Source organism: Lutra lutra, chromosome 2, assembly GCF_902655055.1.
Source record: "Lutra lutra chromosome 2, mLutLut1.2, whole genome shotgun sequence".
NCBI classification, from domain to species: Eukaryota; Metazoa; Chordata; class Mammalia; order Carnivora; family Mustelidae; genus Lutra; species Lutra lutra.
The window spans coordinates 74,348,528-74,420,616 of record NC_062279.1 but is presented as its reverse complement, the minus strand read 5'-3'; the positions used below and the strand labels follow the sequence as shown (position 1 = coordinate 74,420,616).

Here is a 72,089-nt window from a genome sequence, read left to right as displayed (position 1 = left end):
AATGACCCTGGAATCATGACCTAAGCTGAAGGCAGATGCTTAACCAACTGGGCCCCCCAGGTGCCCGGTTATAGATAGTTTCAAAACCTGAGAGCAACTCCTGTTCTTACTATACACCTATCTGCTATTATTTCAAACAGGGACCTTTTAGAATGCTCACATGCTGTGAGAATTTTACTTTGTTCTCATACAGTTTCTCTTGAATGGCTTTCTCTTCAATCTGTAATTTTAATTCTTCTCTTTAAGAAAACTCTTTTTTTTTTTAAGATTTTATTTATTTGACAGAGATCACAAGTAGAGAGGCAGAGACAGAGAGAGGGGGAAGCAGGCTCCCCACTGTGCAGAGAGCCCCATGCGGGGATCGATCCCAAGACCCTGAGATCATGACCTGAGCCGAAGGCAGAGGCTTAACCCACTGAGCCACCCAGGAGCCCCTCTTTAAGAAAACTCTTAAATTTGACTGCCTTCGGCTCAGGTCATGATCCCGGAATCCCGGGATCAGTTTCCCAGTTCAGCAGCGAGTCTGCTTCTCCCTCTGACCGTCTTCCCTCTCGTGCTCGCTCTCTCTCTCTGCCAAATAAATAAATAAATAGGGGCGCCTGGGTGGCTCAGTGGTTTGGGGCCTCTGCCTTCGGCTCGGGTCATGATCTCGGGGTCCTGGGATCGAGTCCTTCGTCAGGCTCTCTGCTCAGCGGGGAGCCTGCTTCCTCCTCTCTCCCTCTCTGCCTACCTCTCTGCCTGCTTGTGATCTCTGTCAAATAAATAAATAAAATCTTTAAAAATAAATAAATAGAATCTAAAAAAAACTCTTAAATTGTTTAAAATCAGAATGTAATTTCTCCTTTGATTTCTTATCCTCATTCGAAATTCAAATGATTCTGAGACTTGCATTTCTAACCCCTTTTCAGTGTCTTCAACCTGCTTCTTCAAGGGCTGGTTGTAACTTTTGAGCTTCTTCCTGTGGCCAGCCGCAGCTCGCTCAATGGGTGTCAGAGGGTGGCCCCGGTGGCCGGAGGAGACCTTGCACCGGGGACACAGCAGCTCCAGGTCCTTCTCACAGAACAGGGCCAGAGGCTGACCGTGCTGCTCACACAGGTCTTTCCCTTCCTGCAGTCTCCTCTTGCTCCTCCTGGCGGGAAGCTGCTGGACCAAATCGGTCACATGACCTAACTGCACGTTCCTCTTGAAGTTCCTGTCAGGACAGCGGTGGAAGCAGACGGGACAGGGGAGGATGTCCTGTAGGTCTTCCCAGCGCTGGTGGATGCAGGAGCCACTGAAGTTGTCCCCGCAGTCAGTGGTCACTGGGTCTCTCAGGTAATCCAGGCAGATGGGGCAGCTGGCCTCGGCTTGGAGCTCAGCCAGGGAGGCTGCAAAGGGCATTTTATAGTCAGGGTTTCTGTGTGAGGAAACTCCCTTAGCAATGTTTGGTTGTCCTGGAAGTAGGAAAAGTGAGAGGCTGAGAGGGCTCCTCAGCCTTCACCCTCCTTCCTGGCAGGTAGAATCTAGGGAGCCACAGCCCCTGCGTTTAACTACTGCTTCATCCCCTTAAGTTCCAGGGGGAGCTTCGCTAAGAAGTCACAGTACATACCAAGTAGTGATGACCCTGGCACTCCCTCCTCTTGCCTCTGGTGCCCAGCCCAACTGAAGTAGAGCAATGGAATTCTGCTGGCCAGGAAAGAACCATAATCCACATCACCGATTCATTCCTATGGACAAGACACTCATCTGAAACTGAAGGTCACTGAGCATTAATGCCATCCTTCCAGTACAATCCCTCCTTAGCTGAAATCAAAAAGTTGATGAGGTGGAATTTTCCCCATAGATACATTCTAGTTAAGAATGCAGTAGTGGGGGCGCCTGGGTGGCTCAGTGGGTTAAGCCGCTGCCTTCGGCTTGACCTAGGAGACCCAACATGTATCCGCCCCCCCCCCCCATTTTTGTCTTCACTTCCAAATTCTCTATCACTGGTCCTCTCTGCTCCAGCATTCTGGCCTCCTTGCCATTCCCTGAACACTTTCCATGGATTCTTCTCAAATACTTATTTAATTCACTGAATACTTAATTCACTGATTAAGTATTTGATTAATTCACTACTACATGCTGGCTACTTAGGAAATAAAATGACTCAGGAAGTAGTACTATTAACGCCTCTGTTGTATGGAAGAGAAAAGATTCTAGGAGGTTATATAATCTGTCCAGCGTCTCACAACAGGATTGAAGTCCTGTAAAATAGTAAAAAGGATGTTTACATAATACTATATTTGTACCTATAGCTATCTCCAGATACAATGTTTAGCAACAAGAGTCCAAAGTGGGGGAGTCACCAATCAGGAGCAGCTCACACTACCCCACCTTCCTCCCATCCCCTCCTTACTTCTTGTCTAGTCTAGTAGGAGACACAGAGATGTGGGGTCCTGGCGACAGCCACAGATGGAACAACCCTCCCGGCTATTCCAGAATTGCATCCCCTCTGGATCAGACTGAGTATCCACCCTGTAAGCCAAGTTTTTTAAAGGTCTTTTAAAGGTCAGTCTCATCTTTCTCTCCCCAAACCTTCAATGTGCACATAAAGCCTCCCAGGTCCCCCTGATTAGGTTGGTTCAATCATCAGAACCTGTCAGAGCCCGGAGTTCCTTCCTTCCTAGAAGGAATGCAGGGGAATGAGGTGCTTCAGAGTCTTCCAATAAAGTCTGGATCCCTGTCCATGACCCCAACTCTCACCCAGGGTGAGTCCGAGTCCCGTCTGGCCTACAGGATCCCAGCACAGCGTTTCTGGCCCATGGAGGAGAATTCCAGAACCCGTGGAGGCTGGGGGCCCCCGGGACCTGCACTCCCTGTTACTCAGATGACTGAGGAACCCTTCCGTGAACCCTGAGACTGTGGCCAAGTGCCCTTGCCAGGACACCCCATTCCCAGCCCTGGCTCTAGACTGGCGCAGTCGTCCCCACTGGCATCCGTGCAGGCCCGGAAACCTTCCCGAGGCCCCGCTTACCTGCAGCGGCCTGCTCACCTGCTCGGTTCTGCTCGGGTTTCCAGCTCTGCTTGTGAAGAGCGGCTCTCACACCTTCGTGACTCGCCCAGGATTGAGGAACCCCTCCCTTCCCTGCAGCGCTGACGTGCTTCCTCTTCCTCGTGGGAAGAACCAACCTCCCCATCACTGTAAAGGTTGGAGTAGTCCAATTCCCCTTCAAAACCCTGCAGGGAGCGTCCTTTCCTGGGGTCCTGGTAGAGGGTCACGGGGAGGGGAGACGCTCTGGCCGGTACTGGAAAGGAGGGGTAGAATCCTATTTGGTGGATTATGGCAGTTTTGTACTAGCGGAAACTGGGTGTGTGGTTTTTAAAAAACGTTCGGATGTGTTGAGATGGGGTAATCTCAAGCAAAAACTGCTCTTTTTAGTTGACACACGACTAGTAACCTCTGAGGAGTTGATCTTCAGCCGTGCGCTTTGCCTCCATCTTCTTCATAGACCCAGTCATCTCATCAGCCCACCCGTTCGTCCCTCCACTCAGCAGACTGTAAATGCTCGCTTTGCTTGATCCTTAGAATCCTAGAACACAGAGACAACAGCCAGCGTGGAAACCAGACATCCGACCATTCCGGGAGAAGAAAAGCAACGCAGATTTTTTGCCCTGTTTCTGTGCGGATGACCATCCACTCGGGAGACAGGGTAAGGCTTTGTTCTTCCAGAAGCCAAATCTCGGGCCTTCAGAACTGTGCGCTGAATGGCGTCTAGCGCCATCTGCTGGAAATCTTGAACAGTCACACTGGCATATGGTTCTAAAACTTCACATTATCTCAAAAAGAATGTGGGGATATCGAGTCCTCTAGTGGACCATGCAGCAGATGCCCAAGACCTAGAGCTGTAAAGTTTCCAGCCCTTGGTTTTTCTTGAAGTGGTCTGTGCACATTTAGGTATATGTGCATTCCTTCTTTTAACTACTTCTTTTAACTACTGAGAGCAAAAGTAACTTCTCCATTGCCTCTTTTGTTCACTTCACATATGGTCTTAGAAATGCTCCCTCTGGGGCGCCTGGGTGGCTCAGTGGGTTAAGCCTCTGCATTTGGCTCAGGCCGTGATCTCGAGGTCCTGGTATCCAGCCCCGCGTAGGGCTCTCTGTTCAGCGCGGAGCCTGCTTCCCCCTCTCTCATTCTGCCTGCCTCTCTCTGCCTACTTGTAATCTCTGTCAAATAAATAAAATCTTTTAAAAGGAAGGAAGGAAGGAAGGAAGGAAGGAAGGAAGGAAGGAAGGAAGGAAGGAAGGAAGGAAAGAGAAGAGGAAAGAAAAGAAAAAGAAAAGAAAAATGCTCCCCCCTGACGCCTGGGTAGCTTGGGTGGTGATCCCAGAGTCCTGGGATGGAGCCCAGCATCTGGCTCTCTGCTTAGCAGGAAGCCTGCTTCTCCCTCTCCCTGCTTGTATTCCCTCTCTCGCTGTCTCTGAAAGATAGATAGAGAAATATAAATATAATATTTTATATATATATACATATATATATATATAATGTTCCCATATTGGGGTGCCTGAGTGGCTTACTTGGTTAAACCTCCAACGACACTTGATTTCACCACAGATCATGATGCCAGGGTCCTGGGAGAGAGCCCCAAGTCTGGTTCCCTGCTCAGCGGGGAGTCTCCTAGTTCCCCCTTCCTCTGCCCCTCCCTGCTTCCCCACATATGCAATTGCACTCTCTAGTTTGCTCGCTCTCTCTCTCAAGTAAATGGATAAATCTGAAAACAAAAAAAATTTTTTTCCCATATCGGCACTGATATTTCACTCTTTAGAGTCAACTTTGAGCAAAAGCCTAAGTGGGAAATGTTTTCATGGTAGAAAAGAGAGTTTCTGGAGAAAGGATACCCTTCCTGCTAGATCAGTGTTTCCTCCAGTATTTTTCTACCTTTTCATTTTCAATAAAATGGGTACATTACTAGGTTAGGGACCCTGTGCTCTATGCTTTATTCAGACATACCATGGATGCTTCACAAGAATTCTGTATTATAGAAAGAACTGTCTCCCATAAACAAAAGGGGAAAGGGAGACACAGGACGCCGACTTGGGGCCACAGGGATGCAACTCACTTCTCTTCATTGCCACCACAGTCTGTCTCTTTCAAAAATACTTGTAGGTCTGTAACTTTTTTTTAACCCCTTGACCTGGCAATTCCTGATTTGAGAATACTCTCCCCAAAGAAAGTCAAAGAAGAGGAAAATCGTGTATAATATTTCCGTGCAAGCAGTATTTATCAAATGGAAAAATTAGAAACACGCCACATACAGGAGAAACAGAAGGAGCTTGAACCTTGGTGTTGAGACAAGGAAACTACAGGGACCCCATGAAAAATTGCTTTTTTTGCTCCTTTTCTGGATTCTATTTTTGCTCGGACCCACACCCCAGGCCTTACACACGTCTTAGAGAACCAATCATGTATGTTCTTTTTTTGTAAAGGTGAAGGAGTTAACGATTTCTTCTGCGTCTTCTAGCACACTAGATAACATCTAAGGGGCGGTGGGGCAGGGTCATCAGGAATGTTTTCCCAGACCACTGACTCATCAGGACCCCAGGCTTCAGGGCATAAGTAATTTATGGAGGGCACCGAAACAGTCGTTTTTTGTTCCTGGATTACCGAAAAGGCAGGTACACCAGACCACTGCCCTCAATAAAAACCCCCAGGCCCTAAGCAGAAAAAATGAGACTCTTTCTTTAACATTCTGTCGGTATCTATACTGTCTTTTTCTTTTTTTTTTTAAAGATTTTATTTATTTATTTATTTGTTTGATGTGAAACCGTTGAGAGTTTACATTTTAAGATCTATGAAGATTAAAAACAGAACAAAACAGAATTATGAAGGATCTGAGATTTCACCTTATTTTTGAGCTATCAAGTTAGCCTGCCCCTCTTTCACGGATGCCCACAGAAGACACCACCCTCATACACAAAGTACACTCTTACTCATGATAAGTTTACGTTACCATTGGTGTCCCTTAGCCCCTTACTCCCCCATCTCATGGAGTAGACCTAGACGAATGATGTGCACACAGTGAATTTGCATGTCAGTCAAGGAACCTCAAGTTCAACTTCAAGGAACCTCCCAGTCTTCTCTAACAGGCTGCAAGCAAACCTGCCCAAACTTCACCCCAAAGGAAAGCATCATCTTTTATTATATTATACAGCAATCATACCTCACTCTTTGGAGGGCAATTCTATTTCTGTCTTCCTAAGCACTTCCTCCTGCATACACCCTTGAAACGATAGTCCAGAACCAAAAGGCAGTCAATGGTCAATGCCTCTGCTCACGAGATGTGCAGAAACCCAAGAGACCTACAGAGAATTTTCTCCTAACATTACACAGAGCAAGAAGAAGCAGTAAACCTGAATGGGCTTGGAAACCTGGATCTTCAATGAAAGTATTAACAACAATCCTGTGCGCACCTGGGTGGCTCCATCAGTTAAGCATCTAACTCTTGATTTTAGTTCAGGTCATGATCTCAGGGTCATGAGATGGAGCCTGGAGTAGGGCTCACACTGGGTGTGGCATCTGCTTAAGATTCTCTCTCTCCCTAAGGGCACCTGGATGGCTCAGTAGGTTGAGTGTCCAACCCTCGATTTCATATCAGGTAGTGATCTCGGGATTGTGGGATAAGGCACTGTGTGCCCCGCACTCAGCAGGGAGTCTGCTTGGGATTCTCTTTCTCCCTCTCCTCCTTGTACCTCCCCCTCTAAAAAATTCCTAGTAGAGTAGGGGATGAAGCTGTAAAGAAGACACACTGTGGATCTTCAAGCAGTGGTCTGCAGCCATGATTCACAAAGTGTGCTCTCTGGAAAAACAGCATCAGGACCACAAAGGAATTTATTTAAAAAATACAAATTCTTGGGCACCTGGGTGGCTCAGTGGGTTAAGCCTCTGCCTTCCGCTCAGGTCACGGTCTCAGGGTCCTGGGAGCGAGCCCCACATCGGGTTCCCTGCTCAGCAGGGAGCCTGCTTTCCCCTCTCTCTCTGCCTGCCTCTCTGCCTGCTTGTGATCTTTCTCTGTCAAATAAATTAAAAAAATAAATAAATAAAAATAAAAATAAAAATTCTTGAGCCCCGCCTCAAACTGAATGAATCAGAAAATCAGGGGTTATGGGTGGTGGAGCAGAGGAATTGTGATGTCTAAATGGGATGTCTCTCCCAGTCAGATGGGGGCCCCCAAATGTCAGGAGATGATTGGGTGGAAGCAGTGGCAGGAGGGGAAGAATTCACCTGAGGCGGAACAAAGAAATGTACTGAATACACCCTAAGGGAGCTGTGGGCAGGACAGCAGAGGAGAGGCTGTTTTTAAAGGGGGGAGGTGCAGAGGTAGGGGGACAGTGGTTTTGGTTACTGCCTAGTTGTAAGTAGCCCATGGGTCACTTAGAGCCTGTGGCGATTTTGAGGTGGGTTGCCTGGTGGACCTGTCTGTATTCAGCCCTGGGCTCGCTGTGGACCCTTTCTGCATTCCATCGCCCAAGTCTGTCTGCCTAAAAGGGACCTCTATAGAAGTCAGTCCATGTTATTAAAAGCCTATCAAGTGATTCTGGTGTATCCTAAAGTTTGAGAACCTTTCATCTGGAAATTCATCTGAAGGAAGCTAGAATGTGTCATCCCAAAATATGCCTCTTTGACATTAAAGTGATTTTGAGCTGAAGGCAATTAAGCAGCTGCAAACCCAGATAGGCGCCTTCTCTTCTGCCTCAAGATGGTGTATAAATGCTCATACTGCAGACAGTTGCTAATCAGCTCAAAGAGGACACTAGAGGAATCTGCAAACAAACTCTAGTCTGTTAATTCCGGGCCATATATTTAACTTCTCACATTTTGCAACCCTAGGAAACCTCAAACTACTCTTTTGTCCTCCCATTTCTCTACGAATATATTGTTCTTTGTTGAAGATACTCCATCAGCTGGAATATAAACCACCATGTTTACTTTTCCTTTAGGTTTTTCCAGCTAGCAGGACGTAGCATGCCTTAATAAACTGTTTTTTCTCTTACTAATCTTTTTGTTTATTTTTTAAAAACATTTTATTTATTGAGGCACCTGGATGGCTCAGGCAGGTTAGCATCTGCCTTTAGCTTGGGTTCTGATCTCCAGGTCCTGGGATCTTCAGACCCAGGTCATCGGGCTCCCTGCTCAGTGGGGAGTCTCCTTCTCCCTCTGTCTCCCCTAACTGTAGCCCAGTTCGTGCTCTCGCTCTCTCTCAAATGAGAGATATTTTAAAGATTTTATTTATTTATTTGAGAGAGAGCATGAGCAGGGTGGGGGTGGGAGGAGACAGAGGGATAAGCAAGCAGATTCCCTTCTGACTGAACAGGGAGCCTGACTCTGGGCCCAATCCTAGGACCCGGAGATCAGGACCTGAGCAGAAGTCAGATGCTTAACCCATGGAGCCACCAAGGCCCCCCTCTCTTTTTGTTTAAAACTCCCAGCTGAGGGGCGCCTGGGTGGCTCAGTGGGTTAAGCCGCTGCCTTCAGCTCAGGTCATGATCCCAGGTCCTGGGTTCGAGCCCCGCATCGGGCTTTCTGCTCAGCAGGGAGCCTGCTTCCTCCTCTCTCTCTGCCTGCCTCTCTGCTTACTTGTGATTTCTCTCTGTCAAATAAATAAATAAAATCTTTAAAAAAAAAAAAAACTCCCAGCTGAGTGTTATACATAAACAATGGATCTTGGAACACTGCATCAAAAACTAATACTACTCCCAGGTATTTTGTGGTGACTAACATAACACAATAAAAAATAAAAATAAATAACTCCGAGAGGAAAATGGTGTTGGGTCCAGGGTAAGTCTTGCCTCCCCCTACACATTCAAAGTAAACAATCCTTCCCACCTTATTGAGTGATTCCATCTGAATGAAGCCCCACACAATGATAAAGCAAATGATTACATCACAAAAGAGAGAGGAGAATCCTGTGCTAAAAGAGAATTAAGTCCCTCAAGATTGTGGGATAAGGCACTGTAATAGCGCCCCCCCCATAAGCCCCGTAGCTGCCTGCGGTCCCATCATTTCCCCATCTCTGCCCCACCTCGTCTGAACTCATCCCACCACCCTGCTTCAGGATAATGACGATTTCTAGCAGGAGCCTCCTAACCATCCAATCTGACAGCTGTGTTTTACCCCCACTTCATCCACCCAACTCCATAATCTGATCTCTAAAATGCAGAGACACCTTTTCAAAATCATGTGTCCCTAGGCTTAAAATCTGCTAGTTCCAATTGCTCTCAGATCCATACCCCCAAATTCTTTTTTTTTCTTTTTAAGATTTATTTATTTCTTAGAGAGAGAGAGAGTGCACACGTGGGGGGGCAGAAGGAGAGAGAGAATCTCAAGCAGACTCCATGCGGAATGTGGAGCCTGACCTGGGGCTCAATCTTAGGATCCTGAGCTCATGACCAGAGCTAAAACCAAGAGTTGGATGCTTAACCGGCCATGTCAGGCAGGCACCCCAAGAACCCAAATTCTTAACATGGCTTTATGCTAACTGTCCCCTGTTTCCCTCACTTGCTTCCTGGAACATAATTCTCTGTGCCACCATTCCAGGAAGAAACGTCACTGATAACTTCTCAGTTTACCAAAGCACACGGGCTTTTGAAGGTAGATCTCTGACCTCCGAATTCATTTCTACCCTTAACCTACTGGGTTAAGAGAGGAAGTTGCTAGTGTAACTGGACTAATGGGAGTCTACTCCTTAGTGAGTTACCGATAGAGATGACACTCTTAGAGTTGTCACACAAATGAATCTTTATTTGCAGCAAATGAAGAGATCACAAGGAATAATTTCCAAAGCCTGACTACTCAAACAGGGGTGAGCAGATTCTTTTTATTTAGGGTTTAGGATGAATATTTAGAAAGGGAAGTTTTGGAAGGGCGGACATAAGGTTGCACAGGTGTACTTAGAAAATATGTCTATTCGTGCCTCATATGCTGTGTTAACAAAGCTTGCGTTCTTCATAGGATGAAGAGTTTAATGTTATAATGAAGCAGAGGTAACTGTTGGACACTTCTGGGCTCATCTAGGCAGGCCACTGACTTGGTGGTTGAGTTCAGGTTGGTTTAGGCTGGCCTACGCTGGCTAGTTCTTGGTCTAAACTAGCAGATAGTCTGGGACTATTCTGTGGTAAGACCACTTGGGTTAAGGAATTTGGGGCCTTGCTTGCTCATAGGCTGTAATCATGTCTGTTGACCTTGAGTCCAGGCTTCTGCAGAAACAGCTAGTATATTTGTTAGTTGGGCCTGAAAAGAAGCAATAGATAATTAGGGAGAAACAGTTTTCTGAAAAACAAGTTTTACATTTCCTGCTAGTTTTAACCTCATTAAACCTATCAGGCACGGTTTCAACAGGTGCCCGGAAGTAGGTGGACTTAGTTAAGCCATTTACCTGAGGCTCCTGTTTTATTTTTATTTTGGTCTTCCTGCATGATTTGCCCTCAGACTGTTTTTTTTCTTCCACCTTCTATATTTTCTGTTGGCTAGTTATAGTGGATGCCGTTCACTCATTCTCCCAGCAGCCCTGAGTGTTGGGAGCCACCATGGGCACAGTTAGAACTCCCTTGGGTACGGCTACCCCTGCTAACGGGTTGCTGCAAAGATACAGAGTCCGGGCAGTGTATAGTGAAGCTGCTCTTGACAAAATTTCCTAGTACATTCAAATCTGAAGACAGGAGTGGGGTTCCCTGGCTGTATGCCTCAGGAAAGATGGTTATTTGCAGCTGGCATATGGGTGGCAGGCAAGTAGAAGGATAAAAATAGCTATTGTAAGGGGCACCTGGGTGGCTCAGTTGGTTAAGCAACTGCTGTGGCTCAGGTCATGATCCCAGGGTCTAGGGATCAAGCCCCCTGTCAGGCTCCTTGCTCAACAGGGAGCCTGCTTCTCCCTCTCTCTCTGCCTGCTACTCAATGTCAAATAAATAAATAAAATCTTTAAAAAAAAAAAAAACGGTGTTTTTCGTGATTATATTGAAGATATTTAACAATACTAGAGAATGATTTGCAAATGACATCCAGAACCTTTTTTTTCTTTTAAGATTTTATTTATTTATTTCCAGAGAGAAATACCTGCACGAGCAGGGAGAGGGGTAGAAGGAAAGAGAGAAGCAAGTTCCCGCTGAGCAGGGAGCTTCCATGGGACTCAATCCCAGCACCCTGGGATTATGACCTGAGCCAAAGGCAGATGCTTGACTGACTGAGCCACCCAGGCATCCCCAGAACCTTTCTTTAAACACTGAATTTAAGTGACAAATACTGAGTATAATTTCTGATCCAGTTGTTTTACTAGGCTTTTAATTTTTTTAATTTTTTTAAAAATTTTATTTATTTGACAGAGATCACAAGTAGTCAGAGAGGCAGGCAGAGAGAGAGGAAGGGAAGCAGGCACCCTGCTGAGCAGAGAGCCCAATGAGGAGCTCAATCCCAGGACCCTGGGATCATGACTTGAGCGGAAGGCAGAGGCTTTAACCCACTGAGCCACCCAGGCACCCCTACTAGGCTTTTAATTTAAACCTTTTTGTACTATGTATACTATGTACTCACAACATAACTATTAGTGTGTGTACATGTAAGTCATATGAGAAGTGATTGGCAACTAAGTGTCAGGCACTAGTTCTGCTGTTTGAGAAAGGACAGGGATCCAGGAGTCCCTACTCCCCTGGAGAGGCAGACAGAAAACAAACACATAACACTCCTGCCTATAGGTATTTTATTTTATTTTCTTAAAGATTTATTTATTTATTTATTGTAGAAAGAGAGAGTGGGGGGAGGGCCAGAGGGAGAGGAAGAATCTCAAGACAACTCCCGCTGAGCGTGAAGCCCCATGTACGGCTCTCTCTCAGGACCGAGAGATCATAACCTGAGCCAAAACCAAGAGTCTGAAGTTTACCCAACTTCCCCACCCAGGTGTCCCTAGAGGTCTTTTTTTTTTTTTTTTAAGATTTTATTTATTTATTTCACAGAGAGAGAGAGAGATCACAAGCAGGCAGAGAGGCAGGCAGAGAGAGAGATAGAGGAGGAAGCAGGTTCTCCGCCGAGCGCAGAGCCCGATGCGGGACTCGATCCCAGGACCCTGAGATCATGACCTGAGCCGAAGGCAGAGGCTTAACCCACTGAGCCACCCAGGTGCCCCATCCCTAGAGGTCTTTTAATGAAACACTTTATGACGGTTTCTTGGGGCACCTGGGTGGCGCAGACGGTTGAACGTCTGCCTTTGGCTCAGGTCATGATCCAGAATCCTGGGATCAAGCCTTCCATCAGTCTCCCTACTCAGCCAAGAGTCTGCTTCTCCCTCTTCCTCTGCCTGCTGCTCTGCCTACTTGTGCTCTCTGTCTCTCTGCCAAGTAAATAAACAAAATCTTTTTTAAAAAAATAAGTTTCTGGGGCACCTGGGTGGCTCAGTGGGTTAAAGCCTCTGCCTTTGGCTCAGGTCATGATCCCAGAGTTCCAGGATCGAGCCCCGCATTGGGCTCTCCACTCAGCAGGGAACCTGCTTCTTCCTCTGTCTCTGCCTGCTTCTCTGCCTACTTGTGATCTCTGTCAAATAAATAAATAAAATCTTTAAAAATAAATAAATAAAAATTTTTATAAAAAGTTTCTAACCTCTGATACATTGCAAACATCAAGTATCAGATAATGCAGCTGACAGAGAAAAATAAGAATGGAAATTGGTGCAACAGCCTTCAAAACCTTTGTGACTCTTTCTGCATGAGCTGAGTACGCACGTTCCCTATGGCTCAGCAATTCCACTCCTGTTAATTGACTTTATAGAACTGTGTACACACGTACAAGAATGCTCATAGCAGCACTATTCCTAACAGAGAGAATGTGGAAATGACCCAGTGTTTTTCCTTTTTTTTCTTAAGATTTTATTTATTTATTTGACAGAGAGAGATATCACAATTAGTCAGAGGCAGGCACAGAGAGAGGGGGAAGCAGGCTCCCCGCTGAGCAGAGAGCCTGATGCGGGGCTTGATTCCAGGACCCTGAGATCATAAATAAAGCTTTAACCCACTGAGCCACCCAGGCACCCCCCCGACCCAGTGTTTTACAACAGAAGAGATTAATAAAATTGTACTATGTTCCTAAAAAGAAATACAATCCATCAGGAAATAGGTTTTGGGCCACTTGGATGACTCAGATGGTTAAGCGTCTGCCTTTGGCTCAGGTCATGATCCCAGGGTCCTTGGATTGAGTCCCACTGAGGCTCCCTGCTCAGTGGGGAGTCCGCTTCTCCCTCTCCCTCAACTGCTCCCCTGCTTGTGCTCTTTCACTCTTTCTCTCTCTCTCAAATAAATAAAATCTTTAAAAAGAAAAAAAAGTTTTGAAAAAATAGGAAAAAAATGGATTTATTCCCCACACATAATCTTGAGCTAAAGAGCCTAGAAATAAAAGACAATGTATGATTCCTTTGTATGAAGATAAAACATGAGGGGCACCTGGGTGGCTCAGTGGGTTAAAGCCTCTGCCTTCGGCTCAGGTCATGATCTCAGGGTCCTGGGATCGAGCCCCGCATCAGGCTCTCTGCTCAGCAGGGAGCCTGCTTCCTCCTCTCTCTCTCTCTCTCTGCCTGCCTCTCTGCCTACTTGTGATCTCCGTTAAATAAATAAATTAAATCTTAAAAAAAAAAGATAAAACATGAAAAAACAGTCTGTGGTTTTAGTGGGGGGTACGGGTTATATTTGGAGAGTGGCAGTAATGATGGAGAATGGCCAGGAGGGGGCAAAAGTGGGGGCAGGTTATGCTTCTACTTTTGGACCTGGGTGGTGGTCACAAGGCTTTGTTCTTTTTGTAATCATTCATCAAGACAGGCAAAATGATGTCTGTTTGTGTTTTTATGTTGTGTGTCTACATTAATAGAAGTTTATTATTATTTTTTTTAAAGCTGCTATTTTGTCTCCACGGGTTTGCCAGGGAATCTGTATTTACCTCAAGATTTTGGTGATGGTAATAAAGCCCCCTGTTGCATCAGCAACTGGAAATCATGGTGAAAAGGACTGGCTTCAATGCATAGGAAGACAAAAGTGAGTTCCCATTCCTGGTCACTCACCAGCCAGCGGCATGACCACTGACATGTCACAGGGTAGGGCCTCACCAAGCTTTGGTATGGCCAAACCTCTCTACCCTACAAAACCTCTTTTGCCCTTTGCTCAGAGGACCACAGAGTGGGGCCATCGTGAGAGTGGACTCTGGGCCAAGACTCTGGGTTCGAATCCTGTCTCTACCAGCTATTGGCTGTATGCTTGGCAGCCTGGGTTCACTAACTGCTGTGTGCCTCAGTTTCCTCCCCCATGAAATGAGAGTTGAGAGAAGTGGGAAGCAGGCACTGGAACACAGAAGCTATGTACGTGTTTTCTGTGATGGTCGTAGGTATGAATGGCTCTGGAAGCCCCTAGAAGTCAGCCTATGCTTCGAATCTCAGGTCTGGACTGTATGGTCCCCATGAAGGTGGTTTCTGAAACTGGCTCTGCCGCTTCTCAGCTGTGCCCCTACTGGGTGCCAGGTGCACGTTCACGCAGCTGTGATGAGGCCCGTAATCTCAAATCTAGTTCACTTTATTGGTGACTATAATGGTGTTCAGGTGCTAGTTAGAGAAAGGGCTTCCTCTTGATCAAGCAGCTTCTAAAAATAGACATTTCTGGTCTTTATGTAAGATGACAATATGGGGGGCACCTGGGTGGCTCAGGGGATTAAGCCTCTGCCTTCGGCTCAGGTCATGATCTCAGGGTCCTGGGATCGAGTCCCACATCGGGCTCTCTGCTCAGCAGGAAGCCTGCTTCCCTCTCTCTCTCTCTCTCTCTCTCTCTCTCTCTGCCTGCCTCTCCGTCTACTTGTGATCTCTCTCTGTCAAATAAATAAATAAAATCTTTAAAAAAAAAAAAAAGACGACAATATGGAGGGGTGACAGGGCCTGACACTAGTTTGTGTCTTTAAAAAACAAAGAAACAAACAAACAAAAAAACACTTGTTTCTTGGATGCTAACTTGTTTCCTGGATGCAAAATTTGTGAACAGCTTCATGTATTATCACAAAGAGAACACTGCTCTGAAATAACCATTAGATTTTTAAAAAGACGTTACCAGCAAACTCCCCTAACCAGCCCCCAGTCTTGGGGTTGGATACTTTTCCTAAGAGCCATGAAAAGAGATGAGTTTTTTAAGCAGAGGGAAAATGAGATTATTTTTTTTCTTTCCTTGAAAAGTGTATTCCCCTAGGGCCTGGGTGGCTCCGAAGGTTAAGCGTCAGACTCTTGGTTTGGCTCGGGTCATGATCTCGTAGTAGTGAGATGGAGCCCAAGCCTGGTGTTTGGCTCCATGCTGGGCCTGGACTCTGCTTCCCTCTCCCTCTGCCGCGTCTTCAGGTGCTTGTGCGCAGGCTCACTCTCTCTCTCTCAAAAAGAAATCTTAAAAAATATATATTTTGGGGGACACCTGGGTGGCTCAGTTGGTTAAGCGGCTGCCTTCGGCTCAGGTCACGATCCCAGCGTCCTGGGATTGAGTCCTACATCAGGCTCCTTGCTCAGCAGGGAGCCTGCTTCTCCCTCTGCCTCTGCCTGCCACTCTATCTGCCTGTGCTCTCTCTCTCTCTCTCTCTCTCTCTCTCTGACAAATAAATAAATAAAATCTTAAAAAAAATATATATATATATATTTTTTTTTTTTTTTAATTAAAAGAAAAGAAAAATGCATTCCAGAGAACAGAATGATGGTGGGAGAGGGGCAGGGAGCAAAGAATATGCCAGAAAACAGAGCAGTGATCCAGGAGAGAGCTGCTACCCCCCTGACTTGGAGATGGAAATAGAATAAAAGTAGTTTGGACAGGTGTGGATGAAGGAACCACTCACTAAAATAGGGAACTGTGTAAATTTAACACACTTGGGAGAAACTGAATTCGATGAGAGGCAGAGCTAAGTATTGGTGATTTGGGAAGAAGCATCTAGAAATACCAAAAGGCAATTGGACTTTCTGGCTCAGGGCTTGAGAAAACTATCTGAACTAGAGGTGCAGAGTTAAAAATCTCCAGGACATAGGTGCTAACTGTAGCCTCATAGGTGAGGGAGATCCAGTACAAAGTAGAGCACTTGTAAATGCTAGCAGGCATCAGAATGATGGGAGTGCTTATTAATACACAGTGCTTGGCCCCACCCCCAAGGTTTCTGATTTACTAATCCTAAAGGGAGAAGGAGCAAAAAGCTACATTTCCTTCTCTCCTCCTCCCCCCTCCCCCTCTCATAGTTGTGAGAGGCTCTGCACTGGGAGTGAACTGCTTGGGATTCTCCCTCTCCCTCTCCTCTGTACCCCTGCCCCACACTGCTCACATGCTCTCACTAAATAAATAAATAAATAAATAAATAAATAAATAAACAAACAAACAAACAAACAAAATGAATTCACTACACAATTGAGAAAATGCTAAAAAAAATTTTTTTATTTTTTTTATTTTTTATTTATTTATTTGACAGAGAGAGAGAGATCACAAGTAGTCAGAGAGGCAGACAGAGAGAAAGGGGGGAAGCAGGCTCCCTGCTGAGCAGAGAGCCCCATGCGGGGCTCCATCCCAGGACCCTGAGATCATGACCCGAGCCGAAGGCAGAGGCTTAACCCACTGAGCCACCCAGGCGCCCCATTTTTTATCTTTTTTTTAAAGGTTTTATTTATTTATTTGACAGACGGAGATCACAAGCAGGCAGAGAGGCAGGCAGAGAGAGAAGAGGAAGCAGGCTCCCTGCTGAGCAGAGAGCCCCATGTGGGGCTCGATTCCAGGACCCTGGGATCATGACCTGAGCCGAAGGCAGAGGCTTTAACCCACTGAGCCACCCAGGCGCCCATCATAAATGCCTTTTTAAAGTTGTTTTTTTTCAAATATGGATTCAAAGAAGTTACATGTTTCACATTTAGAAATTTTTTCATATTCAAGGTTTTGTGGGTATTTTTTCACCCTGAAATCCCATTGACTTTTTGAAGAGATTAGGTCATTGTCCTGTAAAATTTCACATTTATATGTTGTTTTATCCTGTAGTCATTAACTTCTTCCTCCCCTACTCCCTGTATTTGCCGTAAACTGAAAGGTAGCTACAAAGGCTTGTTGAATTCAGAATCAACTTTTTTGTGTGTGCGTGGCAGGAATGCTTTGTAGGTGACACAGTGTAGTTCATACAGTATCAGAATCATAAAAGGTACACATCATGGCTGGCTGCTCCCCTTTAGCGATACTGTGATTGGTCAGTGGGTTAGGACGGTGATGGGCTAGGTGATCTTTTAGCACTAAAATGCTAAAAGTCTTAAGCACTGAAAGGAAGAAATGTAATTGTCATTATTTGCAGGCAGTATGATTGTCTTTTATGAAACTTGAAGAATCTAAAGAGAAATTATGAAGACTTAAGGGGATTTAAACAAAATTACTGTATTAAAAATCAATATATATATGTTTTAAGTATTTCGATATGTGAGCAACAAACAGAAAAATACAATGTTTAAAGCAAATCTTTTACAATTGCATCAAATGTAAAATAACTGGAATGAATCTAACTACTAAATGCAAAGGTTTTCTGAACAAAATCATGAAACCATGAAATGCAAAAGTTTTGCAAACAAAATCATAAAACATTTGGTAAAACAGATTAAAGAAGACCTTTATAATGTAAAAGTGTACACATTCATGGTTTGGAAGACTCAGTATAGTAAAGGTGTCATTTCTTTCCAATTTGGATCACAGATTCAATGAAATCCCCAATATAATCTACAAGGACATTACTATAATAATATAATATGACTTCATTTATTTTTTTGTTTAACGATGTTCAAGGGAGCAAACTAGAGGGACAAGTCACTGTGGGAAGTATTAATGTAGAGGAGTTGATAGCCTATAGATTCCTCAGAAAACATCTATTATATTTGAACTATTTCCCATATGGTCTTTTCCTTCATGCTGGCAACACATTTTAAAACAATGACATATATGTGCTGATGTAGAACAAAAATAAGTGAAAAATAAGCAGTTGTAGAATACATAGATTGCTCTCATTTGAAGATGTACAAGCAGAATGTTCTATGCACGTAATATATAAATTATATAAATGTTTGCTCTTGTATGTGTAGGCTATTTGGGAAGGTTCATCAAAAAGCCATTAAATGTAGGGGTGCCTGGGTGGCTCAGTGGGTTAAAGCCTCTGCCTTCGGCTCAGGTCATGATCCCAGGGTCCTGGAATCGAGCCCCACATCGGGCTCTCTGCTCAGCGGGGAGCCTGCTTCCCCTTCTCTCTCTCTCTGCCTGCCTCTCTGCCTACTTGTGATCTCTGTCTGTCAAATAAATAAATAAAATCTTTTTTTTTTAAAAAAAAAGGCCATTAAATGTGATTCCTCTAGAAAGGCAAATGGTGGGGTGCCTGGGTGGCTCAGTGGGTTGAGCCTCTGCCTTCGACTCGGGTCCTGGGATCAAGGCCCATGTCAGGCACTCTGCTCAGCAGGGAGCCTGCTTCCCCTCTCTGTCTCTGTCTCTGCCTCCTTGTGACCTCTCTCTCTGTCAAATAAATAAATAAAATCTTTAAAAAAAAAAAAATAGGGGCACCTGGGTGGCTCAGTGGGTTAAAGCCCCTGCCTTCAGCTCAGATCCAGATCTCAGAGTCCTGGGATCGAGTCCTGCATTGGGCTCTCTGCTCAAGCAGGGAGCCTGCTTCCTCCTCTCTCTCTGCCTGCCTCTCTGCCTACTTGTGATCTTTGTCTGTCAAATAAATAAATAAATAAATCTTTTTTAAAAAAAATAAAAATTAAAATTAAAAATTAAAAAAAAATAAAAAGAAAGGCAAATAGGGGATAGGAAGTCACTGTGTAATACTTCTACCAGGGGAAGTTTTTCTATAAAATAGTGTTATTATTTTACCCTGGAAAACTTTTATGGAAGATAGTTCTGGAGTGCAGGCATTTGTGTTCCTGATTCAAGAAAACCTTTATGGATGGATGTCTTCATGTAAAAGTCCAAACCTTCATTCTGTGGCTTATGCCTCTCCCATCTGCCCTGGGGCTGCCTGCTGGTGGGGAGAGTGCTATTAGCCCCGTGTTCCTGCCTGCTAGTCAGAGTCTGTGGACACTGAGTACGCTAAAGGTTTGATGGTTTGATGGGTGCTTCTCCCTCTCCCTCCACCCCCGCCATGCTCTCTCTCTCAAATAAACAAAATTTTTTTTAAATTAAATCTCCTTATAGCTTGCAGCCCACTGACAAATGCTTGAAACAGGCAGAGTATGACATTCTGCTAAGAACTCCCAAATGACTTAATGTCAATGTCCTGCTAGAGTAACCTTAGCTTGACAATAGCTAGGTCTCCAGGATCCTATAAGTCTTCTTTAACATATGAAAATCATTTTGGGGGGCGTCTAGGTGGCTCAGTGGGTTAAAGCCTCTGCCTTCAGCTCAGGTCATGATCCCAGGGTCCTGGGATTGAGCCCCCACAATGGGCTCTCTGCTCAGCAGGGAGCTTGCTTCCCCTTCTCTCTCTGCCTGCCTCTCTGCCTGCTTGTGATCTCTGTCTGTCCAATAAATAAATAAAATCTTTGAAAAAAAAAAAAGAAAAGAAAAGAAAATCATTTTGGAAACTCCCTTTGTTTCTTCCCCTCCCAACTTAAAAGTATATAATCAATCACTCCTCACAATCCCAGTGCAGCTCTTCCTGCTTATGGGTCCCATTTTAATAAATCCACCCCTTTTGTACCAAGACATCTCAAGAATTCTTTTCTTGATCATTTCTTGACCATTGGCTGCTTCTTCTTCTTTTTTTTTTTTTTAAAGAACGGCAGGGGGAACGGCAGGCAGAGGGAGAAGCAGGCTCCCCACTGAGCAGGGAGCCCAATGCGGTACTCGATCCCAGGACCCCGGGGTCGTGACCTGAGCCGAAGGCAGATGCTTAACCAACTGAGCCAGCCAGGCACCCCAACCATTGGCTTCTGAACCTCGCATCAAATCACATCACTTGGTGCCTAACGTAGGGCCCAAGTCTTCTCATCTGAACTTTGAGACTTGGTGCAAACTTCCTGAGTACTTCCTCTTCTCTTCCTTTACTTTCATTACTTTCCAAGGAGTATGGCCTTATTGGGACACTTTCATGTCAGTTGCTCAGGCTGCCTTCCTCCAGCCCATGGCTGCCCCAAAGGAGGGAATTAAAAGCCTGCCTTTGGCTAGAAGCTATTACCTTGGCTGGGATGGTAATAAGACCCAAAAACTTAATGTCCTCTCTTTATTCCTCTTCTTTTTTTTTTTAAGATTTTATTTATTTATTTGACAGACAGAGATCACAAGTAGGCAGAGAGAGAGGAGGAAGCAGGCTCCTCGCCGAGCAGAGAGCCCAATGTGGGACTCGATCCCAGGATCCTGGGATCATGACCTGACCCGAAGGCAGAGGCTTTAACCACTGAGCCACCCAGGCGCCCCTCTTTATTCCTATTCTTATGCAAAGTTGTCCTTCTTGGGCACAGGGCAGTCACCTAAGTCACTAGGAGGCTGCCAATCTCGAAACTCCCATGTGAAGTCTCCTCCTCATTGGTCTAATGTGATCTCCTCCACATCCCTTTTCTAACCACTACTGGCTGTGAGACCTCTATCTGGAACCAGCCTAAACCAGCACCCAGCTGAACCAAACCCAACCAGAGACCATTTCCTAGAGAAGTTGGCTGTAAGGACTATGTGTTGGAATGTTGGTTAGATCATGATGGATTTGTTTTCACTGTCTTCTGTCAATATCCCCCACTAAATACTTCAGTTATAAAATTGGGTAATTCCCCCTTATAAAACTTTTCTAGTGTTTTCCATGGGTTAAAAATCGCAGATTCTTCATCTTGGTCCATATGCTGGCACCCATTTGTGGTCTAGAATGCAATGGGGCAGCGGAGGGACACCAGCATCCCTTCTATAGGGCAGGGCAGTGATCATAGCAATTATGTTCGAAGGACACCTCGTTTCACTTTGACACCAGGAAGCTCTGACATATCCTAAGTGGGATGCCATCCAGGAGTTGGGGGGGGGGGTTGGTAATGGGCCTTCTCTACTTTTCTAGAAGCATGGGCTCTTCTTCAGTTCCCAAGGACTCTCCCATGGGATGCCTTTTAACTCACTGAAAACAATTCAGATTGCAAGATTTGAGGGGGGAAAAAAAGCTGATCTTCCTTTGTAATACTGCATGGCCTCAGTACTCCTTAGGAGACTAGGAAAAACAGCCCCTTAATGGGACATTAAGCTTCAGTATGATCTATCAGTTAGATGTCTTCTGCAGGAAACAGGGCAATGGATAGCAGTACCCTATGTCCAGACCTGCATGGTCCTGTATTAGGACCCCAACCTAAGGGCCTCCTGTAGAATGTGTTTGGCTGCTAACCAGTCTAGTAACCCCCCTCCTGGTATATTGGATGATTGTCTAAACAGGCTTCCTCCGGATAAACCCAGGTCACTGAGGAAACAGGCCATCCCTGAGTCTCTCACTGGTCCTCCTAATAGACCCAAGTTACTCTAGCCATATGTGGGGACTTCTCCCTCATTCATTTCCCAGTTAACAGCTATGAAAACTGAAGCCACTGTCTCTGGTTAGTCTATCTCTAGTTAGTCTGTTTAAGGAATATTCCCAAGCAGCTACTGAAACTCCTTTGGCTTCGGGAAAGCTCCCTGTCTTCTCTGGCCCAGCATGACTGCCTACTTTCATTTGTTGGTGGAGAGAAAACCTATCTTTTCCTCTATCTGAGCTGATGAGCTTTAAGACCAGGAGTCCCCTTTCTCTGCCCACCCGATTTTTAACTGCCCCCTCACTTTGTGCTGCCTCACCTCTTCTGCCTTCCCCTCCCCCAACTCCTGTTTCCGCACCACCTTGGGCATGGCTTGCATGACTGGCTCCTCTACCATCCTTGGTGTTTCCAGCACCATTGGCCCTTTCTTCTACACTTGCTGTCAAGGAGCAAAGAGTACCCCCTTGTAATGGAAGATAGTTAGAAGAAAGGCAGGCAGGGGCAAGGGGCCCCCAACCTAAGAGGATTTCACACCACCCTAGAAGGAGCCCTTTACCTTTTCCCACGTGAACAACTGCCTGATAGGTAGATGAGCACGTGGACAGAAACCTGATTGGGTGACAGGCGCATGGAGGGTTGATCAGATTAAAAGAGCTGCCAACAACCTCACAGAAACCCTTAGACTTAGAAACTCCCAGGGCAACCCTGGGTCCCCTCCCTCTTTGGAAGGCAGCTATGCTCACCACTATACCACCAACGCAAACCCCCTCCCTCTTTGGGAGCTTTGTACTATCATCCAATAAACTTTGCTTTGCTGCCCCCACTCTTCATCTGGTCTACTTCTTCATTATTCGTTATTCAAAGCCACGTGACCAAGAACATCAGGCACTAAAGGAAAATAAATGCTGAAACACCCGGACTTATACCACCCACTTCAGATTTCCCCACCAGTTCCCCAGGCAAAAGCTGACAATGAGGAACAAATTGACTGACTTTTAAAAGTTTTTCTTTTTTTTTTTTTTAAGATTTTTATTTATTTATTTGACAGAGAGATCACAAGCAGGCAGAGAGAGGAGGAAGCAGGCTCCCTGCTGAGCAGAGAGCCCGATGCCGGGCTTGATGCGGGGCTCGATCCCAGAACTCCGAGATCATGACCTGAGCCAAAGGCAGCGGCTTAACCCACTGAGCCACCCAGGCGCCCCAAATTGACTGACTTTTAAGTGGACCCAGGTGGAACACATTTAGTATTTAAACCAATTTAAGTTTCTTGGTTTAATTAAGATAGACATGTCTTTAGAGTTATCAGCATTAAATATAAAACTTTTATCCTACCAAGGTTTACTACAGGGGGGATTTTTATATAAATATTTATACAAATATATAAATAAGCTCACGTTACCTCCGTTGCAATTTGTCAGCAAAAAGGTGACTTAAAATGATGGGTTAATTTTGTCTGTCTCGGGGCGCCTGGGTGGCTCAGTGGGTTAAAGCCTCTGCCTTCGGCTCAGGTCATGATCCCAGGGTCCTGGGATGGAGCCCCCCCCCCCAGCCCGCATCGGGCTCTCTGCTCAGCAGGGAGCCTGCTTTCTCTCTCTCTCTCTCTGCCTGCCTCTCTGCCTACTTGTGATCTCTGTCAAATAAATAAATAAAATCTTTAAAAAAAATTTTTTTGTCTGTCTCGAAGTTTTCATGGGTAATTGTTAAGATATCTTTCAAAGTCCTTGGTATCCTAGAACTTTAAAGGTTCACTTGGATGATGGATTGGATTGAATTCATTGAACACCTAAGTCTTTTCCAACTGAGATAAAATTCTGAAGCACTGATTACTAAACATAGGTTTGTGCTTTTGGTTTCTTATTGTAGAGAAGCTGAGGATACTTGGGTCTCTTGGAAAACATGCTTTGTGGTTTATTGAGTGTACTATTGAAAAAAAAAACATAGATTTTTACAATTATGAAATGTATTCATAAATTTACCATCTAAAGAATTGTGGTGGGGGGACACCTGGGTGGTTCAGTGGGTTAAAGCCCAGGGTCCTGGGATCGAGCCCCACATCAGGTTCTCTCTGCTCAGCCGTGAGCCTGCTTCCTCCTCTCTCTCTCTTCCTGCCTCTCTGCCTACTTGTGATCTCTGTCAAATTAAAAAAAAAAAAAAAAGAATTGTGGTGGGGCTCCTGGGTGGCTCAGTTGGTTAAGCAACTGCCTTCGGCTCAGGTCATGATCCCGGAGTCCCAGGATCGAGTCCCACATTGGGCTCCCAACTCCATGGGGAGTAAGCTTCTCCCTCTGACCTTCTCCCCTCTCATGCTCCCTCTCACTGTCTCTCTCTCAAATAAACAAAAAATCTTTAAAAAAAAAAAATTCTGGTGTAAAAGACAGTTCATAATTGGTTGCTATTTAGTTTTCACTGGAGACAAAGGTTTCTAAGAGTTAAAATTCTTCTGCTAAATGTAATTAAGACTGGAAATAAGGGCAGCAACTCTGAATTTAAAAGGTTGCCGAAGGTTTGTAAAGGGAAATCTTTGGAAAGGAATTTCATATGTGGTCAGGACTAAAGTTGAAATGAGTAGGATTTGTTTGTTTGTTTGTTTGTTTGTTTGTTTGTTTTAGAGAGGTAGAGGGAGAAGGAATGGAGGGGACAGAGAAAGAGAGAATCTCAAACAGGCTTCATGCCTAGCTTGGAACCCAACCCAGACTCCATCTCACAATCCTAAGGTCATGACCTGAGCTAAAATCAAGTCGAAGGTTAACCAGCTGAGCCACTCAGGTGCCCCCAAATGAAAAAATTTTAGAAGTACATTGGTATAAGTTTGAAATTCTCTTTTTCTCTCTTCAAATAAAAACAAAGTTTTCTTGGATTATTGGTATGCTCTTGAGAAGAAAATGTAAACAAGGGTTTTTTTCTCTTTCGTCTGCCCAGAACACCAAAGTTTCTATGTTTTGTCTTTATCAGGTCTTTGATTATTTAAGATATAGATAGATTAAGATATTAAAGATATAAATATAATATAAAGATATATTAAAGATATAAGATATAGATAGATTAAAATATTTAAAACTTCTCAATACTAAGGAGCTAAGCTTTGCTAACAATGATATAACCCTACATATTTGCCCTTGGAATCTCTTATTGCCACACTGGTTAAATAAATAAGCTTTAAATTTTGTAATGATCTGTAATCCTATTTAGGCATGTGCTTTATAATTCTCTGAGGTCTTTAACAAATTTCCCTAAGATTTAAATTGTAAATGAAGTCTTTTTTATTTGGTATGTTAAGTTACTCTGGAAGCACTGTTAAATAAACCTTCAGTTTATTTGGGCAAATTCTGTAACTATTCTAGAGCTTATATGCAATTCCTAAAGTTTTAATATGTTTTGATATGAGGCCATCACTTGACGTTCTGACTATAAGTGTCATGTGTCACAGAAATAACTAGATTTCCTTGCCAGCTATATTACTCTCAACAAACCTTGCTTTGATGCCCACCACTCTTCATTCATCCAGTCTACCTCTTCATTCTTTGAAGCGGTGTGACCAAGAACCTTGGGCACTAAAGGAAAAGAAATCCTGCAACAGTAAGTCTCTTCCAAAAAGTTTTAAATTATGAAATATTTTAGTCATACATAATAATAGAATATTAAAATCACCCCCAGTATACCAAGAACCCAATCACTATAATTGTAACCTTTTTGCCAGTCTTTACTGGGAGTCCTATCATTCTTCTTGCCATTATTTTTTTTTAACATTTTATTTATTCATTTGACAGAGAGAGAGAGATCACAAGTCGACAGAGAGGCAGGCAGAGGGGGAGGGGGAAGCAGGCTCCCCCCCGAGCAGAGAGTCCAACGTGGGGCTCGATCCCAGGACCCCTAGACCATGACCGGAGCTGAAGGCAGAGGCCTAACCTGCTGAGCCACCCAGGCGCCCTCTTCTTGCCATTATTTTGAAGGAAGTCCTGAGACATGATGATTTCACTTGTAAACATTTTATTATGTATTTTAAAAGAGACTCTTTTAATTTATGTATCTCTAATACCATTAATTATCTCTACTTAAAATAATTATCATTGGGTGCTTAGGTGGTACAGTCAGTTAATCATCCAACTCTTAAAAAAAATCATTCAATTCTCGATTTCAACTCAGGTCTTGATCTCAGGGTTGTGAGTTCAAGCCCCACACTGGGCTCAAAACTGAGCATTAAGCCTACTTAACTATAAAGAAATAAAATAATTATCATTACTTTTGTTAAAGATTTTAATTATTTATTTGAGAGAGAGAGCCTGAGGGAGAGGGGCAGAAAGAGAGGGAGAACCAGGCTCCCTGCTGAGGCAGGACCCCTGGACCCCAGGATCATGACCTGAGCCAAAGGTAGATGCTTAACCAACTGAGCTACCCAAGCACCCCATCATTAATTTTTTAATAGTGTTTATTTTTTATTATGTTTTAAGTTTATTTTTTAAATTCAAGTATAATTTATCATTAATGTTTTTTAATCATTAGACATCCAACATCCAAAATTGAATTATGATCTATTTTGAAATTGTACCAAATTAGATCAATACACAATAATGGTTTAGTATGTCTTTCAAATCTACTTTAATTCCTAAATTCTTCTATAGTTTCTTTTCTTTTACTTTTGTGTTAAGGAAACATGGCTGAATTTTTAGTAGAGTCTACGAAAACATGAAAAACTCACCAGTCTTTTCTACATGAATTAAAGACAGAGAGTTGCAGTCTCCGTCTACAATATTTAGACCAGCAAAAAATGTTTGGCACATTTTAGGCATTTTGACACTAGATCCTAAAACTGCCCACCACAAACTTACTGTTCCAGAAGTAGAAAAAGTGTGATATTTGATATGAGGAAACCAAACTGTCCTCCTAATTTCAGTCCATTTAATTTTTAGTACAGTCCTAGGTTCTGAGGGATAGGAGACTTGCAGGCATTTCGGATAGATGGTTGTAAGAGGCACAGGTGTGTGGACCTTTGGCGTATGTAAGGAATCTTTGCCTGGAAATGCTACTACAGCAATATTCCCAAGGAATGGGGTTGGCAATTCCATCATCACTCATGCAGGCAATATATAGGATCTCCCACCAGGCAAATGGACTGGGCTCTCTAGATTATGAGTTGGAAGAGTTTCCATTTTATAATTTGAATGGTAAATTATATTTGTTTACACTCAGTAATATGTTTACAGAAGTCTTATGCCTTACTTCCATATTGGATCTCCTTGGAAGTCTGCTGCAGTCCATGTAGCCAGAGATGAGTTCTATGTTCATAGTACTTCTTTTTTTTTTTTTTTAAAGATTTTATTTATTTATTTATTTATTTTATTTATTTATTTGACAGAGAGAAATCACAAGTAGGCAGAGAGGCAGGCAGAGAGAGAGGAGGAAGCAGGCTCCCCGCCGAACAGAAAGCCCGATGCGGGGCTCGAACCCAGGACCTGGGATCATGACCTGAGCCGAAGGCAGCAGCTCAACCCACTGAGCCACCCAGGTGCCCCTGTTCATAGTACTTCTGATAAAAAGTACAACTCCATTTTGATGTTAGAGTGCTGCTAAGCTTTAAACCTCACCCTCCTTTCTTCTTCTTTTGCCTCACATCCTGGCAAGCTGGTTAGGTAACCCCTGGTGCTCCCTCCCTTGGCATGGGTGGGAGGTTCAAACAAAACAAAACTTGTCCTCCTAGAACCCATAGTACAGCCCCACCCTCTAGCCACCACACTTCTTTTTTTTTTATTTTATTTTTTTTTTTAAGATTTTATTTGACAGAAAGAGGGATCACAAGTAGGCAGAGAAGCAGGCAGAGAGAGAGGGGGGAGCAGGCTTTCCGCTGAGCAGAGAGCCGGATGTGGGGCTCGATCCCAGGACCCTGGGATCATGACCTGAGCTGAAGGCAGAGGCTTTAACCCACTGAGCCACCCAGGCGCCCCGAGCCACCACACTTCTTTCCCTGTTTTGTGAAATCATCTTGGACCTTTCCAGGTGGCCATCTTGCTTCCACAAAGTCTCCTTATGTGAGTAAGGAACCTTTCCAAACCTAGTTTGTGTGACACTATTGGTCTTGACATTTGGACCAATATTGTGGTGGATTTTGCCCAAATCTTGAGTGAGTTGGCTATAATGGTACTTAGGATGTCGTATAATCTCAGTTTAAACACTAAGGAATTTTTGTTATTTTTTCCCAAGTACCAAAAGACAGTCTTGCTATCACTCTGTTTCTAGAAAAATAACTGTAATATGGTATTTACTGTGCCTATTTTATACGGAAGGTTTGGAAATCAATACAAATTATCTTGCAATTCTAAAATAATTACTCAGACTCAACAACAACCACGTAACACAAAAAACACCTACCATAAATATAAATCTCATTCAGGCTTTCGATGGAAAAATTAGTGAAAGCTTAAAAAATAGATGAGATCAATCTATGTAGATAGATATTTTAAAACTGCAGATATATTTCAGTGAAAAAAGTGATATGCAGAATACTGCACAAACTTGCTCCCATTGGTGTAAATACAAACTAAAGAGTGTTTGATTGTTTGTATATTTATGTATGCAAAAGACACTGATGGAGGAATACTGAGGGAAATTTTTTTTTAAGAATTTATTTATTTATTTGACAAAGAGAGATCACAAATAGGCAGAGAGTCAGGAGAGAGAGAGGAGGAAGCAGGCTCCCCACTGAGCAGAGAGTCTGAGTCTGATGCAGGATTCGATCCCAGGACCCTGAGATCATGACCTGAGCCTAAGGCAGAGGCTTAACCCACTGAGCCACCCAGATGCCCCAAAGGAACTTTTTTTAAATGTAATTTCTCTTTAATTTTTTAAAAAGATTTTATTTATTCATTTGACAGAGAGAGAGAGAGTACAAGCAGGGGAGCAGAGCCAGAGGGAGAAGCAGACTCCCCACTGAGCAGGGTGCCCCATGGGTGACTCAATCCTAGGACCCTGAGATCATGACCCGAGCCAAAGGCAGATGCTTAACTGGCTGGGCCATCCAGGTGTCGCTCTCTTTAATTTTTTTTTTTTTTTAAGATTTTATTTATTTATTTGACAGAGAGAGATCACAAGTAGATGGAGAGGCAGGCAGAGAGAGAGAGAGGGAAGCAGGATCTCCGCTGAGCAGAGAACCCGATGTGGGACTCGATCCCAGGACCCTGAGATCATGACCTGAGCCGAAGGCAGCGGCTTAACCCACTGAGCCACCCAGGCGCCCTTTAATTTTTTTTTAAGTAAGCTCTGCACCCAACATGGGCTTGAACTCATGGCCCTGACATCGAGTCACATGCTCCACTAACTGAGCCAGCCAGTGGCCCCTAAAACCTTGATTATAATGCTGGAGAAAGCCAGAGCAAGTAGTGTATTTCACATCTCCATAGTCTCTTTTGATCTGGAAGAGTTTCGAGTCCATCTGTCTGTTTCATAACATTGATCTCTTTGAAGAGTAGAGGGTAGTTATTTTGTAGATTGTCCTTCAGATAGGTTTGTCTGATGTTCCCTCATGATTTGGCTCAGGTCTGCCTCTTAGCAGGATTAGCAGAGAAGTGATGCTAAATACTTGGTGAACCACATCAAAAGACACGTGCTGTTGGTGACCATCACTACTGGAAACAGAAACTGGGGTCATTTAGTGAAGGCGATGCCTGCCAGAGGACTCTCCACTGTAAAAATTGCTGTTATTCTTCTAAATTAATCTCCACAAATTTTTCATTAAACATAGGGATAGACTAAAGACTTGCATTCACACAAGTACTCCAAACTTTTCTGTCCCACACTTCATTCCCCTGGAAGCTGCTGAAAAATATAATCTACCAGGGCAAGGGACTGGCCTCTGAAGGAAAAGCACCTGGGAAGCTGGGAAAGGGAAAGCACCTCAAGGGAGACACCAAAGGACTCCTCGAGATAACGTCTGGGCAACAGCCCAGGGAGCAGCATCTTGGATCAGAGCGGGTCAGAGGCTCCCGACGGGGCTCCTGCAAGACCCAAGTACTGGAAGGCCAGGTGTGTGTGAATGAATTAAGGGGGTGTCCAGACAATTTTGGATATAGTTTAAGAATAAAATAAACACAAGGAAGGAAGGAAGGGGAGAAAGAAAAGGAAGACCAGGAGAGTGGTTGCTTCTTAGAAACTAGCAATGATGAGAATGCAAGCTGGTGCAGCCACTCTGGAAAACAGCATGGAGGTTCCTCAAAAGGTTGAAAATAGAGCTACGCTACAACCCAGCAATCGCACTACTGGGTATTTACCCTAAAGATACAAATGTAGTGATCTGAAGGGGCACGTGCACCTGAATGTTTATATCAGCAATGTCCACAATAGCCAAACTGTGGAAAGAACCTAGATGTCCATCAACAGATGAATGGATAAAGAAAATGTGGTGTATATACACACAGTGGAATATTAAGCAGCCATACAAAATTAAAAAGAAGAAGAAATCTTGCATGGATGGAAAATAAGTCAGTCAGAGAAGAACAATTATCATATGATCTCACTCATATGTGGAATTTAAGAAACAAGGCAGAGGGTCATAGGGGAAGAGAGGAAAAAATGAAACAAGATGAAACCAGAGAGGGAGACAAACCATAAGAGAGTCTTTTTTTTTTTTTAATTTTTTTTTTTTTATTTATTCGAGAGAGAGACAGAGTGAGAGAGCATGAGAGGAGACAGAGAGAGAAGCAGACTCTCCATGGAGCTGGGAGCCTGATGTGGGACTCGATCCCAGGACTCCGGGATCATGACCTGACCTGAAGGCAGTCGCTCAACCAACTGAGCCACCCAGGTGCCCCAAGAGAGTCTTAATCTTAGGAAACAAACTGAGAGTTTCTGGAGGAGATGGGAGGAGGGGGATGGGGAAACTGGATGATGGACACTGGGGAGGGCATGTGTTGCAATGAGCACTGGGTATTATGTAAGACCGATGAATCACAGACCTGTACCCCCTGAAACAAATAACACATTATATGTTAATTTAAAAAATAAAAAATAAACAAAAAAAGAAACTAGCAATGATTACAGGAGTCACAGACCTGTTGTTTGTAATAAGCCTAGTAGAAAAATGGAAGGTTTATCTTCATGTGTATCTTTACTAGAAATGAAGGTTAAACAAAAAGGACAAATACTGTCTCTCTGCTCCTTGTCACTGCTTAGGAGAAATCCAATGAGCCACAATTGCTAGTGTGATGGCACCGAAATGCAGAGTGAAGGCCAGCCTTGAAGCCTAACCATAGGAAATGTGGATGGAGGTTGGGGGGTTCAAATTACAACAACTTTATAGGAGAGGCAAGTTATAGATTTTAACAAGAAGAAACCAGTTCTAAAAATTACACCCATGTAATCAGTCCAACACTTTATTTGCTATTTCCACTCTATCTGTTTTGTGCAGAAACACGTTACCATCCAATGATTGGCTTCTCTGCCAAATGCCCCTTCCAGTCCAGCAACGAAGCCGTTCCCCATCTGAAGCTCTGCCACTCAGGAGAGAAGTTGCACTTATCTCAGAGACCTAGAGCTGAAGACTGTGGTACGATGGAGGTCACATGTGGCCATTCCCTCATTGAAAAGGGTGATCTGATAGCTGAGAGGGAGAGGACTGGACTGTGGGCAGAGGCTTGAAGGTATAGACGTGGCTTAAAATATCATTTCCTGATCATCTCTGAAGACAAAGAAATTACAATGGGAAAGATCAAAAATCTTATCTCCAAACTTAAACCTCCTACAACAAATTTACAAGACAGAGGAGGAATCCTATTTTCCACAAATAATATTTTCCAACTTTAAAGGGTGCATACAAAGGGAGCCTTTTCTCCAAAAAGGGGTAGGGTACCAACAACCATGACTCAACAGCTCCCAAAAGAGAAATAAAACTGAAAAATAGTTGCCAACTCCTCCAGTAAAGAAGGAAATGCAAAATGAAGTGACATTTTGTTGATTTTGCTGAATTAAGTTAGCTAAGTTTTATTTCTGATGAACATTCTGAAGCTGGTGACGCCTTAGGGTATAAGCTCTGATGAGGGGTGTGAGCATACCCGGCTGGGAATTATATGGAAGCATGAATCAAACTATTATATTTCTTCTTGTGTTTTAGAATTCTCTCCTAAAGACATAATCTTTTTTTTTTTTTTAAGATTTTATTTATTTGAGAGAGAGTGAGAGAGAGCAAGCCCTGGGGGAGAGGAGCAGAGGGAGAGGGAGAAGCAAACTCTCCACTGAGCAGGGAGCCCAACATGGGGCTCGATCCAAGGACCCTGGGATCATGACCTGAGCCAAAGGCAGAGGCTTAACTGACTGAGCCACCTAGGTGCCCCAAGACATAATCTTTTTTAAATAAAAAGCTTTATCTGCCATCTCGTTCACCATATCATTACATACAATAGCAAAAAAAACTGTAAATATCTTACCAACTCAACATTTACTGTATGTCCACTCTTGGAATGTGATACAAACTTAAAATGATATATTAAAAGAGATTCTAATTACATGTGTTAAAAAGAAAAACACAGGCCTAAAATATCATCACTTAGGTTAAGGCCCCAAGTCAGTCAATCAGGATTACAAGTAGGCAGACAGGCCAGCAGAGAGGGAGGGGGAAGCAGGCTCTTTGCTGAGCAGAGAGCCCAATGCAGGGCTCCATCCCAGGACCCTGAGATCATGACCTGAGCTAAAGGCAGACGCTCAAACTACTGAGCCACCCAGGTGCCCCGGAAAACTCTGGCTTTCTAATCACTCCTACAGGTTTAGGAAGTCCTTAAGATCACCCTTAGTTTTAGTCATTTGCTTAGTCAGACTCACAAAACCCACCATGAGTGTTATACTAACCAGTACGTTTATTACAGCAAGAGGACACGGATGAAAACCAGGGACAGGGGGCACCTGGGTGGCTCAGTGGGTTAAGCCACTGCCTTCGGCTCAGGTCATGATCTCAGGGTCCTGGGATCGAGTCCTGCATCAGGCTCTCTGCTCAGCAGGGAGCCTGCTTCCCTCTCTCTCTCTCTCTGCCTGCCTCTCCATCTACTTGTGGTCTCTCTCTGTCAAATAAATAAATAAAATCTTAAAAAAAAAAAAAAAAGAAAAAGAAAAAGAAAACCAGGGACAGGAGGTCAGTGTCAGGAAGGGCCAGGCAGGGAGAATTCGTTGAGCCTTTCCCAGTCGAATTGTGTAAACAGTGCTTATCTCTCCCTGCAAAGATGACGTTTACCAACCAGGGAGGTTCCCCTGAGCCTCAGGGTTTGGAGTTTTACTTGGGTTGTTCCAAGAACACAGATAACCGCCCTCCGTGCTCACCTTTGGTCTCCAGCCCTTCCAGAGGTCAAGGTGATACTAGATGGCCCCAGGATCACATCATAAATGACATTGTTATCCTGGGCTCTGTGGCTTGGCACAAGGCCCCCAGCTATGCAAAGATAGGACTTTCAGGCAGAATACTGGAAGGGTTTAGAGGTTGCCTCCCAGGAGCCAGAGGCAGAGGGCCTTCTTCGGGCAAGCTTAGTTCTTTACTGCACACACACCAGCCTAGGAACCCCTTTCTTTTCTCAGATCTCACCGCAACCACAGATCTCCTATAAAAGTTGACCCAAGGGCGCCTGGGTGGCTCAGTGGGTTAAGCCGCTGCCTTCGGCTCAGGTCATGATCTCAGGGTCCTGGGATCGAGTCCCGCATCGGGCTCTCTGCTCGGCAGGGAGCCTGCTTCCCTCTCTCTCTGCCTGCCTCTCTGTCTACTTGTGATCTCTCTCTGTCAAATAAATAAATAAAAATCTTTAAAAAAAAAATAAAAAATAAAAAATAAAAAAATAAAAGTTGACCCAAGCCTGCTAATCTGTTCCCCACTCTCTAGCCAAAATATAAACTTGCCGTATCACCACCCTGCCCTTTTCAGGTTACACTTCCCATGCGAAGTCTTCTCGGACATTCCTGAATAGTCAATTCTCCATGTTTATACTTGGAGGTGATGACACTTAACCCGGGTGGCATTTCCTATTTCTTTGTACATTGTCACAATGTACCTCATAGTAGGTCCTCACAAAACAGGTGTTGAATGTCTTTGTAGTTTAAACTGCTGCATTCCGGGGATGTGTTTTTAAGGCATTTAATGTTGGGTTAACTTAGTGTCTTTGACCTTCAGTCTGCTTATCAGCAAATGGCAGGTTACGGTGAGGACTAACCTAGATGCTAGATAAGAAGAAGGCCCTTGCTAGCTCTAATCATCTCCCTCTGGCCCCACCCCACACAACATGTAAAGAACAGTGAGAGCCACATTTCTCAAATTGGTCTTCAGAAAAGCATCTTCTGGGAAGCTTTGTCAAAAACAGACCCTTCCTTGCAGTTGGGAATAGATACTGGTATAACTACCTTGGAAACCTTTTGGTGCAAACTGGTAAGTTGAATGTGGACATACCCTATGACTCAGCAAGTCTACTCCTAGGTGTTCAGCCAATGGAAACGGGTACTCATGTCTACCGAAATACATGTACAAGAATTGTTGCAGTAATATTATTAATTTTTTTGGTAATAGCACTTTTTTAGATTTATTTGTTTTATTTTTAGAGAGGGGTGGGGAGAGGCAGAGGGAGAGGGAGAAAAAAATCCAAGCCGAGTACAGAGCCTAACATGGGACTCAATCCCTAGACCTTGAGATCATGACCTGAGCTGAAACCAAGAGTCATATGCTTTACCGACGGAGACACCAGGTGCCCCTGTAGTAATACTACTCTTAATTGAGAAGCAGAGAAACCTCCCAAATGTGTGTCCAGATAATGCACTACCATTCAGCAAGAAAGGTGAACGGCTAAACACAAAATCCATAAGAATTTCCCACACAGGGGCGCCTGGGTGGCTCAGTGGTTAAGCCGCTGCCTTCGGCTCAGGTCATGATCTCAGGGTCCTGGGATCGAGCCCCGCATCGGGCTCTCTGCTCTGCGGGGAGCCTGCTTCCTCCCCTCTCTCTGCCTGCCTCTCTGCCTGCTTGTGATCTCTCTCTCTCTGTCAAATAAATAAATAAAATCTTTTAAAAAAAAAAAAAAGAATTTCCCACACATAATGAGCATAGAAGCAAGAACATAATGCGTAAATTTTCATTGAATAAAGGTCAAAATATGCAAAATTAATCTGTAGTGTGAGAAGTTAGAACAGTTGGTTTTCTTTGGGAAGGAGTGTAGGGGTAATGATTGAGAATAGCCACGAGGGGGCTTCTGGGGTCCAGAGATGCTATTTTTTAATAGGGGAATGGTTACAGGAAGAATGTTGTCTTTATGATACTGAATCAAATAGGTGCCTGGGCGGTTCAGTCAGTTAATTGGCTGCCTTGCTGCCTTTGGCTCAGGTCATGATCCTGGCGTCCTGGGATTGAGCCCCACGTTGGGCTCCCTCATCAGTGGGGAGTCTGCCTCTCTCTCTCCCTCTGCCCCTCTCCACACTCATGTACACGCTCTCTCTCTCTCTCAAATAAAATCTTTAAAAAGTTATGACTGAATTTTTAAAATACCTGTTTAATTTAATAAAAAGGAAAAATAAACATGTTTAAAAGGAGAGAGTATCACTCATTTATTCCTTTTCTTGATGTAATACTGGAATATACTTTCAAATGTAGAGTCACAGAAAAAAAATGTCATCAGTATCTAGATCCATAGATGTTTTTTTGTTGTTGTTGTTTTTGTTTGTTTCTTTAAGATTTATGTATTTATTTGACAGAGAGAGACACACACAGAGAGAACACAAGCAGTGGGAGAGGGTGAGGGAGAAGCAGGCTTCCTGCTGAGCAAGGAGCCTAAGGCAGAGCTCCATCCCAGGACCCTGGGATCATGGCCTGAGCCAAAAGCAGCAGCTAAACCAACTGAGTCACCCAGGTGCCCTCCATAGGTGTTTTGATACAGTTTAGAGAAAGGCTCTCAGTTTCTCTGAGAACAGGGAGAAGAGGCAATGTAACCAGATAAAGGGAGAGAAAATTGGTTCAACAACTTTGTAAGTTTTGTTTTAGGGGCCCTTAGGTGGCTCAGTCAGCAAACATCTGACTCTTGATTTCAGCTCAGGTCATGATCTCACCGTCATGAGACTGAGCCCAAAGTAAGGCTCCAGGCTCATCCCAGAGTCTGCTTGAGAGTCTCTCCCTCCTTCTCCCTCTGCCCTTCCCTCCACATTCTCTCTTTCTCTAAAATAAATAAATAAATCTGTAAAAAGAGCAGTTTTGTTTTAAAACTTGGCAATTCCAAGTAAAACTGAACATTTGTGCACTTAGCAACCATCAGAGTTTGAAGTAGAAAAATGACATGATTTGATAAGCTTTTTGCAAAAGGTCATTCTTGTAGCGTGTGGGACAGATGGTAAGAATGCAGAAATGGAAGTGAGGAGACCAACGGGAAATTCGTGCAGTATTTTAAGCAAGAAATTAGGTGGCTTGTACCGAAGACATAACAGTGGAAATGGTGTGTTTGTGTCCTGAATAATAATAGATGTGTTCTCTGAGCTTTTTAATTTGTTTCAATGGTGTATCTATTCTTAGGTCAATAATAAGACTTTATAAGTTGATATGAACTACAGGAAGTCTACCATCTGTCCCTGGTCTTTTTTGCTTAGATTTTCTTGATGTTTCTTGGACAATTACTCTCCACAGAGACTGTAGTATCAGTTCATTGGAGTTCTTGGAAACTTTTGATTAGAAGCACATCAAATTTGGGGCACCTGGGTGGCTCAGTGGGTTAAAGCCTCTGCCTTTAGCTCAGGTCATGATCCCAGGGTCCTGGGATCAAGCCCCGCATCCGGCTCTCTGCTCAGCGGGGAGCCTGCTTCCCACTCTCTCTCTGCCTGCTACTCTGCCTAGTTGTGATCTCTGTCTGTCAAATAAATAAATAAAATCTTTAAAAAAAAAAAAAAAAAGAAGCACATCAAATTTAAATATTCACTTGGGACTTCTGACCCTCTCGAGCTCAAGACTGCCATTTGTGGTGACCATGGCTAAGAACGAACTCATTCTTTGTTTCTCCTTTAGGACAAGGACCTTTTGGCACTTCGGTGCAGCCACCATTCAACTCAAATTCCACCGCACTATGGTCCCAATGGCCACCGTGGCTTCTGAAGATCAGGCTGGCTTGGGGACGCCTGGGTGGCTCAGTCCATGAAGTGTCTGTCTTCAGCTCAGGTCATGATCTCAGGATCCTGGGATCGAGTCTTACATTGGGCTCCCTGCTCAGTGGGGAGCCTGCTTCTCCCTCTGCCTGCCACTCCCCACTGCTTTTGCTCTCTCTCTTTCCCTGACAAATAAACAAAATCTTTAAATTTAAAAAAAAAAGAAAAAGACTCTCTAGAAAAGAAAAAAAAGATCAGTCTGGCTTGAAACCTAAGCAGCTGCCTCATGGGCCTCCTCATCTGATCAATTCTAACCTCTGGCAAGCTCTTTCAACATACTCTTGGAGTTCCTTCAAGTACATGTACATCCATATCTCTGCCTATACCTACGTCTGTACCATTACCAACACCTGTACCTCATCAAACATGTATCTATATCCATCTCTCTCGGGATTTCTGGATGTAAAGGACAGTGCACTTAAATGATACGTAACACCCCAACAATATCCACAGGGCCCCTGGAGATGCCAAACAACCCACTGGGAAGTATCAGTGCAGATATTCAGGGTCTTATCCTTGGGTAATAAAAGTGCTGTTGTGTCTGTGCTCTCTTATCTAACGTAATGCTCATGTCAACTCCTGTGAGTTAAATGCTAGTTTGCTTCATACCTTAGAGCTTAGGAAACTGAAGTAAAGAATGGGAAAGTTTCCAGAGTTATATTGCCAATAAGTGGTAGAGACAGTCTGGTGCCCGAATCCAGATCCTAAACCTCTGAGCCGTATCACCTATTAGAAAGTGCTTCCGGGGACGCCTGTGTGGCTCAGTGGGTTAAAGCCTCTGCCTTTGGCTCAGGTCATGATCTCAGAGTCCTGGAATCGAGCCCCACATCGGGCTCTCTGCTCAGCAGGGAGCCTGCTTCCTCCTCTCTCTCTGCCTCCCTCTCTGTCTACTTATAATCTCTGTCTGTCAAATAAATAAATAAAATCTTAAAAAAAAAAAAAAAAGAAAGAAAGAAAGTGCTTCCGAAATGGGCTTTTGGTACCACAGCTTGATCTGTTTCATGTCACTCTCTTCAGGTAACCTTCTCCAACACCCCTCAATCCCCAAAGTCGTGTTGGCTTCACTCAAATTTATCCTTGGAATTGTGCTTTTAGTCTACTCTGAGAATCACCTTAAAAATCAGTTTGTTGCAGCCATTATGGAAAACAGTACAGACATTCCTCAAAAACTAAAACCAAAACTATTACATGGCCTGACGACCCCACTTCTGGGTATTTATTTTTAAACATTTACATCAGGATCTCAAGGAGATAGTAGCATTCCTATGTTCATTACAGCATTGTTCGTAGTAGTACCCAAGATGTGGAAATAACCATCAGTGGATGGATGGGTACAGAAAACATGTGTACACACAGTGGAATATTATTGGACCTTTAAAAAAGGAAGGGGAGGGGCGCCTGGGTGGCTCAGTGGGTTGAGCCACTGCCTTCGGCTCCGGTCATGGTCTCAGGGTTCTGGGATCGAGTCCCGCATCGGGCTCTCTGCTCGGCGGTGAGCCTGCTTCCCTCTCTCTCTCTCTCTCTCTATCTGCCTGCCTCTCCGTCTACTTGTGATCTCTGTCAAATAAATAAATAAAATCTTTAAAAAAAAAAAAAAGGAAGGGGAGGAAATTCTGCCATATTTGACAACAGGATGAACCTTAAGGATGTCAGGCTAAGTGAAATAAGCCAGTCGCAAAAGGACAAGTCCTACATGATTCCCTATATAAGAAGTATCTAAAATAGGCAAACTTGGGGCATCTGGGTGGCTCAGTGGGTTAAGCCTCTGCCTTCGGCTCAGGTCATGATCTCAGGGTCCTGGGATCAAGCCCCACATCGGGCTCTCAGCTCAGCAGGGAGCCTGCTTCCCCCCGCCCCCCGCCTGCCTCTCTGCCTACTTGTGATCTCTCCCTCTGTCAAATAAATAAATAAAATATTTTTAAAAATTAAAAAAAATAAAAATAAAATAGGCAAACTCATAGAGGCAGAGAGTGGAATGGTGGTTACTGGGGCTGGGAGGCGGGAGAAATGTGCAGTTGCTCCTCAATGGGTATAAAGCTTCAGCTATGCAAAATGAGTAAGTCCTAGAGATCTGCTGTACAACATCATAGCTATCAAAACAGTATTGTGCACCCGACAATTGGTTAGGGAGGTAGACCTCATATCCAGTGTTAGTGCATTAAAGTAAAACTGTCATTTGTTCTGATCTCAAATTTTATGACTTCTGCCTTTTTACAAAATTAAACTTACTCTTAGCATACAGTCCAGCAAGCATGCTCTTTGGTATTTTACCCAAAGGAGTTGAAAACTGATGTCCAGGGGCGCCTGGGTGGCTCAGTGGGTTGGGCCGCTGCCTTCGGCTCAGGTCATGATCTCAGGGTCCTGGGATCGAGCCCCGCATCGGGCTCTCCGCTCAGTGGGGAGCCTGCTTCCTCCTCTCTCTCTGCCTGCCTCTCTGCCTGCTTGTGATCTCTCTCTGTCAAATAAATAAATAAAATCTTTAAAAAAAAAAAAAAAGAAAAAAAGAAAACTGATGTCCACACAAAAACCTGTACACACATGTTTACAGCAGCTTTATTCACAGTTGCTAATACTTGGAAGTAATCAAGATATCCTTCAGTGGGTGCGTGGGTAAATAAACTGTGAAATATCTGGAAAATGGAATATTATTCAGTGCTGAGAAGAAGTGAGCTATCGAGCTATGAAAAGACAGGGAAGGGGCGCCTGGGTGGCTCAGTGGGTTAAGCCTCTGCCTTCAGCTCAAGTCATGATCTCAGGGTCCTGGGATCGAGGCCCACATCGGGCTCTCTGCTGTGCTTCCTCCTCTCTCTCTCTGCCTGCCTCTCTGCCTACTTGTGATCTCTGTCAAATAAATAAATAAAATCTTGAAAAAAAAAAAGAAAAGAAAAGACAGGGAAGAAACTTAAATGCATATTACTAAGTGAAGGCAGTCATTCTGAGAAGGCCACATACTGTATGATTCGAAGTATGGGACATTCTAGAAAATGCAACATACACACACACACACACACACACATATACGTGTGTGTGTGTGTGTGTGTATAAAATACCAATACTGTATATAAGTAAGACCAGTGGGGCGCCCAGGTGGCTCAGTCAGTTGAGCATCTGACTCTTGATTTCAACTCAGGCTGTGATCTCAGGGTTATGAGATTAAGCCCTGCATAGGGTTCCAAGCTCAGCGAGGCATCTGCTCAAGATTCTTTCCCTTTTCCTCTCCCTATGCCCCTCCCTCTGCTCTCTCTCTCTCGCTCTGTCTCTGAAGTGAATAAGTAAATCTTTTTAAAAAGCGCACCTGTGTGGCTCAGTGGGTTAAAGCCTCTGCCTTTGGCTTAGGTCATGATCCCAGGGTCCTGGGATCGAGCCCCGAGTCAGGCTCTCTGCTCAGCAGGGAGTCTGCTTCCCTTCCTCTCTCTCTCTGCCTGCCTCTCTCCCTACTTGTGATCTCTGTCCGTCAAATAAATAAATGGAATCCTTGAAAAAAAATTTTCTTTAATAAATAAGTGAAGACCAGTAAGTAAAAATCAGGAACCAATATAAAATAAATTTAAATCAATTTCTATGCAGTATACAGTTGACTCTTGAACAGCATGAATTTGAGCTCATGCATCCACTTATACACGGATTTTGTTTCTTTTTTTGGATTTGAGTATAGTTGACACATTAATTTCAGGTGTACAGCATAGCGATTTGACAAGTCTAAATGTTATGCTATGCTCATGTATGAATTTTTTTTCAATAAATACAGTAAGGTACTCTAAATGTTTTTTCTCTTCCTTATGATTTTCTTAATATTTTCTCTAGTTTACTTTATTGTAAAAATATGGTATATAATACATGTAATTTACAAAATCTGCATTAATCTACTGTTTATGTTATCAGAAAGGCTTCTGGTCAACAGTAGTCTATTAGTAGTTAAGTTTTAGGGGAGGCAAAAGTTATACATCGATTTTCAACTACTCAGGGGTCAGTGCCCCTATCCATATATTTTTCAAGGGTCAACTGTATGCAGATAAGATGTATGTATCAGTAAATTAAACAGACACACACACAAAGCAGTACTTAATATTTTACAAGAATACATCCATATTTAAAGAAAAATGACACGCATCAAGTGGGTCCTCAGTGGGGGTGTGGAGAATAAGAGTGAGGATAGAGAAAGAGGAGAGAAATTAAAAAGCAAACAAACAAAAAACCAAGAGGGGCGCCTGGGTGGCTCAGTCAAATTCCTGCCTTTGGCTCAGGTCATGATCCCCAAGTCCCAGGATCGAGCCCCACATCTCATCGGACTCCCTGCTCATGGGGATTCTGCTTCTCCCTCTGCTCCTCACCCCTCTCTCTCAAATAAATAAATAAAATCTAAAAATAAAAGCCCCCCAAACCAACAAGTGTGTGGCCTTGCATGAAATGATGATAATGTAGTCGGAACTAAAGAGTAAGATTAAATTAGCTGCCTCCAGGTTTCCAATCAAGTTACCATTGTTAATTGCATTATGTGTAGCTCTTTCATTTTAAACACTGCTGTGGGATGTCATGTGCCACAATTTAAACAGTCTATTATCTTTTTAAAGACTTTATTTTTAAGTAATCTCTATACCCAACATTGGACTCAAACTCATAACCCTGAGATCAAGAGTTCCATGCTCCACAGACAGAGCCAGCCAGGAGCCTCTAACTAGTCTGTAATTAATGGCAACTTCTGCAATCCTCTCTGTAGTATTTCTATAAATCTTAGAAATTGAATTACTGAGTCAAACGTCCTGAGAATTTCCGCTGAGAAATATTGACAATCTCTGTATTAAATCCGTCACGTTGCACATAACCACAGTAAGCCGTTAAGGGCATGTACATTTTACCTCTGTTTTTAAAAAGCATAAAGAAGAAAGTCTGAACCCATAGCATTTCTACTGACTGTATGATTTTTCTCACAGTTCTCGCCAATTGGATTTTTAAGATCTGTTTAATTTTTGTTAATCTGCTGGAAGAAATGTGCATTTGAATTAGCTGTTTTCCATGTTTGCCACTAAGTGTCAGTATCTGTCCACTCATTACTTTGTACTACCTTGGGCATTGTGCAGAGAGTACTCTTTTTATATCTTTAACTTCTTTCCCTAGGTATCATCCCTTCTTAGCACTATTTAAGACATCTTTGTGCTGATGGCTCAAAATTTTTCTGTAGCTTATCCCGTTTCTGGACCATAATTCTGTATGCAACATCTAATGGAACCATCCACCTGGATTTCGAATGCATCTCCAGATGCACAGGTCCAAAACAGAAATCCCAGCACATGCTACAGTATGGATGAATCTCGAGGATGTCAGGCCAAAACAAAGGAAGTCAGTTACAGACAACAAATATTTTATGGTTCCACTTAAATGGAATATAGAGTCAAAATCATAGAATCACAGAAACAGAAAGTAGAAAGGTGGTTACCAAGGGCTAAGGGTTGGGGAATTAGTGTTTAACAGATGTAGAATTTCAATATTGCAAAATGAAAAAAATTACTAGAGACCTGTTGCACAGCTATGTGAATATATTTAATACTACTGAACTGTACATTTTAAAATGTTTACAATGATAAATTAAATGTTATGTGTTTTTTACCATAATAAAAATAAATTTTAAAAATTAAATTTAAATACAGCCTGGAGTCGTTTCTTAAATACAAAAGTCATGTACTGTTTGAAAAAATCTAACAGAATTACAATATTAATTTGGGGTATAATCTTAAATATAAAATTGCCAATTTAGTTGCCAATACCATAAAAAATTCCAAAATGAAAAATCCCAACCCCTGTATGAACAATATAAAAGGTTCTGTGGGAATGCAGAGGAGGGATTCTGTGCCTTTGGATGAATTACTCATACTAGCGCTCATTTTCCCATTACACAGTGATGTGATCTTTAAATGGGAAGTAATCATCACGATCTCTCAGATGTGAAGAGGAAATTCAATTAGACATTTAGATGAACTTCACACAGTGCATATCACATGGTTAATAATTACACAAATGAGAGCTATTCTTTTTTTTTTTTTAAGATTTTATTTATTTATTTGACAGAGAGAGAGAGATCACAAGCAGGTAGGGAGACAGGCAGAGAGAGAGGGGGAAGCAGTCTCTCCGCTAAGCAAAGAGCCCAATGCGGGGCTTGATCCCAGGACCCTGAGATAATGACCTGAGCTGAAGGCAGACATTTAACAACTGAGCCACCCAGGCACTCCAAGAGCTATTCTTGAGGAATAAACCAGAGTGCCAAATATACTGTGGGAAACACTAATCTTTAAGAATGGAGAGCTTACCGGCACCTGGGTGGTTCAGTGGGTTAAGCCTCTGTCTTCGGCTCAGGTCATGATCTCAGGGTCCTGGGATCAAGCCGGGGAGCCTGCTTTCTCTCTCTCTCTCTCTCTGCCTGCCTCTCTGCCTACTTGTGATCTGTCTGTCAAATAAATGAATTTTTAAAAATCTTTTTTTTTTTTAAAGATTTTATTTATTTATTTGACAGAGAGAAATCACAAGTAGGCAGAGAGGCAGGCAGAGAGAGAGGAGGAAGCAGGCTCCCTGCTGAGCAGAAAGGCCGATGTGGGGCTTGAACCCAGGACCTGGGATCATGACCTGAGCTGAAGGCAGCGGCTTAACCCACTGAGCCACCCAGGCGCCCCGAATTTTTAAAAATCTTTAAAAAAAAAAAAGAATGGAGAGCTTACAGGTTCTTCAAAAAATACCCACCTTATTTTTAGTATTTCCCATTCAGACTTCCTTAAATTTGAGAACATTTTTTTAAATTTTTTAAGATTTCTAAAATTTATTTCACAGAGAGAAAGAGCACAAAAAGGGGAAGGAGGTAAGCAGGCTCCCCTCTGAGCAAGGAGCCCAATGCAGGGCTCGATCGCAGGACCCAGGGATCATGACCCGAACTGAAGGCAGACACTTAACCAACTGAGCCACCCAAGTGCCCCTTGGCAACATGTTTTAAAGTAGCATCAGTATATATGGTGATATAGGACAAAAATAAATGACAAATGGGCAATTGTCGACTAGAACACATAGGTTACTCTTGTTTGGAGGTAAACAAAGGGCATTGTTCTATACATATATACTCCTACTCATAGAACTGTTTTCTTGTGTAAGCAGAGATCAATGGAAGTTTCAACAAGAAGTCATTAGTAGTAATTAACTCTTGAAAGGCAAATGGAGATGAGAAATCACTGTGTAACTCCACTGTGTAACTGCCATGTGAGACTTTCCTATCATACACAGGATGTCACTTTACTTCTTTTTTTTTTTTTTTTAAAGATTCCATCTATTTACTTGATAGAGATCACAAGCAGACGGAGAAGCAGGCTTCCCACAGAGCAGAGAGCCCGACGGGGCTCAATACCAGGACTCTGAGATCATGACCTGAGCCGAAAGCAGAGGCTTAACCCACTGAGCCACCCAGGCGCCCCGTCACTTTACTTCTTGAAAACCATAACAGCAGCTCATTCTGGAGTACAGGCATTTATTCCCTTGACAAAGGAAAATCCTTATGCTGTCTCCTCAGGAGCTGGCCATCCTCATGAAAAAGAGGCCAGAACCTTCATTCTTTGGCTCATCTCTCTCCCATCTGCACTGTGGCTCCTTGCTGGTGGGAAATGTTCTGTTACCCTTGTGTTCCAGACTGCTGGGTAGGGTCCACGCACAGTCAGCACTCAACAAGTTTGTTGAATGACTGAATGAGCTGTCAGTGAATAGGATGTCAGGTAGATGTTGTATGTATAAATGACAACACATTGACCGATATATCCAGTCTGAAGGTATAGGTTATCACTAGGGCAGTGGCTGGAAAAATTTGGTGTGAATGAGATTACCAAAGATATTACAAAAATGCCAGAGTCGCTGAGGAGACTTATTGAAACTCAATGCCCAAAACTTTCAAAGCAAAATCCTGATACAGTCCACTTAGGGAAGTCTGCTCCTACAGCTGCTATGGCACCACCTAGGCATCAGCCCCTCCCCCACCTTCCCAACACCCCCTCCAAAGCCCCCAGCTCCAGAAGGAGCAGGGGAGGGAGAGATGTTGCTCCTGGAAGCTTATCTCCTAGGTGGGAGGATAGAATGAGCTTGTGAATCCAGAAGACAGGCAAGGACTCATTCTGGAACACCTTTAAAGGGCAGAAGCAATTAAAAGCTGCCTGAGAAAGAAATTAAAACTGCCTGAGAAAGAACAAGCTGAAGCTAGACACCCAGCCCGGCATCTGCACGCTTGAGAAAGACAAGATGCACTCTCTTCAAAGTATTCCAGGGACCCAGCAATCAGACCTCTGATTAAATTAGAGGAGTTTCACTGGAGAAGTAGTAGGAAGTGGGAACATGGGACAGTGAGTCAAATCTTCCCCACCCCTCACGCCCTGCCCCCACCCCTGTGCAGAAGATGCAGAGAGGAAGATGGGAAACATTATCAGGGGCCTGTCATTCCCTCTTGTTGATTGCATCTGGAGTCTGTCCAATAGGACAAAGGAAAGGAAACTCCCTACAGGATTATGAGTATAAAGGGAGCCAGATTCAGAGCTCTCGGTAAACAGAGAGACTGTGCTGTGTGGCGCTCCAAGGATGGACAAGATGAGACTGATTGGCAGGAAGAGGGGAGCTCTCAGGGTGTGTTGTGAGCCAGATGTGAAGTTCATTCCCAGGACCTTAAGATCATGACCCCAGGGGAAGGCAGATGCTTAACTGACTAGATTTAACTGTCCTGTGTCAGATGGTTTCATAATTATTGGCATTTAGGGATGGAAGAAAGGGTTGAGCTCTTTTCTAATGTGGTTGTGGGTCATGTGTCTCAGTCTAGACCTAACTGCAGGTCTTAGAATGAGTTGTGTGTCTAGATTCTGGCATCAGCTGTAACCTGTATAGTTTCAGGGGAAAGTTTCTAAACCATGACTGATTGATTGAATGTCTCATAGACATTGGCTCCTGCTCTGTAGAGGACTCAGGGTAAAGACTCTCTCTCTGTGATATCCTGAGTAGTCCCATGTGTGGGGCAAGGGCAGTCGCTGTGTAAGTAACCATCATTATATGAAGATTTGAATTACTGAGCTCCATGTTCCTCAAGCAGATAGCTCACTAAGACTATAAAACATCTACAGTGCTTCTGCTACTGCTGCCTATGTCTTTGTCAAAACAGATTCAAATCAAGGTTACAAGGTAAAACACCCATGGTACACTGGTGGCACACTAGACTTAGCACAAGCTGGGGTGGGGAGCAGAGGGAGAGGAAGCAGCAGACTTCCCTCTGAGAGAACCCAACTTGGGGCTCTATCCCATCCCAGAACCCTGAGATCAGGATGGGAGCTGAAGGCAAATGCTTAACCAACTGAGTCACCTAGGCATCTCAGTAAATAAAATGTCTTAAAAAAATAAACAAAAGATCCTTCATAATGCTTTCTTCCAAACTCAGGTGTAACTAATTCATGTAGAATAAAACAGTATTTGATTCAAGGGTGCCTGAGGGGCTCCGTTGTTAAGTGTCTGCCTTCGGCTCAGGTCATGATCTCAGGGTCCTGGGATCGAGCCCCTGTTGGGGCTCCCTGCTCAGCAGGAAGCCTGCTTCTCCCTCTGTGCCTCCCCCTGCTTATGTTCCCTCTGTGTCTCACTCTGTCAAATAAAATCTTTAAAAATTTTTTTAAAAATTGTATTTGATTCAATAATTTAATATTAAAATATTAAATATTACAGATCATTTTAAAGTACCCCAAAACCATTCATCTCTCTCATTCCTTTATGCACCGGAATGTGGTACCTTTCTATCTACTATTAAAAATAATTACTATGAAGGCCCCCTGGTGGCTCAGTCGTGAAGTGTCTGCCTTCAACTCATCCCTAGGGTCCTGGGATGGAGGCCTGTCAGGAGGATCCCTGCTCAATGGAAGCCTGCTTCTCCCTCTCTCACTCCCCCTGTTTGTATTCCCTCTCTGTCAAATAAATAAAATCTTTAAAAAAAATTAATATGAAACCGTTTAAAAGATATACAGAAGCAGGAAGAACAAAATTCTTAAAACAGCATATTTCCATTAACCCTCATTCAACATTTATTGAGTTTGTTAATTCCTGTTCAATTTTCCCCTTTTGGTTGTGTTAGGTCCGTTATTAAACGAAACGAGACTGAGACAAAGTGAAAGTTATGCAAAGCTCTATTCTGTGCTAAGCATTCGAAGTCAGACTGACCGGCCAGGGCCGTCTCCCAAGAGAAAGACCACCCCCAGCTTACAGGCTCAAGAATTGACTGACTGTCTCGACCCCTCCCAGCCTCACAGACTAACTTTTATAGAGCAAAAGCCTGGTCACACATAGGTGGCCAATGAGATTGTAACATACATAGAAAGTTGCATAGTCATGTTAGTCCACATGCAGGTGGCCAATTGAATTATAATGGGTCCTATAGCAGTTGTTTGAACTAGCCTATCACTCTGGTCAGAATTGGCACCCAAAAGGCGGAGTTTATATTCTTTGGTGGTTAAGGAGACAGTATGTGTGTTTTACTGATTGGATGTCTCCACCTGGCCTGACTCGTCCTTGTATTCTGCGCTTTGTTGTCAGGAACTGGCCGACCAGGCTTTGTATTCTGGGCTCTGTTCTTAGGAACTGGCTGACCACATTCTGCTGGTTTCCCAGACTTGTTTTTAAGTAAGTTTCTCGGGGAGGGGGGGCGGCAGGGTCAGTTTAAGTTTTACTGCACAAGCAACAAAATGGCTTTTAACCAAGTTGGAGTGGCTCTGGCTAAATAGGCCCTTACAGTTGTGTCATTTCATACACACACACACATAAGCACCTACTACTAAAAATATGGACACTGGGGTGCTTGGGTGGCTCAGTCAGTTGAGTGTCTAATTTCAGCTTGGGACATGACCTCAGGGTACTGGGATTGAGCCTGGTGACAGGATTCCCACTCATCAGGGAGTCTGCTTCACCCTCTCCCTCTGCACCTCCCCCCACGTATGCTCTCAAATAAAAATCTCTAAAATAAATAAATAAATAAATAAAAATATGGACATTATCCTACCTTTATAATACCTAAGAAAATAACCAATGCTTTAAATATTTAATCCAGGGGCGCCTGGGTGGCTCAGTGGGTTAAAGCCTCTGCCTTCGGCTCAGGTCATGATCCCAGGGTCCTGGGATCGAGCCCCGCATCGGGCTCTCTGCTCAGCGGGAGCCTGCTTCCCCCTCTCTCTCTGCCTGCCTCTCTGCCTACTTGTGATCTCTCTGTCAAATAAATAAATAAAATCTTAAAAAAAAAAAAGAATTGCTATATCATGTGGTAATTCTATTTAAATATTTAATCCATATTCAAATTTCCCCTAGTGGCTCATAAATGCCTTCTTAAATTTGGTTTGTTCAAATCACAATCCAAAGTTCCAGGTTTCATATTTAGAAATTTTCAGTTCCATTGCTTCTTGGCCTTTTGTAAGAACAAGTATAGAAATTTTCAGTTCCAACTGGGCTTTTTTTTGCATTTGTTTCTGGATACTATTTATTGAAGTGACTAGGTCATTCTCCTGGATAATTTCCATGTAATTGTATTGTTTCCTCATAGTATCATTTAGCTTATTCCCGTGTTTGTGATCAACTATAAGGTAGCTGCAAAGGTTTGCTGAATTCAGATCCAAATTTTTCAGCAAGAACAATTTGTAAGTGATGCAGTATTTTCAAAAAACATCAAATAGGGGCACCTGGGTGGCTCAGTGGGTTTAGCCTCTGCCTTCAGCTCAGGTCATGCTCTCAGGGTCCTGGGATCATGATCTCAGGGTTCCAGGATCGAGACCCGAATTGGGCTCTCTGCTCAGCAGGGAGCCTGCTTCCCCCCACCTCTCTGCCAAATACATAAAATACATATATATATATTTTTAATCAAGTAAGTGTATACATAATGTCTAGCTGTTCTGCTCTAGTGATGCTATGACTGGTCAGCGGGTTAGGGTGATGACAGTCCAGCAGCCCAATTATACAGGCTGGAACCAGCTCCATAAGGTGACCCCCAAAACGTCTTTAAGCATGGAAAGGAAACAAAGGTATTACCTGCGAGAACGTAGTCTTTTAGAAGACTCACAAGAATCCAGATAAAATCTTGAGGGTTATTTATTTATTTTAAAAGATTATGTTAATTAGGGAGATTGAGAACTAAGGTATTATCTGCAAAAACCTACCTATCTTGCTGCACCTGGGTGCTTCAGTCCGTTAAGCATCTGCCTTGGCCTCAGGTCATGGTCCCAGCGTCCTGGGATCAAGTCCCTCATTGCGGGGGCGGCGGGGGGGGTCCCTGAGCAGGGAGCCTGCTTCCCCCTCTCCCTGCTTATATTCCCTCTATCAAAAATTTATATCTTCAAAAAATTATATCTTCAAAAAAAAAAAACATAATTGTCTTTTAGAAAACTCACAGGAACCCAGGTAAAATATTAAGGATATTTTTGTTTTAAAGCTTATTTGAGAGCGATTAAGAGTAGTGGGAGGTGTTGTAAAGGTGGAGCAGGGAGCCTGATAAATCCCAGGACCCTGAGATCATGACCTGAGCCTAAGGCAGACACTTAACCTACTGGGCCACCCAGCCGCCTGAGGGTTATTCATAGCAGCATTATTGTGAAATGTGTATGTAATGTGTATCAGTATGTGGGCAACAACAACAGAAATTAACAATGTTTAAGAAGTGAAAATTTTACCTACTTTTATTGCAGTATTATTTACAGTAGCCAAGATAGGGAAGCAACCTAGTTGTCCATCAATAAAGGTGTGGCATATATACTACACACAATGGAATTATTCTGCTATAAAAGAATATGAGATCTTGCCATTTGCAACAACACAGATGGACCTAAAGAATATTATTCCAGGGGTGCCTGGGTGGCTCAGTGGGTTAAGGCTTCTGCCTTCGGCTCAGGTCATGATCTCAGGGTCCTGGGATCGAGCCCCACATCAGGCTCTCTGCTCAGCAGGGAGCCTGCTTCCCCCCTCTGTCTGCCTGCCTCCTCTCTGCCTACTTGTGATTTCTCTGTCTGTCAAATAAATAAATTAAATCTTTAAAAAAAAAAATATTATTCCACTTTTATGTGGAATCTAAAAAACACACACATATACGACGGGGTGGGGGGAGGGCAGTAAAAGACAATGCAGAGGATTGAGCAGAAGGGGCAAGGAGATGGGCAAAATGGGTGAAGGGAGAGGGAGATACAGGCTTCCAGTTATGGAATGAGTAACTCACAGGAATAAAGGTACAGCACAGAGAATATGATATTGGAATAGTGCTGTATGGTGACAGATGACAGCTACACCGGTGATAACAGAGCGTAACAGAGACTTATCGAATCACTATGCTGTGTCCCTTAAACTAATGTTAACATTGTTGATTATCAACACTGTATATTCATCATTGTGTATTCATTAGCAACACTGTATATTCAGTAAAGTTTTATAACTGCGTCAAATATTAGATAGAAAAAAATACTAAATAGCTAGAAATTAAAGTAAGTACATATTGTGAAGAAAATCAAATATTCAGGGGAAGGTATTAAGGAATACCTTTATAAATGCAGGACACCATAGGCATGCATGACAACACACAATATAGCAAAGGTGCCAATTAAAATTATGGCTTCAGGGTGATCCCAATAAAATCCCCAGACATTATTTTAATGGCATTAAGATAAGCTGAAGAAAAAAACAAGAAGAATCAAGACATTCCAGAGAGAAGGAACAAAACAAATATTTTACCAGACATGAACATAGTAATTATTAAATAATGTCTTAGTAATTATGAAACTGTTGTACTGGTGCAGGGATAGGCTAACAGACTCACAAAACTGAAGAGAGAATCCAGACACAGAGTCAAACACATGGAAACTGGCTGTGGGATAAATCTCCCATGCAGATCAGTGAGGATTTTTCAATAAATGGTTTGGAGACAAACTGGTTATCCAGATGGACACTGGACTCCATTTACTGCTATACATAAAAATCAGTTCATTTAATTTAAATATAGAAACCTAAATTATAAAACATTTCAAAGCCACACAGGAGAGACTCTAGTATCCACATGTGAAAATGACTCATAAAGGCTCCAAGTCTCATAAAACAAAGGAAAAGACAAAGATCTTAAAACTGCAATACTATACACACAACATAGTTTAAATAAATCATTTGTATTTAACATGAAAAAATTAGACGATTATTCACAAACTGTCAACCATGGCTCAACAGAAAACAAAGGAGTGATGTTTTTGTTGTTAAATATACCATCTTTTAGTAGAAAGGTTATTGAAATGTTAGACATCAGAGAAGTTTGATAAAATGTTGGGAATATTTTAAACAGACTGGAGATTAACATTGATCAAAAGCAACTAAAAATGGTTGCCAAGACAATATAAATGAGACTTCTTTATAGCAAAAGCAAACCATGGGAAAAAGGTTAAAAGCAATTTCAACAATGGAAAATACTAGCAACAAAGTTCGCTCCCATATATATGTATGATGTATACAAACATTATGGAAGTACATTTGTGTTTATGTATTTATGTATTGTGTACATACAGGTTAGGTGAGCATACAGATTACATATGTACAATAGTAGATAAACAGATCTGAAATAAATATGAAAGGTTATCACTAAAGGGAGTAACTGAAACAAAAATAAACTTGAAGCTACTCCTATGTGTATTTACTTGATGGCATCAAGTTTATTATTATTTATCCTGGAACATACTTTTGAGGCATGTCAGTAGAAGCAGCCATTGAGACTAGAGATAGGTAACAAGTCACACACACCCTCCCCACCCCCCACCACCCCCCAAGGGGCCAAAGAGGAACCTTTATCAGAGAAACCAGTCTTGGTGTGGCACAGAAGACGGAAGTTAAGCCAATTAATGGTCTGCGTTTCATTCATCACGGCCATCCTTCAAGTCTGGCATTCATGGCTGGAGGCAGAGCCCATCCACTTCTCTCCCAGCCAGTACCAGCAACTGCACCTGGTCTGAGCCAAGTAACACATGGGTTTGGCCACCCAGATGGGCCCCCCCAATCTGCAGGCTGCCTTGGAGGTCTCCTTTAAGTCATTCTTCACCTTTGGTATTGAGGTCTTTTCAGGAAGTCCTTGGGACTTGTTCTGTACACATGTCAGCCTTCTCTGCAACAACTAGGACATTCTGGGGCTTGGAGATCTTTTCACCCTGAGCCCAGATGCTCATCCATAGTTCTCCAGACACTTTCTCCAGCATTTCTCGGTGCTCCAAGGTGACACTGGTGAGGAATCGCAGGGCCAATAAATGTTCCTCTCAAGGACCACAGAGAAATCATCCTTGGGGAACCAGATGGGAACTTGGGACATGCTGTCCCAGGAGCCTACTGTAGTTTCTCAGGAACTGGGTGTTGTAGGGAGGCAGAGTTGGCTGCCTGTATCTGTCTTTCATAACCGATGCAATGACACTTACGTTTCAGATGCTGTCGTATCAGCTCTAGTATCAGGACCTCGAAGCCCAGGCAGGAGTACAGCGACCACACATCACAGAAAAGCTCCAGGGTGCCACACATGTAACTTTTAAAAATGCAGTATACTACAATGAACTATACCATATCAGATGGGCAAAGATAACCCTCACATACCATTACTGGAATACCATTGTTAATTCTTTTTAAAGATTTTATTTATCAGAGAGAGAAGTCACACGCAGGGGGGAGAAGCAGACTCCCCATAGAGCAGGGAGCCAGATTCTGGGCTCAATCCCAAAACTCTGGGATCACAACCTGACCCGAAGGCAGAGTCTCAACCAACTGAGCCACACAGGTGTGCCAGAATACCATGGTAATTCTTCTGAGGGTCAGGGGTTGGCAACTAGAACTATGTTATCAAAAAGGTTCAATGTATACAGCTGTAAACCAAACAATTATTCTTTTAAGAAAGGTATGCTACTCAAATTCATAAAAATGCACGTAGGTGCAGTTTCCAGTAAGTATTTCACCCATGGTTATGAAGAAACATTTATCAGTTTAACATGAATGTCTGACATGAAGGACAGACCAAATAACCAGGAGAAAGAGTCTGGAGGAGTAAACATAGGAAACAAAGTACAACTTCAAAAATACTAGATATAAAATTCTTTTTTTTTTTTTTTTTTTTGTCAGAGAGAGAGGGAGAGAGAGCGAGAGCGAGCACAGGCAGACAGAATGGCAGACAGAGGCAGAGGGAGAAGCAGGCTCCTGCTGAGCAAGGAGCCCGATGCGGGACTCGATCCCAGGACGCTGGGATCATGACCTGAGCCGAAGGCAGCTGCTTAACCAACTGAGCCACCCAGGCGTCCCTAGATATAAAATTCTTAAACAACAATACTAAGAAAGGTTACTACACCGACTACGTTCCAGTAAGAGCAAGTAGGCCAGTGTATATAGAAGGGAGAGATTCTTTAACAGGAAAATCTGATGAAGTTACTCTCTCCCTCAAAAGTCTCTAAGAACCCATTTATTTCAGACTAAAATCCTAACATGGCCTATTTGATCCTACAAAGGCTGGTGGTTCTCCCCTCTCCACAACTTACCTCTCTGACCTCACAAAACTCCCCCTGCACTCCACTCCACTCCCAGGCTTCTGTGCTGTCCCTGGTGTGCCAATCCCTTCCCTGTAACATTTGTTGAGCCCTTCTCCCTGCTACCACTGCTATTCCCTCATCTGAAGTTCTGCCCTGTGATCTCTAAAATGCCTGCCTTGACCACCCAAGTTCAGGCAGCTAACCACCCCCCACCCCCGCATGCGCAGGCGCGCGCACGCGCTAACGCACACACACACACACAGTACTTTTATCCCCTGGTCACTGATTTACTCTTCCCTGTACCCATAGCACTTTCTTAGCTTCTAAGTTGCTGAATCAATTACTTATGCTTATTATCTGATTGTTCCTCTGAGGGAGGTTTTGGGCAAAGACTGACCCTTAAACTGGTGGACTTTAAGGAGACTGTCCTCTAATGTGGGAGAGACTCATTCAATCTACTGAAAGCACGAACAAAACAGAAGTCTGACCTATCACAAGCCAAGAGGGAGTTCTACTGGGAGATGACCTTCACACTTGAACTGCAGCATGCAGTCTTCCCTGGATCCCTAGGTAGCTGGTTTTTAAAACCTGCCATGCCTGTCTTCACAGATTTCCCAGTCTCCACTACCATTTGAGCTAACCGCTTAAGATAAACCCTTCTTTAAAAATGTACATCTTATTGGTTGTTTCTCTTAAGAATCCTGACAGAGTATCTCACCACTCAGCAAAATAAATGGATAAAAACTCAGAACACTAAGAATAAAAAAGGTCTTTAAAACATGCTAAGTGGGGTGCCTGGGTGGCTCAGTTAAGTAGTCTGCCTTCCGCTTAGGTCATGATCCCAGGGTCCTGGAATTGAGCCCCACATTGGGGGTCCCTGCTCAGCATGAAGTATGCTTCTCCCTCTCCCACTGCTTGTGCTCCCTGTCTCTATCAAATAAATAAAACCTTAAAAATTAGAATTAAAAAATTAGTAAAACATCCTAAGAAAATGGTACCCAAGTATCAACAGTAAACTAGTATCAGACTTAGAATAGTATGTTTTGAAGATTAGGTAGTAGGACTTCCAATGTAGCCATGCGTATTTGGCTTAACTGTCACCGCAATAGAGGTAGAGTAAAATCATTTTGAAACATGCAAAATCCCCCCAATTTTAAAGTATCTGGGGTAGATGACACTCCAAATGAAAAGATAAAACAAGCAGGAAGATGTGGGATTAAACCAATAAGGAATTGAACAGAGGACAATTCCCAAGATAGTGGACAGTATACAGACAGCTATATACATAGGTAGCTCATTCAGAATGATTGGAACGTGAGACCCAGAACCACGTTCACCAGGAAGAAAAACTGTTCAGATTATACACATACATTTATATGTATAAATGTGTGTAGGGAGGGGCGTCTGGGTGGCTCAATGGATTAAGCCTCTGCTTTCCGCTCAGGTCATGATCTCAGGGTCCCCACATTGGGCTCTCTGCTCAGCAGGCAGCCTGCTTCCCCCTCTTGCTGCCTGCCCCTCTGCCTATTTGTAATCTCTGTGAAATAATTTTTTTTTTTAATTGTGTAGGGAAAGGGCCTTTGAAAGGCCAAAATCGTTAAGTACCTATTCAGTCAATTGTGTCAACTAATAGACATATACAGTAAAGAAGAGGATATATGGTATCAAGAATTATGGAAAGAAACCAAAGAATCCACTGAAGGTAGGTGTATGTATTAAGGATATCTGTTAAGACAACTTACTCAACTGTAAAGGAATGACTATCATTAAAAGGCAACTTACATGCAATTTCAACAGAAAATATTTTCTTGGATTTGGTAAGTAACTTAATTCTCAAATACTCTAAGAACTTCAAAGCACTTGGCCATTGACATCCAAAACATCTATAAAATTGGCATTACTACCATGTTTTTATAGTTGTTGAAAATGGGAGAAAAATCTATTCTGGTTTTCAGCAGTAAACCGTTAAGAGTCCAGAATTACTGAGACTAAATTTACTGGCTAAGTTACCCCTAGACATTGAAACGACACTGTTTCCCAGGTACTTCATCGTTCATCATCTGTCACTGAAGAGATTTTAAGAGGTTCAGAATCTACTCCAATATAAAAATAAGGACACACAGCTTCTATAAGAGAATCATTAAAATTATAGAGAAGAGATCTATCATTCATATTGTAAAAGGAAACTTCACCCAACTCACAGTCCAGAAAAATGCCGATCTTACTGGGTCTTACTACAGGCAGAAGTTGGGTTCTCTTACCACCCAGTATAACATAAATGCTTTCACTATATCGCCCAATTGCCCAGAATCCACCCTCAACTACTGGCCAAGTCCTCCAATTCCTGGGAAAACGATCTCGACACACCCCCAAGGTCCATTTAGGCTTGTTTCCCACTTCTACCTCCCAGTAATGCCGGCCAGAATTAAAGCTCCTCGAACCCAGGACAGCAGGGCAGAGATAAAATCTCCTCGGGTTGTAACAAAGGTGTTTTTTTTTGTTTCCATATCGCACACTTTTTCTATCCTCAGACACAATAAGCTGAGGGTGTGCTGTTTCAAGATCTAGCATCACATCTGCTCGAAATGGCTTGATAATTTTGTCCAAGCCAGAATACTGTGGAGGAAGACTAAATCCGTATTTCTTTAATTGGAATATGAAGAGCTCAGGATATGTTAGGTTTTGATACCTGTTGTAGATACCCTTAACATGGGTCAATAATTCCAGTTCTGACTGCACACACCTGCACTCTACCTCCTTGAGCAGATGTTTTAATGTGGAAACGTGACCTGAAAATGTTCTCTGGTTCTCATTTAGTTTTGTTAAAATGTCCCTCTCTTCATCGTCTATCTGCCTAAGAAGAGCCTCTTGCTGATTCTGTAGAAACTGTCTGATTTGCTCAAATTCAGAAATGATTTCTTCTCTCCTGTCCTCTACCTTCTTTTTCAGGTCCACTATTTTGCTGGTTTGAAGACTTAACACTTTTTCAACTCGTTCCACATTGTCCCTCAAGGGCTCGATGCTATATTCTAGAATTTTCCTGTGAAAAGTGGCAGCTTTCTTAATGGGGTAAATATAGTGTTTCTGGTGTTGAACAGAGAAACTGCACTGTGTACATAAAACCTCTAGGTCCTTCCCACAAAAAAGTGTCAGAAACTGATTGTGCTTCTCACACATAGAATACTCTTCCTGCCTTTTCCTCTTGCTCCTTCGGACCTGCAGTCGTTTAGCAATTTCAGTCAGATTACTGAGCTGGCGATTGCTCCTGAAGCTTTTGTTATGAAAGCAAAAACGACAGACGGGACAGGGGAAGGTATCATCTAGATCCTTCCACATCATGTTGATGCAGGAGCGACAGAAGTTGTGCCCGCAGTTTATAGTCACTGGGTCTTTCAAGTAATCCAAACAGATGGGGCAGCTAGACTCCTCTTGGAGGTGCACCAGGCCTGTCACAAATTCCATGGAGCCGACAACAAAAGTGGGGGATAAGAATGCTCCCCTTGGCAAGGCCTGCCTTAAGCTCAAGACCCAGTGAGCAGATATCCTCTCCCAGGCCTCACAGATTTAGGTTTCACTGGCCCAGCACACCGCCCAGAGGGCAGCCACTTCAGTCTTGCCCCTTAGCTTGAGGGCAAAGATTCCTGCTTGCAGCTCTCTCACAGAGGAAACCGCCTAAATTTAAGATTAATGACTTCCTTCTTCAGGCAAGTAGCCACAGGTCCAAGGAAGCATCATCCCTGTGGATGAGAAAAGTTTTTAATTTTCAAAATCTCCTAGACTTGCTATCACAGTAATTAATTGAGGCAAGACTCATCAATAACTGTAAAAACTGTTCAGTGACGTTTCCTGGATAGTAGTATGTTCACAAAATCTCAAAGTATCAGTCTAATGATTGTTGTTTTATTTACAGAGAGGAAAAATAGGTGCCTCTACAATGCAGAGATCTGAAGAATTCCTCATGACCAAGAAAGGACAAACTGATGGCCTGCAATGAGGAAACATCAGAGTATTTCTGCGCCTCCCCCCCAAAAATGAAAGAAATTTACCTGTATTTAATCACAAGGAAACAATCACTAAAATCTAAACCACGGGCACATCGATGGTCTTTAACTCTATGCGATGGCACTGAAAAAAAAATGGGACAATTTCTATATTAAGAGACTAAAGAAACTACTAAGAGAAATTTGTAATCTTAGGTATCTAGAGTCTAGTCTATTTAGAGCAAATGAATTGCTCTAAAGTGGATAGCACAGGGGTGCCTCAGTCATTAAAGCCTCTGCTCAGGTCATGATCTCAGGGTCCTGGGATCCAGTCCCACAGGGGCTCCTTGCTCAGCGGGGAGTCTGCTTCTGCCTCTCCTTCTGCCCCTCCCCTGCATGTGAACTCACTCTGTCCAATTAAATAAATAAATCTTTTTTTTTTATTAAAAAATAAACTAGATAGTACAGAATGGCAAAAATTTGAATATGCACTATTAAATAGTAACACCAAAATTACACTTCCCAGATTTGGTAATTGCAGCACAGCTATACAGAAAATATCTTACATTTAGGAAATATATGCTAAGTATTTACAGAGGAAGGGGTCATGATCTTTGAATATTACTCTGAAATATTAACTTTGAAAAAAAACAAACCATACACACTTGTCTGGCTTTGATACAGTATCATTAAGAAACATGGGAATCTGGATGACAGATAGATGAGACCTCTCGGTAGTCTTTCTGAACTCCTGTGAATCTATTATTCCAAAGTATTTAAGTTTTAGAAAAATCACCTTCAGACTCATGTAAATGTTTAGATCAAAGGGAAGAGGTGTAGTTCATTTTGTAGAGCACTGGAATACACAATTTATTACTTATGTCCCTTGCTCTTTCTACTGTCTTTATCATTTGGGCAGGCTGCCACCCTTTAAGACATACGGACCTAATATAGCAGTTTAACCTCATCCAAGCTATAATCAGGTCTCAAAGAGAATTACGGTACCACCCTTCTACCCAGTCAGGTGACTTCTGTCATTCTTGCTCCCTTGCATCCATTTGCCATCCCAAGTCATAAAAACTTTCTTCAAATACACAACTCATAACATCTCTTTCTAGAGCTTAAAATCCTATAATTTCTTTCTTTATTTCTGAGATTTGAGAGAGCAAGGAAACCTGAGTGGGGGGAGCGGCAGAGGGAGAGGGAGACGCCGCCCCCCAGAGCAGAGAACCTGACCTAGGACTCAATCCCAGGACCCTGGGATCATGACCTGAGCCAAAGGCAGATGCTTAACAGACTACGCCATCCAGGCGCCCCCAAATCCTCCGGTTTCTAAAGGTACTTTAAATCCTCAACATTGTGTACAAACCCCTGTGCCACTTCCATTTGAGTTAAACATCTGGAGGAGCCTTAAGTAATTTCTCTAAAACTTTAATACTTTGAAATAACAGAATTCACAGGAATTTCGATAGTATAGAGAGGTCCTTTGTATGTTACCCAGATTCCCACGTTTCTTAACACATTCAAAACTGACCATACTTGTCACTCTGAGCTTGACTTCTATCATTCTTCTTGTTTCACTGCAGTTGACAACTGTTTTGGTTGAACATGCTGAGGTAACTGCATAAGCATTCTACCCAGAAATCTTTGTGTACCTCTGCCTTTTTCCTTCTGATCTTCTCAAATATTATCTCCTCAGGGAAATGGTTTCTACTCACCTCGTCTAACACATACCTTGAATCCAAGTAAGTTGCCAGATCTTCGGGCCACTGTCATCCACACATGCATGGGGATTGCAGGGTTCATGTCCTGTGGGTGTGGATGGCAGGAATGGGCTGGTAAAAGGTGGGTTTTCTAACACAGCCTGACCCACACAGCTTTCTCCACTTCCTCTCATTTAGCAGGGCTCAGTCTTTTTTAGACCCTTTATGTCTCCCCATCTGTATAAATAGTATTCCCTGACTAGTGACCCTTTCCTCACATCTTCACTAGGTTGAATTCTAAAGCTTTCTGGAGAGAGCCCAGAAGTCTCAGTGTCAAACACTGTGCTAAGTGCCTTCCACAGTCACTGACTCTCCTCAATTAAACCCTCCAACGTTTGTCAATTAATGCTGGGAGAGGCACTCTCACACAAGGCCCTGAGTGTCACTGCATGGTCTCTTGGGTATGCCAAGAATGCAGGGCCCTCACGGCTCTTCACTGAGGCCGTTTCTCTTTCCCTGAAAGAGGAGGTAAAATCTTCTTGGTGGACCAAGAACAGGCTATAAAAGTGGGTCCACCAATGGGGCGCCTGGGTGGCTCAGTTAGTTAAGCAGCTGTCTTTGGCTTGGGAGCCCTATACTGGGTTCCCTGCTCAGTGGGAGTCTGCTTCTCCCTCTCCCTGCCACTCTCCTTGCCTGTGCACTCTCAATCTGTTAAATAAATAAAATCTTTAAAAACTAACTCACGAGTTCTTTGGCATGACAAGTCCATGGTGTACACAGCATCCAGTATGAGAGACTTGGGAGATACATGGAACTGATGCCAACCTGATGCTTATGTTATGGACTGTGCCAGTAGTCACAGAGTCCTGTCTCTGAGCCAGGAGTTTGTGTCATCTGGCAGCAACCATGAAATATCAACAGGCTAAGCTTCAAGTAGGGTGAAATCTTTAGCCTTGACTGTGGGGACTTAAAATTTTTGATTACAGCTATGAAAGGAACTTAAATTTATGAGAATGAGAATATGCCAATCCAAGGTCATAAAACTGCTATTAACTACTAGCATACTAAACCATTAAGCACGCTATGCTTTTCTTGGTACTCAGGAGACATTAAGAAATCCTATTCAGTCTTTGGCCTAGGTTCCTGACTAGGCCTCTTAACACCATTAAACTCACCCTCTAATGGTAAGAGAGCATTTTACATGCTAATGAGATGAGTGACAGCTGAGCACTCCTAGATAGCTTTAGAATGGAGGTGGGTCACCAGAAGGACCCAGGCAAGATTGGAGGGTTGCAGACTATCAGCCCTAATCTGTATCCTCCTAGGGAGAGGCCCTGGAGATGGAGGCTATCACTGATGGCCAGTGATTTAATCAACCCTGCAAATGCCGTGAGAGTTGGGTAAAAACCCCTAATGTTGAGGTTTAGAGAACTCCTGGCTTGGTGAACATATCCAAGTGCATTGGGGATGGCATGCAGTACCTGCCCAGAACAGAAGCTCAGTAAGTGGTATTGTGCAGAGAAGAGTGACTGTAAGAGGCCTAAGACTGCCATCCTTAGAAAGCCCTGCTTGCAAGGTTGGCCCCTCACTCCAGTCTCAGAGCTTGGATTGTATGAGGGGTCCCATAATTCCCTGGTAACAATGGCTCACCAAGCATAAAACACTGGTACAACTAATATGGTTTATGCTAGCTACCAGCATTCTTTCTGATAATCTAGAAATTTGATATAGCCTAAGCAGAGAGTGACCTCATGATCTGTTCCCAAAGAAAAGTACCTTGGGCACCTGGGTGGCTCAGTGGGTTAAAGCCTCTGCCTTCAGCTCAGGTCATGATCCCAGGGTCCTGGGAGTCGAGTCCGCATCAGGCTCTCTGCTTGGCAGGGAGCCTGCTTCTCAGTCTCTCTCTGCCTGCCTCTCTGCCTACTTGTGATCTCTGTCAAATAAATAAATAAAAATCTTTTAAATTTAAAAAAAAAAAGGGAACGAAAAGAAAGCACCTTGGGACAGTAAAAGCTTCTAAAGAGCTTCCCTGGTGGACATTTCACATGTATTATCATAATGTCTTGCTAGAAGAATTAAATGGGTCCTACGTGACTTAACTGGGAAAGAACTGTTGAACGTTTGCCACAGTTTCCTCCAGACTTGAATCTCATGCACCTTTTCCTTCTGATTTTGTTTTGAGTCCATTCACTATAATCAATCACAGCTATGAGTACAATTTATGCTGAACTGTGAGTCCTTATAGCAGTATCTGAATGTAAGGTAGTCTTGGGAACCCACAGACACAAGTATTAGAAAATCTTGTAAAGCTTCTAGAAATCCAGCCCAACTACCTAATTATATCATGTAATATATTACATTATAGCACTATTTTAGTCTAAAAGCCACTATCTATGTCTTATCCCTCTCATGAGTAAAAAAAGATATTACTCATGGTAGTTTGGCAGAGAAAGTGCATAGATTCTAATTTTTTTTTAAAGATTTTATTTATTTATTCAAGAGAGAGACAATGAGAGAGAGCATGAGAGGCGAGAAGGTCAGAGGGAGAAGCAGACTCCCCAGGAGCTGGGAGCCCCATGTGGGACCCGATCCCGGGACTCCAGGACCCTGACCTGAGCCAAAGACAGTTGCCCAAGCAACTGAGCCACCCAGGCGCCCGCATAGATTCTAATTTTGAAGAAAGAATATGGTATTACTACATTAAACTTTTTTTTTTTTTTTTTTTTTTTTAAGGACACCTGGATGGCTCAATAGATTGAATGTCTGCCTTCGGCTCAGGTCATGATCCCAGGGTCCTCGGATTGGAGGAGTCCCATGTCAGGCTCCCTGCTCAGTGGGAGGCTGCTTCTCTCTCTGCCCCTCCCCTGGTTAGTGAGCACCTTCAAAATAAATTTCTTAAAGATTTTTTTTTAAGTTTTTTTTTTAATTTATTTATTTGACAGAGAGAGAGAACAGAAGTAAAAGGATTGAGAGGGAGAAGCAGGCTTCCCGCTGAGCAGGGATCCCAATATGGAGCTCGATCCCAGGACCCCCATGATCATGACCTGAGCTGAAGGCAGACATGTAACCAACTGAGCCACCCAGGAGCCCCTACATTAAACATTTTTATTACATTGCGATTGGAGAGCATAATACACTATCCCAATATATGTCTCTCTGGCATAAAGATGATTTTCAGCTTATTTATTTTGAGAAACAGCAAACACAGAAGCTCTGAAAACTGAATAGAAGCTATGCTTTTTTAAGTGCAATTTACAGTGCAAGGGGCCCGTGCCAGGAAGAAAACTAGTATAGATAACTTTTTCATCTGGGAGACTAAATCCTTGTCAGGGCCAACTTTGTTCACTGTGTTTTCTCTTTTCACTGTCCTGTGAACCACCTTCCTCCCCTATTTCCATATCTCTTTCCTTAGTTCAAGATGAACTACATCACTGCCTGAGTTTCATCTTTGTGAGTCTCCCTTATATACAGATTTGAATACATAATTTTTTTTCTCCTGTTCCTCTTTTATTACAGATGAGGGTTTCAGCCAAGAACCTAGAGGGTAGAGGGATATTTTTCCTCTCCCACACAATAGAAAGAAATACAAATAATGATAATGTGTCTTCTAATTCTTCTGATTTTTGAATCTAACTTTTTAGGAGTAACACTGTCACAAGGGTCCCTAACCTTTGTTTACAATTCCGTATTTTGGGGAACCTGGATGGCTCAGTTTGAAGAGTGAGGTATGCCTGATCTCAGGGTTGTCGAGTTCAAGGCCCATGTTGGATATAAAGATTACATACATAAACTTAAAAAAAAATTAAATTCTGTATTTTATGGATACTTTTGGGTTGGGTAAATATGAGGAGGAAGTTTTAAGAGTATTGCCTAAGGTTTATAGCTAAATCCAATAGGAATGGAATTTTTTGAAATCAGAAAAAACAGCTATATGGCTTTAAATAGAGTATTTCATTTATTTTTTAAAAGATTCATTCAGGGGCGCCTGGGTGGCTCAGTGGGTTAAAGCCTCTGCCTTCGGCTTGGGTCATGATCTCCGGGTCCTGGGATCGAGCCCCACATCAGGCTCTCTGCTCGGCAGGAAGCCTGTTTCCCTTCCTCTCTCTCTGCCTGCCTCTCTGACTCCTTGTGATCTCGGTCTGTCAAATAAATAAATCAAATCTTAAAAGAAAAAAAAAAAAAGATTCATTCAGAGGCACCTGGGTGGCTCGGTGTTAGGTTAAGCGTCTGCCTTAGACTCAGGTCATGATCTCAGGGTCCTGGGATCGAGTCCCGCATTGGGCTCTCTGCTCAGCAGGGAGCCTGCTTCACCCCCCACCCCCGTCTCTGTCTGCCTCTCTGCCTACTTGTGATCTGTCAAATAAATAAATTCTTTTTAAAAAATAAATAAATAAAAGATTCATTCATTCGAGAGAGGGGGCATGAGAGGGGGCAGAGACAGACTCCTCAAGCACATTCCCCACTAAGTTCAGTGCCCAACTGGGGACAGAATCCTAGGACCCCAGTACCCCAACCTGAGCTGAAACCAAGAGTCCACCACTCAACTGACTGAGCTACCCAAGTGCCCCTAAAGAGAGTATTTAATTTAAAATAAAAAGGAGGTGGGTGGTGTTCCTACCCATATCCAGGTTCCTAGTGGGTCTTCCTTTCCCACATACTTATGTCCTCTAACTCACCACCCAGACTCAAGCCATGAAATGAAATAAGCAACTTTCGGGGCCATTTTCCCAGTCCAATTTACTAACAGCTTACTATTTTGACTATCTCTTCTCTAGTCCTTCAATTAGTTTCGTAACTCCACAGCAAAACTTTTTCGTTACTGTAAGAATGAGACTTTGAGGCCACCAATATCTGGTTCCTACTCTTATTTCCTGACTCCACATATTTTTCCATCGTAGTACAGATCATACTTGTGGTTTTACCTTTTTGTTAACTTTTGGTTAATAACATGGGAATGTATGACTCATGGTCTGAATTCTTCTTTATTTTTCCTCAAAGTTGTGTTACCTATTTTATTCTTGTGGCTGCTGAAAAATATTGGCTAGTATGTACTCATAAGTATCAGGCTAATAAACAAACTTGTAGATTTCCAGGTCTCAAGAGTGGACTCCAGGGACATGACTTCATGATATTAACATACTAAAGCCTCACCTCATCATGGGGGTGGGGGGATAATTGCCTACCTACAAGGCCTACAAATAAATACAGGATGACTGACTTCACCAGGCAGGTGCCAGTACTGGAAATTGGAAGATCCTACCTTAACACACCAACAACCCTTCTTTGGAGGTCACGTGGCCACTTTGCAATCTAGCATTCCAGTAAAAATCTCTCCACTTCAGGCAGTCACACCACCTCCATTAGGACTACATCCATCAGTTCTCAGGCCAGGGACCCTATACTTTTTAAAAAAAAGATTTGAGTTTGAGAAAGGATGCCCATGCAAGTGCGCTCCCGAAACAGAGAGCGAGCAAGCATAAGCGGGGGAGGTGGGGTAGAGGGAGAAACCGACTGCCCACTGAGCAGGGACCCTGATGCAGCACTCGATCCCAAGACCCTGGGATCTTGACCTGAGCCAAAGGCAGACGCTTAACTGACTGAGCCACCCAGGCATCCTTCTACTTCTTTTTTTTTTTTTTTTTTAATTTTTTTTTTCAGCATAACAGTATTCATTATTTTTGCACCACAGCCAGTGCTCCATGCAATCCGTGCCCTCTACAATACCCACCACCTGGTGACCCCAACCTCCCACCCCCCACCCCTTCAAAATTCTCAGATCGTTTTTCAGAGTCCATAGTCTCTCATGGTTCACCTCCCCTTCCAATTTCCCTCAACTCCCTTCTCCTCTCCATCTCCCCTTGTCCTCCATGCTATTTGTTATGCTCCACAAATAAGTGAAACCATATGATAATTGACTCTCTCTGCTTGACTTATTTCACTCAGCCCTTCTACTTCTTTTTAAAAAAAAATTTTAAGGGGCGCCTGGGTGGCTCAGTGGGTTAAGCCGCTGCCTTCGGCTCAGGTCATGATCCCAGGTCCTGGGTTCGAGCCCCACATCGGGCTTTCTGCTCAGCAGGGAGCCTGCTTCCTCCTCTCTCTGCCGGCCTCTCTGCCTACTTGTGATTTCTCTCTGTCAAATAAATAAATAAAATCTTTAAAAAAAAAAAATTTTAGGGGGCACCTGGATGGCTCAGTGGGTTAAGCCGCTGCCTTTGGCTCAGGTCATGATCTCAGGGTCCTGGGATCGAGTCCCGCATCGGGCTTTCTGCTCGGCCGGGAGCCTGCTTCCCTCTCTCTCTCTCTCTCTGTCTGCCTCTCCGTCTACTTGTGATTTCTGTCAAATAAATAAATAAAATCTTAAAAAAAAAAAAAAACAGAGCTACCAAATGATCCAGCAATTAAAAAAAAAAATTTTTTTAGGGGCGCCAGGGTGGCTCAGCGGGTTAAGCCGCTGCCTTCCGCTCAGGTCATGATCTCAGGGTCCTGGGATTGAGCCCCGGATCGGGCTCTCTGCTAGGCGGGGAGCCTGCTTCCCCCCTTCTCTCTGCCTGCCTCTCTGCCTACTTGTGATTTCTGTCAAATAAATAAATATTTTAAAAATAAAACAATAAAAGAATTTTTAGCTGGGACTCCTGCGTGACTCAGTCAGTTAAGCGTCTGTCTTTGGCCCAAGTCATGATCCCAGCGTCCTGGGATGGAGTTCGACATCAGGTTCCCTGCTCAGCCGGGAGCCTGCTTCTGCCTCTGCCTGTCGGCCCCCTTCCTTCCTTGTGCTAAGAAATAAATAAACAAAATCTTTAAAGATAAATAAAAGGCTTTTTGGCGGAGGGCAGTCGGAGAGGAAATCCTGTGATTCTCTCAGAGAGAGAGTCTGAGGACACCCAGTCGCACACAAACCTGGACCCTGAAATCAGAAGGCCAGAAGATGCTCAGGAAACCTCTGCTCAGCTGCCTAGCCCTTTCTCAGGCCCTCCCAGCTTACCTGGAGTACGCTGCTCAGTTGCTCAAGCGAAAGGCTGTGCACTGAGTTGAGAGACAGTGGCCTGCTACTGACCCCAAGCCGCTACTGAGCGCGTGAGTTCCTCCGTCAGAGGCGCACATTTGTTCCGTGCTGTGATTGGCCGTCCCCCCCCCCCCCGGAAGTGGGCCTGTGTGGGACCTGCGCATGCTCAATGAGTGCCTAGTGGGGAGCATGGGAAGAGATCCTGAGGCTAGCTGGGGGTTGTAAGGATCAGTGATTAAGGTCATTTAGTCCCGATGTAAATTGGGTTATTAATATTTTTATTCCTGTGAGAAACTGGAGAGCCAAAGTAAGGCCAAACCATACTGCAGGCTAGTTTTTTAAATCTTCAACACCCCATCCTCCTTGCAGACAGTGAAGGAGTGAGCGCAACACCACAACCGTTTCACCTGGTGTAGGATTACAGGTTGTTGAAGGTGAGGGGGTAGTTAGCCTTGAAAGAACAATCCTGTTTGGATCAATTTGCATCTCAGTGATTGCTTGGGTGGGTGTGTCCCACTCTAGAGATTACGCCCCACCAACTGAGACTCACCCAGGTCTCTCCTTGAATTGTCTTTTAAGGTGAGTGAGTTGGCCAACTTGAGGATAAAATCTTCAAGGGTGAAGAATCAGTCATTAAGATGCCTCTTAACTCTTATAACTAAGAGGCTAATATTTGCAGAAGAAATTAAAAAATTAATGTGTCACTTTTTAATTGAAATCATAGGGCTGGATTCTCAGGAGAATAATCTACTGTTATGGTCATCATTCAGACGACCCAAATATATTTCTCATACATATTTGGTCTTTGCCCATGGTTTCTTCTGGCTCACAGCCCCCCAAAACCCTTGTAATTTCATGGCTGCTAAGAGTAATGGGAGCATCTTTTTGTAATACTTAATTTCCTGTGCTCAGTTCCTTCACTATATGAAGGTGAAATAGGTGTTTTGTTATTCATAACAAGCCCCTTTCAACCACCACAGTCCCCTTTAGGGGATTTGGGGGACATGGCTGCCAAGAGAAATAATCAAGAATGGAATGTTGGAACTTCTGGTCCCACCCTGATTTCTAGAGAGGGGAGAGAGACTGGAGGGCGAAATGAGTCTCCAGTGACCAATGATTTAATCAGCCATGTTTAAGTAATGAAACCTCCATAAAAAAGGGGGGGGGGGGGGGGCTCTTGGCTGGCTCAGTCAGTTAAGCATCTGCCTTTGTCTCAGGTCATGATCACAGGGTCCTGGGATCAAGCCCTGTGTCAGGCTCCCTGCGCAGCGAGGAGCCTGCTTCTCTCTCTCTCCCCATTCCCTCATTTGTGCTTTCTCATTTGTGTTGTCTCTTGTGTGTATGCTTTCTCTGTCTTTCTCTTTCAAATAAATAAATAAATAATATATTTTAAAATGAAGGAGGAGATGGGGGAGGGGGAGAGGGAGTGGGGGGAACTAAAAAGGAGGGGGTTTGGAGAGCTTCCAGATTGTTGAAGTAGAGTTCCTTTGTGCCACCATGCTGGGCCACAGACTCCATAAGGACAGGAACTCTTTGGAGTCTTGTCCTATGTTATGCTTCATTTGGCTGTTGATTCATATCTTTCAGTATCCTTTAAATATAATCCATTGAGTAAATGGAAGGTATTTTTAGCTAACAAATTGAAGGAAACATAATGGGAAAATAATAATGGAGAGGAAAGGACAGCCTACAGGCTTTCCAAAAAACATTCATTACATTTATATTTCCCATGTAGACATTTACCCAAGTTTGCAACACATTTTAAAATAGAATGAACTATATGTGAGGACATGGACAATCTCTCAGATAAAATATTCAAAGAAAAATTTACAGAACATACAGAATATTCTCATTTCTTAAATACATACACACATTCGTTCAATACATACTCTCATATGCATAGGTTATTTGGAAGGTGTGCACTGCTCCCAGTACTGTCCAGATTCTAGGGAAGTGACTAGTGCACACAAAGTCACTATGGAAAACTTTTCACTCATGAATTGTTTTCATGACATTCAGAAGACCTTTTTTTTAATTTCAAGATTTAATTTACTTGACAGAGAGAGACACAGCGGGCAGGGGGAGTGGGAGAGGGAGAAGCAGGCTCCCTGCAGAGCAGGGAGCCCAAGGCAGGGCTCAACCTAAATCCAAGGCAGACGCTTAATGACTGAGCCACCCAGGCACCCCTCAGAAGACTATTTTAATTTTTTTTAAAGATGTATTTATAGGAGAGAAAGAGCGAGCAAGAGAGGCTTTAGAGGGAGAAAAAGAATCTGAAGCAGATTCCCTGCTGAGCACAGAGCTGACCTGGGGCTCAATGTCACAACCCTGAGATCACAACATGAGCCAAAGCCAACAGTGGGATGATAAACCAACTGTACCCCCCAGGTGCCTCCACCCCACCATTTTATTTTTAAATAAGTTTCAAAGTGGTATTTTTGGGTGCAGGCATTTTTGTTCCTAATTAAAGGAAAATCTTTCACTCTATTGCCTGCTCTCTTCAGGAGGTCTAATATGCTTGTTTGTTTTTTTCCCCTCACTCTTTGTGATGCTAATAGTATGCTGGTCATTGCCCAGACCAATTAATAAATTTGAGGTTGCAAAATGGTAATTGTCTTCTACCTTTATTTTATTTGTATTTTAAGATGTATTTATTGGGGCACCTGGGTGGTTTAGTCAGTTAAGTGTCTGACTCTTGATTTTGGCTCAGGTCATGATCTCTGGGTCATGGGATGGAGTCCCACATTAGGCTCTCTCCTCAGCAAGGGAGTCTCCCCCCCCCCCCCCCCCCCCGCTCATGCTCTCAGCCTCATGCTTTCTCTATCTCATATAAATAAATAAAATCTTTTTTAAAAAGATTTTATTTATTTATTTGACAGAGAGAGAGATCACAAGTAGGCAGAGAGTCAGGCAGAGAGAGAGAGAGAGAGAGAGAGAAAAGCAGGCTCCCCACTGAGCAAAGAGCCTGATGCGGGGCTCGATCCCAGGACACTGAGATCATGACCTGAGCCAAAGGCAGCAGCTTAATCCACCGAGCCACCCAGGTGCCCCTAAATAAAATATTTTTAAACATTTATTTATTTTAGAGAGAGAGAGCACGAGCAGGGGAGGGGCAAAGCAGGAGAGGGAGAAAGAGAATCTTAAGCAGACTCTGCATTGAGTTGAGCCCCACTCGGGGTTGGATCTCATGACCCTGAGATCATACAACCCAAGCCAAAACCAAGAGTCGGATGCTCAACCATCTGGGCTACCGGCGTGTCCCCCTTCTATCTTAATTTAAATATTAGTGGAAAATATCTTTGGTAGCAACTTGTCCTCTTATTTGACCAACATGAAGTGCTGTTCATGTTAAAAAGGAAGAATAAATTCTTCACTGGGCATCTTTTTATTTTATTTTTAAGATTTTATGTATTTATTTGATAGAGAGATGGAGGACACAAGTAGGCAGAACAGCAGGCAGAGGGAGAGGGGGAAGCAGACTCCCCACCAAGCAGGGAGCCCAATGTGGGTCTCAATCCCAGACCCCGAGATCATGACCTGAGCTGAAGGCAGAGGCTTAACCCACTGAGCCACCCAGGTGCCCCACTGGGCATCTTTTTAAAAGGGGAACATTGGTGCACTTGGGTGGCTCAGTCGGTTAAGCAACTGCCTTCAGCTTGGGTCATGATCCCTGGGTCCTGGGATCGAACCCTGCATGGGGTTCCCTGCTTAGCAGGAAGCCTGCTTCTCCCTCTCCCTCTGCCACTCCTCCTGCCTGTGCTCTTGCTCTCTCTCGCTCTCCCTCTCTGTGTGTCAATTAAATAAATAAAATCTTTAAAAAATAAAAATAAAATAAAAGGAGAATATCTTGGGCTGGTGCACTTGGGTGGCACAGTCAGCTGAGTGATTGACTCTTCGTTTCAGCTCAGGTCTCCGTCTCAGGGTTGTAAGATCAAGCCCTGAGTAGGGCTCTGCACTTAGCCCAAAGTCTGTTGAAATTTCTCTCTTCCTCGTCTCTGACCCAACCCCCCCCCCCCAACCTCAGCGTTCTCTTTCTCTCTCTCTTTTTCAAATAAGTAAATCTTTTTTAAAAAGTGGGAGGGGGATATCTTGTCCCTAGGAACAACATAGCGCTGGTAATTTAGGTTCTTTTCTGACTGAAAGACTCCATAGTGACCTTCAATTCATTTGGGCCAGTGAATATAGGAAGTTCAGTAATTATGTGGACATCTGTGGCTCTTCTTGGAAGATTCCTCTGGAAATAAAGGAAAAGAGACTGAGCCAAACTTCAGGGACTGTAGCCTCCTATGTACTGATTTCTAAAAGGAGAAAACTGAGGATTCACTAGCTTCTCATTTTTCCTTAGCCCCTAGGGAATCAGCACCCCCTCCCCCCACCTTTTGGAAATGTTTTCCAGTGTTATTGAGAAATAATTGACACACATCACTGTGTAAGTTTAAGGCATACAGCATAATGGATGCTTTGATTCATATAGATTGTGAAATCAGTCCTTTCTTAATACAGAAACCTCAGAAAGAAATCCTTCCTGTATAATGGCTCCAAGCTGAGGCCAGCTGCCCCATCTGCCTGAATTACCAGAGAGACCCAGTGACCCTCCACTGCAGGTACAATTTCTGTGGCTCCTGCTTTCTCCAGGGCTGGGAAGATCTAGATGACATTTTACACTGTTCCAGCTGCCTTACCAACTGCCCTGACAGGGACTTAAAGAAGAACACCTGGTTTTGTCTCCTGAATGATACTGTAAGCCTCTTCCTACCATGAGGAACATAAGGAAGACAGGAACATAAGGAAGACAGGAAGAGAAACTTGTAAGCAGAAAGTTAGGGGTCCCTGGACAAAGAAATAAAGAGGAGACATAGCTCTCCTGACATAAGAAGACATTTTACCCTCCAGCCATTTTATGATCTAGGCCTGACTGACTCTAGCACCCTTTTTGCAGAACTTCTTAGGAGGCACTGGGATTACAAAAAAAATGCAAAAACCTCAGTAGTTAAGGATTTAAGGGAACAGAGAAAATGCAAAAATGGCCAGTCTCTACCAGCTCAGGAAATAGCCTAACCATATCAGACACAATAAAGCGATGATAAAATTTCCAGTGCAGTTTCAAAAGTAAAGATTTACCTAACACACTTTCTTGAGTCATTTCTGCAGGATTTAAACCCCTTTGAACACTCAAATTCCAGACTAACTGGAGTGGAGACTTGATGACGATGACCCTTGCTGGCCCTTGTGTACGAGGACCTGGCCTCTGTCAGTTTAGGATGACTTTTGCCCCAATTTTATACTGAACTCTCCTTTGCCAAGCCCCTTCATGAATACGCGTGCACCCCTAGTTTAAAACTTCCTTAATCTTGTTGTTGAGGGAGACACTGCTTCTGGAAATGTCCCTGGTGCTCTCTTTCACTTGGTGCATGGAAAACCTTTTCTTTTCCTATTCTTTGGCTTGTTAGCGTCTTTGGGCCCAACACCCACCAAGAGGCAAACCCAGTTTCCACTAACAAAACCCCTGTGTGAGAAGCACAGATTCTGGCCCATTCTGTAAGAAGGACCTGGAACTATTGTTTCCCCAGGGCGGGGTCTCCTCTAACCTCTAGGATCACCCCCTGAGGCCCATTGAGCAAATTGCAGCTGGTCCCAAGAGGCAGTTCACAGGATACAGCAAGTCTCTCAAGAAGCAGGTGGGAAATGCTGAGGGGTGTTAGATTGAAGCCTCAAAATTCCACCTTGAATTAGGTGGAAGGGGAAAAAGCAGAGGGGGGAATTGCACTCTGAATATGGAGAACTTCAGCATTTACTGGAAGAGGAACAGGATCCTCTTTTATAAAATTTATTTTTGATGGAAAAGAAGGATGTTGAACAAAAACAAATTGAAGGGGCACTTAGGTGGCTCAGTGGGTTAAAGCCTCTGCCTTCAGCTCAGGTCATGATCCCGGGGTCCTGGGATCAAGCCCCACATCCTGCTCTCTGCTCGGCTGGGAGCCTGCTTCCTCCTCTCTCTCTGCCTGCTTCTCTGCCTACTTGTGGTCTCTGTCTGTCAAATAAATAAATAAAATCTTAAAAAAAAAAAAATTGAAAACCAAGGGCATATTTCAGATCATATTTCTATCCTAAAAAAAATTGCTATGTGAGATAGCAAAGAAGTGTATACAGGCAGACTTAGATTTACTGATAAGTATTGAATATATGCATAACAGATATAAAAACCTAAAAAGCCCCAAGAGTCTTTTTTATTAATTAAAGAAAGATTTTTTTTTAAA

General features: G+C 43.4%; 1 protein-coding gene across 1 annotated transcript; it reads right to left on the bottom strand.

Moving 5' to 3' along the window:
- Positions 1-55,192: 55,192 nt before the first annotated feature.
- On the bottom strand, positions 55,193-56,608 carry TRIM60 (tripartite motif containing 60). The gene has a single exon (XM_047719973.1). It carries the CDS (start codon positions 56,606-56,608, stop codon positions 55,193-55,195), a length of 1,416 nt encoding a protein of 471 aa, XP_047575929.1.
- Between the last annotated feature and the right edge of the window lie 15,481 nt (positions 56,609-72,089).

What these genes read in the sequence shown, in the direction of transcription:
- TRIM60 (XM_047719973.1), bottom strand. Translation starts at nt 56,608, where the DNA reads ATGGAATTTGTGACAGGCCTGGTGCACCTCCAAGAGGAGTCTAGCTGC.